Genomic DNA, 69,866 nt, shown 5'->3' on the forward strand with positions numbered 1-69,866 from the left:
GGCTTTGCACTGAGCTGCTCGTCCAACACCTATCGAAAGCTGTGTGTTTATTTTCCTAGCTAAGTCAACGACTGAAAAATGAGCTTTCTAAGTTCACCTGAGTTACTCCAGATTGATATTTAATGAGAACAGTAATCTCTGACAGCTAGGGCAACACTGTCCTGGCTGTGCGTTCAGTAATACAGACGCTTGATAACAAGGGCGTAACTGCGCAGACACAGTCTGGCTTTAACCAAATTAAAAGCTTGTGCAATTTCAGATGTGCAGCCCAGTCCCTTGTCACCTCTGATTTTTCACTAACTTTTTTGCACATCAAATGCTAAAAACCTCGCTCATACCTGTCTCTCCCCCTCTTGGCCTGACTCAGGGAGGGGGTTTAATGAGCCCCCACGTATGAAAGGAAGAGAAGAGGAGAGGGAGGAAATAGTTTTTTAGCCCAAATCCAAGGCTGTGACTGGCACTTTCATTAAGGGAAATTGATTAACTGGTGCTGATTGTGCTTGTTGCTCTTCCCGGCTGCTGCCGGGGCTGAGCGCTGCCGAGGCTGTGATGCACGGAGGTGCTGGGCTGCAAGGCCTGGATAATTGGGTCCTGCTCTCCGGGCTGCTCAGCCCGAGGTGTGATTTAAAGGGTTTATGCTGAGAATGAAGGTGCCAAGACGTGTCCGTGATTCACAGGTACCCGGGGAGAAAACAGCGGGCAGCTCCAAACAAACCACGTGCCACTCCCGAGTGTGAGGGTGGTGCAAGGGGGTACAGAGGTGAGAGCCATGCCCAGGGAGTGGGCTGGGGGAAAGGACCACTTCTTGGACACCAAAGCAAGAGGAGTTTTAATTAAATAAAGTTAGCAGCTTGTTTCGAGTCCAGTAATCTTCATTTCATAGGGTGCGCTGCAAAAGTGTCTGCTCTTGGAAACTTAATGCTGCGTGAAACTCTCGTCATTAGGAGGAGCAGGGCCAACGTATCCATCCCTCATGACCTCACAGGGTGCAGACAGAGGAAACCAAGGCCATGATTTCAGTTCAGGTACTTTGTTATGTAGGTGGCTGGAGAGCGGCCTGGGCAAGGGTGGTCCCCCAGCAGCGATCCTGCCCTGGCAACTCGCATAGGCTGTGGAATCAGCTTCGGCACCTGCTGTCCCCCAGCATCCCTGGGGACCTGGCAGCCCCACAGTGAGGCCCTGTTCCCATCTGGAAGATCTGAGGGGGGGACGTGGCTCAGGTGTCGGCAGCAGCCGGAGTCCTGGCATGCCATTGTGCTTGCCCCTCCATGGGATGCCCAAGGCCATCGACCCTGTTGCTTTGCTCCCCCATCACAGCCGGTGATTCATGTGTTTGTCAGTGGGCTGGCAGCATTAGCGGCCAGGAAAAGCAATTTGTGAAGAGAGGGGACTTGCCTTCACAGCCACCTCTGCAATTTAGTTGTTCAGTGACTCCAAAGTTTGGCACCGGCTGAACCCAGAGTGCCAGTTCTGTATGATAAATATAGCATCCGTGCACCGCTGCTGGGGATAAAAGATTGTTGATGACCTTTCTGAATGAAATCTTGGAGCGCGTGGAATAAATGTAGAAAAGGTCATAAGTGGAAACTTTTATTATGTGGTAAAGTCAAATGTCATTCCTAATCAGTTAGTAGACACCTGGGCCTGCAGTGCATGCCTGCCTGCCGCCGTGTCCTCCCCGGGAGCAAGGAGAGAGGCTGCCTGGCACATGCTGTCCTGCCTGCACAAGCCTGCCCACACAGGCAGGCATGCTCCTCCAGCTGCCCCACTGCAGCAAGCCGGGTGCTCCAGGAAGCCAACCCCCAGGGACCAGGCTGTCCCATTCCAGGGTGCTCCGGGGAGCCACCCTCCAGGGACCAGGCTGTCCCATTCCAGGGTGCTCCGGGGAGCCACCCTCCAGGGACCAGGCTGTCCCATTCCAGTGTGCTCTGGGGAGCCACCCTCCAGGGACCAGGCTGTCCCACCCCACCTGCTGCTCACGGCTGCTGGGTGTCCCCCAACGCAGCTGCAGCTGCAGTGTGGCTGAGAGGGACAAAACCCAGAGCAGGCAAAATTAGCTGGGAAAATAGGGGCAGCTCTGGCAGATGTCATCTTAAAATGAACCCAACGGAGCGTTTGGGGGTTGTTGTTATTATTATTATTATTTTGTATTATTTCTAGACAATGTGAAGTGGCTGAAATCTCAGTCCTGGATAAAGTGAGATGGGGACGAGATGCAGCGTGCCACCGCGGGACCCCACCAGCTGAAGATACCTTTGGGGGGTGTGAAGGGCACCTGCCGAGAGGCTCGGTGACAATCTGTGCCATACATCAGGGAGCAGCCTGCCAGAGGATGCTTGTGACCTCGCCTCTGAAAAACGCAAGCGCCTGGAAATGTTCTGACCATAAAAGCGTTACATAGAAGACGATGCAAAAGGGGCAAAATCAGGAAAAACTGCTGCGAGTGCCCCGTCCCCTGGGCCCAGCCAGGGAGCGGGAGGGCAGCGCCTGTCGGGGGCCGTGGTGGGGCTGGCCTGCTGCCTGCCTGCCTGCCTGCCTTTCTGTACCTGCGCCAACCGGGAGGGAGGGAAAGCGCGTCTGTGCGTGAGCAAGCGGTGGAAAGGCTCGGTAGGATTCACATGGATGTCTTGCTCCAGGACCACTATGGGTGGATATGATAACTGTGCTTAACACAGGGCTTTAATGTTCACTTTGGTGTTGCAAACAACTGTTTCAGTTGCACGAAAAGCAAAATGTAGACAAAGCATTTTGTTTTCAAAGGCTCATTAACTGCAGCTGCAAGCAGAGGTGCCGCTGAGAGGAATCCTCAGCAAGCTCCTCTCTTGCCGGGTCTTCTCCTGGCTGCATTTCACAAACATTTCTAAGAATGTGAGTTTACTTTGTGTGAATGTTTTAAGAAAGAGTGTAATTGAAATTCTCTTCCCAGTGCTGGGGAAGATGACTCATACATCACTCTGTTATTTTCTGTATAATAAACAAGATGGAATGCTGGGGTTGGAGGAGCTGGACTTTAACAAATAGCTGAAGCTCTTTGCATTCCAACAGAAATGACATCAACATTTAAATCCCAAACAACCCTGCTAAGATTACATTTGCAGTTAGCGCAAAGGGCCCAGACATCCGGGACGTGCAAATGCATGTTTGCATTTATCTTTTGCAATAAATATTTCCAGTTGTGTACATGAAAAATTACATAATTTTCTGGGTTTCAACATTTTGGGTCTTTCAGCACATACATAGCAGTCTGCTAGGTTTGGGCCTTTCCATAATGGGCTTGGGAATCAGGAAGCACTTTGCAGCGGCGGCTCTTTCAGCGGGATCCCTGCTGTGCCCGATCCCAGCTAACCCCAGATGGGGAGGTGGGATGACGAAGTGGCTGCAGCGGCACAGCCACGAGGCCCGGGGTGGGCGCAGGGGCGAGGAGCTGGGGGCAAGACCCAGCCCACCGACCATGCCTCGACACTCCCCAGGGAGCCCCGGCAGGCAGCCGGGCAGCATGCACCCCACGCTCCCGCGGAGCCGTCCCCCTCTGCACGGGAGCAGCACGCTGCCTTTGCCTGCCCGCCTTGGCTAAAGGGGCTGCCTGCCAGGGCGCAGCCCGTGGACCGAGGGCCTTGGCAGGGACTCGGCCGGGGTCTCGGCTCGGCCGGCTCCACAGGACAGTGGCAGGAGCCATCCCACACTGTCACTGCCAAGGTGAGACGTGTCGTCCCCCTGCTGAAGTCCAGCTCCCGGGATCCTGCCATGCCTCTGTGGGATGGGAAAGCCCTCGGGGAGTACCGTCAGGCTGCAACTAGGACACCTCCTCTCCTTCACCTGGGCACTTCTGCACCTCCCCAGGCCCTGTCCTTGCCGCCATCCCCGTCACTCTCCACCAGCAGCTCCTGTACTACCGGCCCGTTGGTGGTGGGATGGCCAGGTGGGCCCGGCAGGCCGAAGAGACCTCGTGTTTGCCTGGCCGATCTCTTGCCCACCCAGCTGGGCCCCACTCCCCGTGCCCCCCAGCATCCCCGGTGCTGGCAGCTTGCTGACAGAGGAGCAGTGCCAGGGCTGAGCAAGCGGTGCCGGCTTTTCTCCTTCTCCCTGTGCAATTGTGTAAAGGGCGGGGGGAAGCGATGGGCTCATCCCTGGTGTCTAATGGAGAAATGGGAGGGCCAGACACATCCCCATCAACAGCCGGTCCTGAGGAGTGAGGGAAGCTGCCTGCTAGGCTGCAACTGGCTCCGGCTTCAGCTTCCCCAGAGCTCCCTGCTGCCACACCCTCAGAGGAAGTTTTAAAACACATCCCTGAAGGCTCAGAAACAGCCTCTCCAGCCGCCCCAGTGCGCTCTGCTCCCACCATGTCCCCGGCCTGGGTGCCGGGGCTCCTGTCCCACCAAGGCACCATCCCCGAGCCCCTGGCACGTGCCTGGCAGCGGCAGCTCAGCTCCCTGCAGGGTCCAGGCAGCCCCGGTGCTCGCGGAGCCTTGCCGGCTGTGTTCTCCTACCTGGCCACCCTGAGCTGCAGCTGCCACGGAGGAGAGAGGGAGAAACCACAGAAAACAAATTGTTTTCCTCTTGCTTTTCTCTCTTTTGCTAAAAGCCCCAGTGCAGTAATCTGAGTGGCATTGTTTAGCCAATTACTAATTTACTAGGAATTAACTTTAATGCATTAATAAATGTTGTCATTTTCCTGACAAATTATCATAATAACACATTTTAATGGGCTGCAGGAGTCGGGAGAATAGTGGGAAATAAATATATTTTAGTATTACTTATTCACTACATCTGTACCTAATTATATTTGCAGAATAATTACACTGCCACTGCTTCCCTGAACTGTGTTTGTGTCAGCAGCACGGCGGTGATAAATCCCTGCCAGGCGGAGGCAGCCCCCCGCAGCGGTGATTACAGCCTTTCATCACCCGTGGGGGAGGCCCCTGAGTGACACTGTCCGGCCGGGCCCACCGCCAGCTGCCCTGATTTACTTACCTCTGCGCAGGAGAAACTAATTCAGGAGACGGATTGCTGGAAGGACCCTCCATGTGAAACATGAATCATTCTTTAATCACAGCCTATCCTGGGCTAAAAAGCGCAGCTCCAAGGTACTGGCGGGAGAGGAGGGCTCCAGCCCATCCTGGATGATTTGGGTACTGCAGCGATAGGTTGGAGGACCCCCCTGCATCCCACTGTGGCCCTTCCGCAGCCCCCGAGCATCGCCCTGACTGGGGATGCCAGAGCCCTGGAGCCGCAGGGTCCCTGCACAGAGGAGGGGGCAGCGAGACAGGGTGACGGGGGGCTGGATACACAGGCTGGCTCCGTCAGCACCTGGCATGTGGCACCAGCTCCCAGCAGAGGGGCTGGGTGATGGGCTCCCGTCTGCCGCGTGAAGGCGTAGAGCAGAAACTGTGAAACACTGGGCCTGGCCAGCCTGAGGGCTTCTGCTGCCATTTGCAGGTGGTGTGCCACCCCACGGGGCAGGGACAGGGACAGGGACAGGACAGACAGGCAGTGCTGCGGGCAGGGTGCTGGCATGGAGAGCCTGGGGCCCTGGTGCAGTGACAGAGCAGCTGGCTGCTTTCACGGATGCAGGAGGACAGCAGGACAGGAGGACAGCCCTGCACGTGTTCTCCCAAAGGTCAGTGCTCAGACTCGTCATGGCATCCCTCCATCCTGCCACTTTGTGTGGGCTCTGAAGGGTCCTGGACAGCAGCAATGAACCACAATTATGCAAGACCTTTCAACATAACAGATTTATTCAAAACTCATGCATAAATATTAATGTCCCCAAAGATTTTGAACAACTATTTGGCATAAGCAGAGCAAATATTTAAATCAAACCTGACTGCTGTGCATTGCAAACAGACGGGGCAGTTCTGCACACGACGGCACCTCTGCAAAGCCTGTCTGTGCGCTGGCATTTCTGGGAGCCCCACAGGCTGCTGTGACGTGCGCGGCATGTGGGCCTGCACCCACGGACGCCCTCCTCTCCCCTGCTTACAAGGTGATTGTTTCAGCCGTGCAGGCGGCTCCTGGGTGAAGGGGAGCGCCTCTGCCCGGCCTCATCCCGACCCCGCAATCCCCCTCCTGCAGCAGGGGCTGGCACACAGCTTCGCACCCACAGCCAGCAGCACGCTCCTGCAGCTCCCAGTGCCCAGGTGGGTTAGCAGTAATTGGCTGTGAGTTTCAGACCCCTTGCCCCATTCTTACCCCCTCTCCAAGAGCAGCACACCGGGCATGTGACACCCGATGTATCTGCAGTAATGAACAAAGATGTATTTGCTGTCATCAGACAGCATGAAAGATTATGAAATTATAACTGGCTCCTCTTAGCATTGGTGAAGCATGCCCACTTTAGGCAAATTGCCATTTTCCTGGTTAATGGTATTTCAGCTGCTCTCCAGGGAGCTGCCCGAGGGCCAGCCCGAGGCTGTCCCCCTCCTGGTGGCAGCCGGAGCTCCCGGCCCCGCAGGGCTCGGTGGTGAAGGGCACAAGGCCGGAGGAGCCAGGGTGCTGGGCAGCCGGAGGTTGATCTAAACCCCTCCCTGCTCCTACTCCTGCTGCTGCTCACATTGCAGCTCTACAGAACCCGAAAGCAAGGACAATGGTTCATCCCCCAGTGCGACCACCTGTGATCTGTCCTCACGGAGGAGATAAGCTCTTTGCTGTAGGAAATGCAGAGACTTCGCAGGTCCTGCCTGCTTTCTGATCAGGCTGTGCATTAATGACACGATCGATGCTCATTGATTGTTCAAGGCCATAATATCAGGATGCTATCAGCCAAAGTGGCAATTGCACAGAGACCCGGTGTCTCTGGCAGTCGCAGTGCAAAGCAGAGATAACAGAAGTCCCGTTCAGCACTGATGAAATAATTGTTCAGTCTGTGCCACGCAGGTGAACGTGCCACTGCACTTCATGGCTGTCTGGGTGAGTGGTGCCGTGCTCCTGCCTGGCCAGGGGGGCAGACAAAGCGAAAGGACAAAAGAGGTTCCTGCTTCATCGGTGTCCCAGGGGGAGTTGCTGGTGTGCAGAAGAAGCAGGAGTCATTCAAGAGGTCACTGAAAGGAAATTTTTCTGCCTTGAAGCATATGGGGATTCTCCACCTGTACACAGGATGCTCTGCAGTCTCCTTCTGACAGGAGGGATTCGTCAGCGTTTATCTCTCGCCCTCAGTTATAAGAGGTGGGTGAGGTAAAGCAGACCTCAGGGATGTGTTTGGGCAGCCGCATCTCCAGGGCCTGACTCCCGCCGGAGGCTTGAGCTGAGCAAGGGGCAGGACCAGGCTCTGGGCGTGCTGCCTCCATTTCCCCTCTTCCTCAGGTGCCTTTCCTGGCTCCCTCTTGCGCTCCTAGCTCTCAGCTAGCATTCAGCAAATGAGGGTAGCAGAAAATAACCTCGTTTACAAATACTCTTGGCATACCTGGAGCTTATGCAGAACTGGATCAAGAAAAAAATGCCCACAAATGTGCTTTCGGTGTATGATTTCCTTGTAAGGTTTAGAAAACAGCGCCAGTTCTGTCCCTTCCAACAACAACAACAGATCCTCTAGTAGGTAAGGGGGGAAAGCAGAAAATTGCAGCGATTTCCTGTAGAAATGGGCTGGTTTGAGGCTACAGATGTTGGCACCAGTCTGTCTAAAATAAAAATAATTGCAGACCATTAAAATAAAGCAATCTCTTCAGATGAGAAACAATTATGCTTTTCAAAGCAAGTGTACATGTCTTTACACCTAGTAATTATCAATTACAGAAAATACCTGCTCTGTTATCTCAACAGCATCTCCAGTTATCTTTTCAGGGCTAATTGCAACAGATTTAATTCAGAACTCAAACACTAATGATTTTGACCGTTATGCTTATTTCTGAGGTGTGATAACACTTTAAAGGCCACGCAAAACTGATCTGCCTGTTGTTTGCATTGCGCTTCCCCACCTTTTAACATGGAGAACCCCCCCTTCTGCCCCGGTCTGTCCTTCCTGACAGCTCTGGCTGCTGCAGGGGCTAGCAGGGAGGCAGCAGGGGAGGCAGCATGCGGCCCCCAGCCCCAGCCCACCGGGGCGAGCTGCCAGCTGGCACTGCCCGCCGGGGGGATGCTCTGCTGCCAGGGCTCCGGAGCGGCTCTGGGCAGGCAGAGCCCCAGCCCCAGCAGGTCCATCCCAGCCTCCCCTGGGGTGTGCGGCCGGGAGCATGCCCCGCTGCCCCAGCCAGCCCAGGCTCCAAAGGGAGCACTGGTCTAATGGCAACACTGCGCAGCTGCGGTCATTCCTAACTCCAGATTATTTACAGTGAAGCTTGTAAATGTCCCTACAGACTTCCCCAGTCGAGCAGGGATGGAGAGAGGCTGGAGGGAAGCTCTCTCATCGCACTCTGTCATAACCCACAGCGGCCTTTGTTCATAAGTACTTCTCTTGTCACCGTGTGATGTTTAAAAATCACCTTTTAAATCACTTTGAAAAGCATCCATTGAAGTCTGGTCAAGCAGCAGCTTTGGGGAGCAGAACCGTGCACGGTGCTGCGAAAGCTGCACACAGAGCAGTGCGAATCATTGATTTATTGTGTTTCAGCACTTTGTCTATGCATTAAACGTGAGTGAGTGTCTCACTGGGCCCCACAGCATTCACTCCTGGGCAGCGTTTTCCAGTATCTTCCTCTCGTTTAAATGTTAAGCGGGTGGTATTGGGGGCATTGGGGGGGTTGCGCAGAGCCCCTGATGGAAGATGAACATCCCCGGGGCATTGCCGGACCCCACGGTCCCCCCAGCTGGATACATCTGTGGGCACACTGGCTGCTCCCCTGGGTGCCGCCTCCTGTGCCCCGGCGGAGGCTGGATCCTGGCTGCTGGAGCATCCCTGGGCCCCGAGGCTGCGGAGCAGGCGCTGTTGGCTGGAGCAGGGCAGCCGTGCGCTCTGCAGACCCGGGGAGGGCTCTAGGCTCTGGTGCGGCCGGGCAGAGCAGCACCCGCCCCCCGGCATCGGTGATGCAGCTGCGGGCCACGCATGAGCGTTGGCGCTGGAGGCTCCACGGGAGGCGGAGGTGGTGTTGCAGCTCTGCGTGTCTCAGGGAGAGAAACTTTCTCATCTGCTCCTTCTTCAAAGCAGATTTGATCTCCACGTTCAATAAGCACATGTCCTAGCTAAATCCCCTTTTTAAAGGCCCTGATTTCTTTTCTGTCTTTGAGGAAGATGATTCCCTCTTGCCTAATTAAAGCCTCATTTCCATGAGGAGCCTTTGAGTTAGCTGGATTCTCTACCAGCACTGTCCCCTGGCGGGTCCGCGGCCGCTGCTGGTGGTGGTGCCAGGCTGTGCTGGCCGGCACGCTCTCCACTCAGCCCCGCTCGCGTGTGCGATGCCACCTCCACGTATGGGTCCTTGAGCGAGGCTGAGCCAGCTGTGGGAAGGGGAAGTGGAAGAGCTGTGAGGAGCTCCCTGGGGGGGGGCAGGAGGTCCCTGGGGTGCAGGAGATGCGGTGGGTGGTCAGGAGGTGTGGTGTGTCTCTCCCCATTCCTTGTCTGCTGCCTCCGGCACCTGAGGAGCAAATTCAGGTGCAGAGGAATTGCAAAGCAGACAAATGTCAGGAGTAAATGTGCAAGAAACTGCATAGGTGGGTTTCCATCACACCCTTAACGCTGTCATTAACATCGAATGTTTTCATTATAAATGAGCTTAGAAGTTCTTCTTTAATCTCCAATACAAATCGTCCTTATTGCTTGCAGATGGTAAAAACCCATTCATGCTAGGTCAAGTGCTCAGCCCTGCCTTTGGAGCTGACACGTGCCCCCTTCCCCTCTCCTGCTATGCATTACATTTGTGAGTTTTAATATTTAATTGGTGTTTTTTGCTATTTTCATCTCCTGGCACTTTGCCGTGGTTGAGAGCTGGAGGTCAGCAGCCTGGCAGAGTGGAGGGGAGGCTGTGTATTAGTTCATCAGGTTTTTATAATTTATTTGTTATGGATGCTACACCAGACCTTTCCCAGAACGCTTGGCTGCCTCCGTTACCTGTTATTTATAGGCTTCTCTTTTCCTCCCCTTACACCCTGGGCTCTGGCAGCCTCACTGATGGAGCCCTCCTCAGGGGGCTGGGACCCCACAAACCTCTCGGCCAGCTGCTGAGGCCAGGAGGAGACCCAGGGGGAGACCCGGGAGCACGGGTGGCGCAAGCACCGCAAACGTCCCCAGGCGACAGCTCAGTGCCCAGGGAGACAGACGCCCCATGGCTGGAGGTGCCTCCGTTTCGGCTGGCAGCCCCCGAAGTGCAGCCACAGCACTGGCTCGCTGGCGGGACTCGAGCGCCGCAGGGGATCATGCCGCGGCCAGGGGCTGAGCAAGGCGCCGAGGGTGGTGCGAGGGCCGTGGGCAGTGACGCACTGCACTTTCCCCGCGGCTCCAGTCTGCACCGGAGCTGAGCTCCTTGCACCGGGCTGGCATTGTGCCTCTGTTGTCTAGGCAAAGGTTTCCATGACACTAAATAAAGTGAACTATGATTTTGCACAGCTGGATTCTGTCTTAGATGCAGGTTAGGGACAAGAAATGTACATCCAGCAGAGAACTGCAGGTAGCAAATTATAAGGGCTGTGATCCATGATGGCGACAAGCAGAAAAATACCAATTTTTAGCAGTTATTCAACTGGCTCCCAACCAGATGTTTACTTCCAAAGCCACATCTTGTTTGTTGGTCTTGCGTAATTGGCTTATGCCATGAGGAATGAGGGTGTTCAAGTGATGTCATACAATAAATGAGGAACCGGAGGGGACATATATCTGTGCCTGAGCAACGTGCCAGGTGCCCCCACCCAGCAAGCTCACGTCATGCCTGGGATGCAGCCAGCAGCCCCGGCAGTGTGCATGTGGCTGGCAGACCCGTGCATGGGCACCCTGGGCTTGAGCTAAACTGGGCTCGAGCTAAACCGGGCCTGTCCGTCACTTTCCAGCATCTGGGGCGGTCTCCAGGCAGTGGTGAGGGTGTCCCCCCACCACCTCGTACTCAGGTGCCTGAGCACCTGGGGGGAACAAAGGCGAGTTCGCCTGCCCTGCAGGTCCTCGCCCCACTGCATGCCCCCGGCAGCCTCCGCCAAGCCCCGCCATGAAGGCAGCGCTGCTGCACTGGCGCTCGCTGGCTCCCGGTGAGGGTGGGGGGAGCCGGCAGCAGCTGGCGGCCGTGCAGGACCTCCCCAGTGCCCAGGCAGCGCTGCGGGAGACACGCTCTGCTTGTCCTGATACCCCTGCTCGTTGCATGCGGGCTGATTAATCAGCCCAGTTTATTAACAGCGGTACCTGAAGATCACCTCTGCCGTGCTTGTGCGCTTCCCTGCAATAGGCTCCGAAACTGCTGCTTGTATAAGGATTTTGTTTAAATACCTTTAAGGTGCGGCATCCAATGGGATCATCTCTGTGAAACTTGGAGGGGAGCTTTACAGATCTTATTTTAAGAGCTTTAATTAAATGTTATGCGATATCAAGTATACTATGTTAATTGGTGTTAATTTGGAAGTTGTCTGAATTCTGGAGACTCAATTAGAACTAATTAAAATCCATTCTCATTTATTCTTGCATACAAACTATATGCTGCTTTTCACTTTTCTACTCCTTTTTCGCCATTAGAAGCAAAGAGCATGTCTGGGCCCAGGGTGCACCCCGGTTTCAGGGAAGAATTCGGTGAGCAAACCCAGACTGGGAGGAAAAATCAGAATAAAACTGCATTACGGCCTCGCTGCTTAGGTAGGCAGCTGGAAGAGAGCTTTCTGTGGTTATAGCTCAACCCATTTCCACCGGTTTGGGAATGAGCAGCAGCTCCACGTGCCTGCCAGGCAGGGACAGGCTTGGCAGTGGGTCGTGTCTGCCGTGGAGGGGCTGCGCAGCAGAGCGGGGCTGTGCCGGCACCTGGCAGGGGATGGGCAGGGCTGGGACCCTGATGGGTGGGAGGGATAGGGGGGGCTTGGCTGCCTGAGAGCAGGTGAAATAGGGGCGGGTGGGAAGTGAGCAGCCCCCTCAAGCCACCCTCCTGCCTGGCATGCTGACAAACAGCTGGTGCTTGCAGAATAATAATGCAAAAGTGAAGAAATAAATATATAACTGCAGGAGGTGAGCTGTGGGAACGCCCTGGCTGCTGGGGCTGCCTGCCCGCTGCCTGCCCCGTGCCGGCAGAGCTAACGATTACACAGGCGATGGCTCTACAAATTAGCCATGAAATTGGGACCCTGATGGGAGCTTTGAAATGAGGAATTTGGGGGAGAGTTTGTAAAATGTTTAAAAGGCAGAAGCAGCACAAAGCCTCAATTTTAATTATTGCGGTTTTAATCAGTGGAATAGTTTTTTCTAGCCTGAATGGTAAAATAATTGGAAATGTGAATGGAGTGTGATTATTGTGTAAATTACAAAATCAGAAAGAAAAGCAACCCAGCCCAAAACAGGCTCCTTGCTCTGGGGGAGGGAAGAAGTGCTTCGGCTGCACCAGGCGCTGGGAGGGGGCTGGGGGGCGGCTGACACGTGGGGTCATTGCGGTGGGGACGGTGCACTGGTGCTGGCCATGTGCCAGGGTGATGGGTGGGCGTGGGGCCTCCGCACATCTTTTTGGGGAGCTCTGCCAGCTCTGCCTCCTGGCACGGGCAGCTTCTGCCTGCTGCCGTCCTCGGTAGGCTGGTGGGACATGCACCTCTTCTGCAGATGGCCACGGGCGGTGGGTGGTGGCAGGGCTGCAGGACGCTGCGCCACGTTGCTCACTGCAGGACCTGCTCAATGGGCACGATGCACTGCGGGCTCCGGTTATCCCCTTGGGCTGCCGGCGTGGGTGCCCTGGATGGAGACCAGCTGGGCAAGGGCTGATCGCATGCCCCCGGAGCATGCGGATCGCATCCCTCCTCCTGGCCTGCCTGTCCGGACAGAGGGGCTGGACTGCCCCGAGGCAGGACGGCTGCACTGCCCCGAGCGATGCTGAGCCCGTCCTCCGAGGGCCACGCCAGGCAAGGAGGAGCTGGGAGCATCTCTGTCCCCAGCACCCCGGGGTGCGAGCAGAGACCTGGCGGTGGGGGTGAGCTCCGGCTCCAGACAGTGCTGCCCAGCAGGACCGGCCGTGGGCAGGGGCGTGAACAGCTTATCAGGATGAGCAATATGGAAGTCATTTGATAGCGAGGAAGGGATATACCTGCTCTCAGTCATGTTTAGGTAATTGGAAGTAAATAACTCCTTTCATCCTTAAATCGGGTGACTTCATACGCTAAGTAAATGGAAGAAACAAAATCCCGATTTTCGTTCGTGTTCCACGCACGTAGTAAAAATGAACCTTCGTCTGCAGCAATTCTGAGCTAATGAAAAACGAATGAGGTTTTAAATCAACCCAAAAAGCAGAGCTCTGCTGCCATAGCCGCACACTGCTGCTGTAGGACAGCCTCTATTTCCAAGGCTCCTCACAGAATCCTGAATAATTTTATTAGATTTTGAGTAAGGCTGTTGCCAAAACATTCATTCATTTGCACCCAGCAAATGGCAGGGAGACAAAGGGGTGTTTGAGGGGCTAATGTCATGGGCAGTCATTGCTTTCTCTTCTCTTTCCAAAGTTTCGAAGGGCTGAGGTTTATTTTGTGGTGCTTGTACATTGCTCATCTGGTCCAGAGTGACCAGCCCCACCTGATCGCTTCTCGTGGAGGGGTCCTTCTTGCACGGCCTTTAAATCATGTCTGAACACGACATAATTCTCCCATGTGCCTGGTGACTTCTATGTATTTGATCAGTTCAGATTCCATAAAAATGTAAATAATCAAAGCCCTTCTGCTATTATTTATAACGCCTCACTCCGGGCTGTAATTTATGTATTAATTTCAGCTGCAAGTTTCTGAAGGGAGGGAAAAAAGATTATTAATCGGATGTGTGGCTGCCACTAAATGTCATTGCTGCCAATGTCTCCTCCACTGCACACACCTGAAAGCCCCGCAGACCTGATTACCCGCTCCCAGGAGACCGGAGGGGCCAGTCCCTGCCCTGGGACACGCTGGCAGGGCAGCCGCAGCCTGTCCCCATGGGTGCTGGGAGAGTCCCTGCCAGCCTGGGCAGGGGGAGGCACCTGCAGGCCGGGGATGCACCGTGCGGCCCTGGCTGCTGGCGGGCGCTGCCTCCAATGGTGGGTCCTGCTGGGCTTCAGGAGCCTCCAAGGGAGCGGGCAGGACCTGCCAGGGTGCTATGGGTGCATCAGCACAGTGCGGTACAGCCAGGGGTTTGCTGGCAGAGGATCCACTCACCAGTACTTATCTCTGACATGTCGTATAATCTGCCAGCTCGTAGACTGAAGCTTATGATGGTCTTTAGAGCAAATGATCAACCCAGAGGTGCTGGCAGGCGATGTAACACGGACCGGTTTGGGGCCATGCCAGCAGCTTTCCATTGCTGCCCTGTGCACACAGCGCTGCCTGCCAGCCCTCCAACCATCTCCAAGGGAAGGGAGGTTTTCCCTGTGTTAAATCTCCTCCACAGCCTGGAGCAGGAGGCAGGACAGGGCTCTGCCCCCTCGGCCCTGGAGCCGCCCAGCCCACGGGAGGTGCCTGGCTGAGGGCTGTGGTGTGGGATGCTCATGGCTGGCAGCGGCCGGCAAGGTGAGCCCCACACAGCATCAAGGAGCTCCTGCCCTTGTGGAGACTGTTTTTTCCTGACCTGTCACAAGCAGCCCTTCCGTCCCACACACTCGTGCACGTCGGACCCTCCTTTAGATGATATTGAAGCAGCCGTAACTGGGTTCTGTGGGGATGTCCTTAGTTGCCGACTGAGATTAAACCACGACAGGGGAGCAGAGGGGTTGGTTGGGATGTTAAGGACCAGTCCCACCCTCTTCCTAGAGGGAAAGGGGGAGATGAGGAACATGGGGCTGTTTGTGGTGCCGTGCCAGCGGCTCTGGGACTGCAGAGGGACAGGACAGTGTGACTGCATGGGGTGTGCTGAGAACCCAGCAAACTCATGCCACGTGGGGCTGCCTGGGGTGCTGCTTTCAAAGCCCTGTGGGCCATGGCTCAGATCTGTTCTGCCTGGGAGAAGATGTGCCCTGCCAGGCCGGCGATGAACCAGAGCAGAGGGATGGCAGAGGCAGCTGCCATGGGACCTCGGCCCTCCTGCGCCTGGGGCCATGCCATGCCCAGCAAGAGCAGGACCAGCATCAGCTGCCGACAATGCCGGCTCTGCCTAGCCACACCGGGCAGGGAGATGCAAACTAGCCTGGCCACGCTGGCGGTTCCTCAGCCCCCTCTATTAGCTATCTGTTAAGCATCGTATCTGATCCAGACACAGCATTATATGCATTTCTCTGGGAATAAGCTCCTGCTTGACACAGTCTGTGATTGCTTTTTTAAAACCATGCGGGGAGGATCAGTTCCTTCATCCACTGATAAGGTATCAGGTGACAGAGGGATCAGCATCCACCACATAAATCTGCAACTAATCCTTCGGAATCAATATTTTTCATTAAGAACCTGTGAGAGTTGGGCCATTATAGGGAAAAATCTGTTTAGGTTGACACCTTGATGAAGTTATTCAGTTCAGGGGCTTAAGTCATTGAAAGGTAATAAAGAGCAAAGAGCACAGAAAGATCGAGGTGCCGGTTATGAGAGCTTGCGACAGGAATAGGGGCTTTATTGCAGAGAGAAATTACCATACTGATTTATTGTGGAATTATGAGAACTTTAAAAGGCTGGCAGCACTGCCCAGATGTCACTGCTGGCTGGGGACACTGCCCAGGTGTTCCCTCTCACACTGAGGGCTCTCCCCTCCCACACACCGCATGTCCTGCTGTGCCACAGCATGCCACAGGTTTGCTTTGTCCTCCCAATGCGTTGGGTGCTGGCCGAGACACCGGCTGTGCTGCCTCAACCACTGCCGCCAGCATGGGCACTGCTGGGGGCTGGAGGCGGAGGAGCCCAGGACTCCATGGCCGGGACACAGGGACCCCCCTGCACTCAAGAGCTCTGGGTGGCTCCTCAGGGCCATCAGTGCCGCAGCAAAGCCGGGGTCCAGGACGAGGTGCTGCTTCCGTCGCCCCGGAGGCTGCGCCGTCCGTGCCCTGTGTCCTTGATGTTCCCCAGGAGAGGAGGTCTTGCTGCCTTCCCATGCTGCTGGCAGCCAAGGTCCCTGTGCCATTGCTGCTATCTCCGTGAAGTGCTTCCAGCCGCAGCAGCGATGTCTGCTGGGGCTCCCGGGTGGGATTTGCTCCCAGTTGGCTCCTTTCCTGGCAACGTGGCCATCCCTGCTGTGGCTTCTGGCTGAGCATGGCACCAGCTGCGGCAGGTGCCGAGCGGCGGCCCCGGTGTGGGGAGCAGCCCTGCAGCCGCAGGAGGGGTGCAGGGACATGGGGAGCCGCGGGGGCACGGGGAGCCGCAGAGCCGGGACTGCGTGAGGAGCATCAAGGGGCCCGGCTGGAGAGCAGAGTGTGGCCAGGCAGCAGGTGCCTGTTGTGCCTCTTTGGGAGGAGAGGAGCAGCTGCCCACAGACCTGCCGCAGAGCCCCATCGGGGGCGCACCCTGTGCAAGCAAGTGCTGCTCCTGGCTCAGCAGCGCTGCTGAGCTCTGCCACAGCTCAGCGCAGACGCTTAATCCCTGGATAAACTGCCAGAGAACGAGTGTACACAAGCACGTACACAGCTGGGAGGCAGGACTGCTCCTAACACATGGGATGCTGCTGGCTCCTCTGTACATGATACTTAATAGCGTGAGTGAGCCGGGGCACTGCGGGCTGCCTGCCGCTCTTCCAATCCCCAGCTTTAATAACTGGAGAAGTCGAACTTATCCTGAAGTTTTCTTTATAGGTTAACCAAGGTTAATTGTGCGAGCTACACATGAATACGTCTGGCCCATAAATCCCCAAACCTCATTAAAGAGGATTAAGTGATATGACTACTTTGTAAATTCTAAAATTTCATGCAAACCTCTCATAAACAATAACATGAGACCCCTGACATGCTCAGTCTCTGCTAATCCTGGTGCTCGCTCCAGGAAACGAGCATCCACCTCCCTGCAGCTCGCGAGGGTGGACACTGCCAGCAGCGGTGGCACAGAGGGGTCCGCTGCCCACATCCAGAGCGGAGCAGCCGATGTCTGCATCCCAACCACCCCCGGCCAGCAGCCGCTGAGCCTCTGCCTGTGGCGCAGCACCCCGGAGGGCCCGGCTCACCCGGGCTGGGTGGGCACCGAGAGAGCGCCCGGAGGCCTCTGCCAAGCGCAGAGACGGTGCCAGCTCTGCCCCAGCACTGAGCACCCTGCTCCAGCTGAGCCAGCAAATGGAGGCAAATTGTAATCCCTCAGATCTGGGTAATGCTGGGGAAATTCTGCAATAACTACCTTGGCTCTGAGCCACGATTGATGTGTTTTGTTCCAGAAAGGTTTTGTTTTGCAGCTCCTTCAGCAATCATTTGTTTCCATCCTCGCTGACTATCCCTAACCAACACCAAAATAAACTGGGGAGGGGGAGATATGGAGAGAAGCAGCCAAACCAGAGGGAAGCACCCAAGCCGGAGAGCAGCACCCAAGGCAGGCTGAGCGGGCAGAGCTCTCCTGGCAGTGGGAGCGCTGCTCTCCTGGAGGAGCCTGGGTTTGCTGGCTGGACATCACCACGGCCCTGCAGGGAAGCTGCTCCTCTGCCATGCAGAAAAGATGTAAACCACCCAAATCTTAATGAGCAATTAAAAGCTAATCAAAGGGAAATCTGTCAGATAAGGATTTTTGTGTGGTTTTATATTTGGCTTTGCATCTGTGGAACAAAACATATTGTCAGTGAGATTTGTAGCCCTGAGATTTGCATTGCGGTCCCTGGATCTAATTCAATTCAGAATTGATGGGTTGGGAAGGATGGGATTTTTATGTTAACAGCAACCTTTATCTTAGATTTAAGCTAACTGCTACGTGCTCTGTAAATACGTGCATGTGCTAGACACATTTCCTTAATTTATAATCACGATAAGAACTGCTGTCTGTTCATCTTCTTCTCTCCAGACATTCCCTTTCACCCAAGCACTGGAGTAGGGATTTCAGTATCCTAGAGCACGGCTCGGCCCTGGCTGTGGGACTGTCCCCCCACCCTGTCCCTGCCTTGGCTCGCAGGAGCCAGAGCTGCCCCATTTCTGTCAGTGGAGATGAGGTGCCCCGTAACGGTGTGGCACATTTCAATATCTGTTTGATTTTTATTTTTGACTGACTTAAAAAAAAAATCTCAAAAAATTTCAAAAGAAAAGCAAATTTCGCAGGCATTTTCACAAACCACCTCTCTTGCTCTTTGCCAGTCGCAGAGCTGCTTTAAGAATGTTTTGGTTAAATTTCACGTTTGGGAAAGGAGGGAGAGAGGCGTTGGGGTTGGCGGTGCCAATGCTCCCAGTTTAGAGGCCGTGCAACCCCTCCCCAGCCTTTTTGGACGACCCTGAGGGGTGCAGGGCTGGTGCGTCCTCACCCCATGGGTCCTGCGCGGCAGGGGCTGGGGATGGCCGTGGCCCCACCAGGCAGCCTGGCAGCTCCCGGCCGCGCGCTCTCGGGCTCTTGGCAGCTCTGGGCTCCCCAGCAGCCCTGGGTCTGGATGCAGACCTGGGACCTCCCAGGAGGGAGATGCCAGCATCCAGCCACCCACGTCGGCCCGAAACCCGGGGACACAGGGGACAATTGCTCCCTGCAGCACTTGGGCTTCACCCAGCTGGCTCTGAAAGGTCTGCAAATGGTGCAATCACGGTGGTAATTACTTGCCAGGCAAAGAGCTGAGACCCGCCTGCATTATGCACAGTTAAACGCTCAGTGATTCCGCCCCGAGACTCTCCGCTCCACTGCAGGCCACCCACCCTCCGGTCACTGCGATTAATGGATTACGACGTTCCCAGTTTGGAAGATGCTTGTATCCCCAGAGTTTTGCTGAGCAAATGCTGCTTTCGGAGATCTGAATAGAAACTAATTGTTCTGAGCGTCTTTCGTGTTCCTGATCTATTGATTAACTACCGGGAGCGGGAATCCCTCTAGAAATACTCTCCCAACTCACTCAGTCTACATCACTTCAGCTTCTTAACTAAATCCCTTCCAAATCCTTGCAAAAATCTAATTGAGAGCTCATGCTGCTCAGCAAAGGTGCTGCAGCCTGACTCAACTAGTAAACGGCGTGTGAATAAGAGGGAGCCTATTGTTGCCTAACACGGTCCTATCAATAATAGATACCAGCAAACCTCCAAGGGAGCTAAAAATTTCTCCTTTAGGTATGAATTATGGATGCAGTTTAGTGTAATGTAGATGTATCTCAAAGGTTTTTCCCAGTTTATATGCTAGTAAAAGCTAGCAATTTGCTTGTGTTCCACCTATAGGTTCTTTAAAATAAAGAAATTCTCTCTCCTGCAATAAATTCCGGCATTAATGAAGGTGAAGACAAATTTTTAACATGCATTTCAAGCACAGAATGAGTGTGTCCAGGTGGGAGGCATGCGGGGCTGCCAGCAGTGCTCTGGCACCACCGGAACCATGTGCCGTGGGCAGCCGGGGGCCGAGGGATGCACAGGGCTGGTCCTCCATGGCCGGAGCTGTCCCATCTGGGGCACTCCCACAGTGCCCATCACCTCCTCCCCAGGGCGGACAGGCAGGGAGGGTCCCTGGGCTCGGCAGTCTCTGCCCCCAGGTAGATTTTGGCTGTGGTGGGGCAGGGGAGTCGGGCGATCCCAAAGGGTGCTGAGCACAGCCTGCTCCCGAGGGTCTGCCAGGAGCAAGGGGGCACTGCTGCTCCGCGCAGGGCAAGGGGCTGCTGGTGGGGATGGCCCCCAGCGCGGAGGCTCAGCTCCACAAATGAGCGGTGCTGGCGCCCATTACCTGCGGCGCCCGTCCCTGCCCTGATGAACAGCCCGTGGCCCTGATAGATCTGTGGGAGACGCTTGAAAAGCCCATGTGCATCTCCCGGGGTCAGAGGGCTAATGCTTTTTTTAATACCCTCTGATAATTAATATTCTACATCTACAATGAAAGATCATTATAAAAAGATTTGCTATAACTACAGTAGCTCCTTCTCGAACATGTAATGAACAGCAATCCCGAGGGGTCAGCTTCTGTCAAAAAAAATCCATAGCTGCAGATTCATGTCGGCGTTTCCTACAGCTCCAACAACCGCTGAGCAACCAGTGGTAATGAACCCACGCCAGCAGCTGCGGGCCCCAGCGGGACCGGCACGGCAGAGCCCCCCCCGGGCCTCCTCTGGGGTGCTGCTGGGTGCTGCTGGGTGCTGCTGGGTGCAGTGCAAGCCAAGCAGCAACGCCCTCCATCTTGGCTGTTGCTTCGATCCCCAGCGGGAATCCCAGCTGGTCCCTCCACAAGGGGCTGAGGGGATTCCCTATGGATCCAGGGCGTCACAGTGCCACCACAGTGCCAACCCCAGCTCTGCCTCTGGCTGGCTGTCCCTGCCTTGCTGGCCATTGCCACCAAACTGGGGGGCACCAGCAGCTTTGCAGCACCCCCAGCCCTGCCAGAGCACTCATCGCCGGTCCTGCTGCCCGAGGCAGCGGGGGGGACCCCAGCGGGTGCATGGGAGCCCTGGCACTTGCTCTCGGGCACCCAGGCCCATCTGCTCTCCTCCACAGGAGAAAGCATACAGCAACAGCGGTGTTTCCGCAATCTGGGACCAGAACTATCAGGGAAATTCCCAGTTTTCCAAAGGCATTGGCCTGAAAGACAGTTTATACACAAAATCCTTGTCATCTAATATAAGTGATAAAAAGGCTCTTTAAGCACATCTTTTGCTGACATAATGTTTCAATTTGCAAGTTTAATTTTTTTTCTGATTTTTTTCAGAGAGGCGTTGACATATCTGTATTTATTTTTTAAAGAGAGAACAAACTTTTATAGACCTTCTGCAAAACCTTGTAAAAATATAATCTCTTCTTGTGCCAGACAACTGGTGCCTGCTGACTCAATTGCTTTTATATATGACAAGGCTTGAAAAAAATGATTGCCATTGCCTAACTCTGAACAGATTGGAGTGAAGTGCAGGACTCATCAATCAGAGGTGCCATGTTGGGCATGCAGAATATAGCACCCTGGTGCCGGGATCATCATGACGGTTTTTTCCTAAATCTTCCCTTCAGCCATTGCTTCCGAGCGCTCCTGGCTGTCGCTGAGCGGCTTGAGCAGCAGCATCACAGAGTAATACAGAAAATGCAAGTGCTGCAAGTCGGACACCGCTTCCAGCCGACGGTGGCTGCTTGTCAGGCAGAGTAATCGCTGATACACTTTTGTAGGAAGAAACTGTCTTCAATTTAATAAATATGTAAAACAGTGTTTAACAGCCCTGAAATAAACTGTTGAACTATGTGGTCCATGGAGCTCATTTCATCCGCTGCTCCTGATGGTGCAGCCGTTTGCATCTGTGTTTAAGCATGTCACACGCTTTGCACCTGCAGACGCGTCCCCACGCCCCACTCCTGCTTCTCTCCACGTCCCCAGACTCAGTGTCTGTGATCAGTGGGCTCCTTTCCCCTGAAATGGGGGCAAGGCCAGGCTCAGAGGCAGCATCACGCTCACACAGGGGCTCGTGCAGGGGCTCGTGCCAGCAGCGGGGGGCAGAGGGGGGGTCTCTGCCAGTGCGGGAAGGGCCGGGGCTGGAGGCGGGTGTGATGGGAGGGTTGTCAATTAATAAATTTAGGAGGTGACAGCCCAGTGTTGTGCCAAAGTGTAGGGGTGGTATTTCTTGAAAGTTTTGTGGTACACGTACTTAAGCAGGATTATTGATTTGAGCACGTATGTGGCGCAGCATTGGAGCCAATCAATATGTGCATTATTAATGTGCTGTACTTATATCTAGTGATTACTCATGAAGAAGTGGCCTTCACTGGGGCCAGAGTTCAGACTGCTCTGCTGTGATAGATGCTTTTTAAAATTGCTGGATTTGAGTCGTCGGTGTTTCACTCCATGGGTCCTGTGAGTTACCTGTCCGCTTTCCACTCTTCCACCAGCTTGGCTTGGCAAATACGGTGTGCAGAGCCGCACTGCTGCCAACGCTTTACACCTTCCCCCTGCCCTCAGAGCGGGGCTTGTGTCCTAGGAAAGTCCCCATCTCCCCTTGGTCACCCGTTCCTCCCCGCAGGGCCATGGTTCTCCCGCTGTGACCAAGCAAACCGAGGGATGAGCAGCTCTGCGGCGTGGGTCGGCATGGCCACGGAGCCCAGCCCCAGGCTGCAGCCTGCCACAGGGACAGTGGCACCTCACAGGGACTCGGTTTGGTGCTGAAGCAATACCCCCTGTCACTGCAACTGCCTTCTTGCTCTGAACCCTGGAAATACCAACCGCTCTGGTGCCACCAGTGCCTGGCGCGCTGCTCACCCTGCCCTTTGCTCCGGGACCAGAGCCAGGTATGAGGTGGGAGCGGGGATGTGAGACCACGCGGTCCATCTTTGCCACTCTCTGAGGGGGGGGGGGGTAAAAAATCATCCCTAGAAAGGCTACTCCCTGCTCCTGACCCCCACCCCGTGTCTGAAATTCAGCGTGTGAGAGGCCTCCCTGTGCTGGCAGAGCCGATGGAGGGGAGCAAGGGCCACGCCAGGCTGACGCCTACCTGCAGCGTGCAGTCTGGGCAAGGGGCGTCCATCCCACCATCAGCTCCCCAAGCTTTCAGATCAGCCCTGCCGCGAACCCAGTGTCATCCTCTTGGGGATGTCTGCAGGGACGCCACAGTGTGAGAGGACTTGAGTTACAACAAGGCAGTCTGAACTCTGGAGTATTTAACTCACTAATTAAGCACAGACCGTGCAAGCTGGGACTTACTGAAAAGGGAGATGCCGGGGGATATTTCTGAATGCTGCTGTACAGCTGAAAATTAATTCTTCAAGATGTTGCATGGATTAAAAGGCAGAGCCAGGCTGGAGCTGGTAATTAGCAGCTCTGGGATCCTGCAGTCACAGCCAAAGGAGCAGCTAGTCCTGGGGTAGAGACCTGCCTGGAAAGCAGCTCCGCCCTGGCCAGCAAGGCAGCAGGGAGATTGGAGGCTGCCGGAGTTGTGTGCCCACTATGGCCTGCAGTGCCCATGATAAACAAACACACGAGACCGGAGCTAGGCAAACCGGCAGCGCAGCCCCGTCCCCAGAGCCCTGCTCACTGGGAGCTCACACACGCCGAAACTGAGGGCAGGGAGCTGCCATGCCAGGCTGGCCGGGAGGGTGGCAGGAGCGGGCAGGAGATGGCCCCCTGCCTTTGGGGGCGAAGCATGCCAGAAGTGTCGGCTGGCGCTGCCACCAGAGCTGGTCGAGACCCTCTCGGCCAAATACCTCCCACCGCCAGCCCTGGCTCACTGACACTGAGGTGTTCTGAAGGGAAGTGTCAGCACTGATGAAACTCTCAGCAGAAAAACTGGAGCTGATTTGAAGTATAAATGCCGTCTTTCATTACAGTTCTCCCTCGTTGTTTTGTTCCAGCTTTCCTGCAGTATTTTCTCTTCTATAAGACACCGTCACGTTCACATTACCCTGCTGCAATGTTCCAGTGGGATCCTTCCACAGCCTCTGAACTCACTTTCTCCCCAGCTGTCCAGTCCACAAGATACCTGAAAATTTTACTTTGTCCTGATTTGTGATTACCAACAACCACGGAAGATCTTTGCCCGGGAAGGGAAATTTGGGTTCCTCACTGGGGCAGCAGCCATGCAGCGCTGGGGGCTCTGGGTGGAGCTGCTGCAGGGCTGGAGACCCCCCCCCGCCCATGGGAGGAGAGGGGCCGCAGCAGTGGGGGCACAAGGCAGGGTCGGTGGCTGAGCTGCCAGCAGCCATGCACGGGAGGGCGGCGGAGGTGGGATGGGAGCTGCCATGGCCGTGGCAGAGGTCCTACCCTGCCTGCCCATCACCTATCACTGCCCCGCACTGGGCGCTGGTGGGGCCCTGGGCAGAGCAGCCCCCGCGCTCCCCGCATGGGCAATAGGCAAGCTCTGGCCAGATTTATTCCTGTCTGCATTTGACCTGTGTTTTGTTTCTTGCAAAGCTTTGAAAAGGCAAATAGTTAGCTCGATTGATCTCCTTTTCTTGTTAGTTTGGAAATACATCACCAGCCAGCAATCCAGATCCTATGGCTTTGCAGCGCATCCTCATTAGAAACACCAGGACAAGCTCAGACTCCTCAAATCAAAGGCGCCAGATCTGTGCACACATCTGAGGGATTCAGCACTGTCACAGGTTACTGCATGTTAAACGAGCATGTACAGGAGCTGCGGCTGAGGATGCTTACAACGCTGCCGGTGAGGGATGGAGGTCCCCAGCCCAGCCCTGCACTGACAGCACAGCACAGGACCGGGGCCTGCCGGGAACATGGAGCTGCGTTCCCTGGTGCTTGGGGAGCAACATGCCTGTGTGCCATGAACAGCTCATCTTTCACCATTCCCGAGACATCCAGTGCCAGCAGCAGCCAGCGGCACTCATGTTTTCCTGTGGAAAAGGGCTAATTCAGCCTCACATCCCCCTGTGAAGAGCGCGGGATGTTTACGGGTCCCATGGACCCTGGGGTTAACAGCCACTTGTCTGAGCGTGCTCCAGGCAAAAGCCTTCCTGGGAATTTCCATGCCAGGCAGCCATCACAGCTGTAAATCTGCTCCATCTCTCTCTCTCTCTGCCTCTCGTTTAAATATTTTTTCTTTCATCTTGCAGCAAAAATGCCAACTTTGACAAGCCCCTTCCCCAGAGAACAGCCTGATTAAAGTGGGAATATTCAGAGGTGGCTCTGGTTCACAGACCCAAGTCAGCTCAAATCACCTACAACCGAGGAGCTCAGCATGTCCCACGACAAGCCACCTGCTCACCAGGGACTCTGCAAAGTGCTTTAGCTGGAGCCCCGCAGCCGCCTGCGAGGCTGGGGGTCCTGCAGCAGCAGGCAGCCCCAGCACCGCGGCCCCACGCACAGCATCCCTCCATGGGCCGGGGTGGCTGCACTGGAGCTGAGAGGATGTCCTTGCACACGCGTGTGCACATGTGCGGGCACTTGCTACAGGGAGGGGTTCGCCACCCTCCAGCAAGACGGGGTCGCTGCTGTGCCTCTGCTCCCCTCCTGGCTTCTCTGCTGCAGTAACAGATGGCAGTGTCACCCCCACCTGCCAGCTCGCAGCCCCCCACGGCTCTTGCCACTCTGCCAGCGATTTGGGAAGGTGCTATAAGGTGCCCGCTAAGAATGAGCAAACCTGCAAGCCTGGTGAGTGGGAATTTGCAAAGCTCTAATAGGCAAAGGAACCACAAGCGTGCGGAGCTGAAGGACAGAAAAAGAAAGGGGAAGGGTGTTTCAAAGCAAAGACTGGGGGATCCTCTAACACCCACAGGGAGTATGGAGGCTGCTGAGCTGCTGCATGATGAATGAGAAACCTAGAGATTACAATAATTTTGTTAAAGAGTTCTTAGCTTTGCTCTGCTCTTCTGATTAATGGGATTTAGTGGAGAGTGCAGGGAAAGGTCATCTGACACGTGTTCAACAGCTGATGACATTATTCAGCTCTGCCAGGGAACTGCTACTCCTAAATACCCACGGATGTGCTTCACCAGCAGCTACAAGGTGCTCTGCACAGCGCAGACCCAGTAGCATCACTCCAGCTGCACCGGAGCACCCCGAGCACTTTAACAGGGATAAGTAAACATTTCAGACAAGGCTTGTACCTAGATCTGCAGAACGAGGTGGCACAGCCACCCTCGCCACCCTCATTCCCCTTCTTGGGAAGGGCCATTAAATAATGAACTGTCTCTGACCGTGCTTCCTATCGCAGGCAGATGTGTGGTACATTATATACATCATACAGGGCCAGTAAATGTCCAGCAGGTCCATACCTGTTTGATCCTCTGCTGCAGCTGACTGCGGCTCAGCGGCTCAGCTCCCACACACCGAACGCAAGTGGCTTGGCACAGGGCCTGCCTTGCTCAGAGGGATGGGTGAGGTGTATCCTTGAGAGCCCTTCGCCTCCCAGGGCCCTGCTTGGGGAGGCAAGTGCCCGGAGAGCCCCAGGCCAGCTCCTGGTGCCCAGGGCCGCATGGGGCACGGGCTGCAGAGCGGTCCCCAAAAGCAGGCAGGGGGTCCCAGCTGGGTGCCCTTGATCCTGTAGCAGAACCCACGGGGCCACAGGGCAGCTCCCATCGTGGGGCTCGGACTGCAGCCTTTGTGTAGCCCAGCCCAGCTCGGGTCCCCTGGGGCTGGCCAGACCCTCGTCCCGGTGCTGCTCCTCCTGACCCAAGCTGAGCTGTTCCCGGCTCCCGGCCCCATCCCTCCTGATCCACGGAGCACCCTCCGGAGCACATCCCAAAAGTGTGAGGGGATTAGACAGTTATCACCAGCCCTGTGTGTAAATCTCAGCTAATGACAGCCCTCGATGACTGCTCCCAGCAGAGCTGGCTGGGGCAACTGCCATGCCTTCCGCACGCTCAGTTAATCCCTGCTCTCCTCCACCTTTCCAAGCTACTGCTCAGCCTCAGATTTACGAGCTGTGCCGCCGGGAAGCGCGGTGCTGCTGGAGCCATGCCTTGGTGCCAGCCGCCGCGCAGTGACTCCTCGCGCCAGGCTTTGCACCCTCAGCCCACAGCCTGCCCGCAGACTGCCCACAGCGCCTGCTGTTTGGGTGGTGCCCCTACACCCTCCGTCCCCTCTGTGGGGACCGGGGCACAGCTGCGATGCTGGGAGTGGGCACGTCCCAGCCCTGCACTCACGGGGAGCCTGGTGCAGCTCGGGTGCCGCTCACAGGGCAGCTGGGAAGAGGCTGACATGTCACCGTGTCTGCTCGCCGAGCCCATGCGTGCTCCATCAGCAGGTGCTGATGCTGGAGCATGTTCAAAGGCAGTGCCAGCATGGGTTGGCAAACATATTAATTATGCATTGTTTTCCCGGTGGTGCCCATTTCTCTGCAGGAATCGATGTTTAGCCTGAAGCCAATTAAATAATCACAATAGCTCTTAAAAATGGTGCACGCTCACTGCGTGGGAGTTCCCATTCTTCCAGGTCAGGACATTCTCAGCGGCTGAGGGGATGCTGCAGCCCACCAGGCACAGGGCAGTCCTGCAGCAGGAACAGCACGCAGCGGTGACTCCCTGGGCACAGGGCAGCTGGCACAGACTGGTGTCCAGGCAGACTGATGTTAGAGGTGTTATTCCTCATTTAGCCCATCCTGCACCCTAGCCTGTGTCCCTGAGGGGTCCTGTCCCCATCCAGGGGCTCAGCACCAGCGTGGCGGAGAAAGGGCGCCCCTTTCCCACTCTGCTCCCTTCATCCAGGTGTGCCATAGCTTCGACTGTTTTTCCAGTAATGAAACTTTTTTAGTCTAATATTATAATCTGCTTGGTGTAAATGGCTTGTCCAGCCAGCCCTGCAAATCACCTGTTATCATTGCAGTCAATGGTCTGTGTCAACCCAATTTCACAGACAAACGCTTCTCTCCCTGACCACGGTCACTGACATGGATAACTCTGATTTACAAAGCCAATAAAAATAAATTCACTGAATTACTAAGAACCACTGACTTAATATAGGAGATTAAAATCTCCAAATTTAGGGTGACTGGAAGCCATTTAATACAGGAACAGTGGCAAATGGGTTATAGAAATGTCAGCCTAACCAGGGTCAGATGCCACAGTATGATGATTTATTGGTGAGAAAAGGGCTAATTGATAAGTTACCTTTAGTGCTTTTTTCCAGAGGCCAGGTTATTTATATCACGGTTTGTTTGTCATCTTTTACTTTTGGGGTCAACCGAAATTTTTTATGGTAAGAAAAATCTCAGTGTCCTGTTCATTAAAGTAGCAAGGTCAGGCTGAAGTGTGGAATTTAGCTGGAAATAATCAGGTTGGTGTGATTAACTACGGCCTCGCTGCCTCTCAGAGCAAGCCACCAGCGAAGCCAGCCTTCAGGCACACAAAGCGTCGGCCACTGGCCGCTGGCAGACGTGTCTTTAAAAACCATCAGTAAATAAGCGGAGAGAAGGCGATGGGCAGTAACAAGACAAAGTGCCTGCGTTTCCTACCTCATCCCTTGCTGGGTGCTGCAGTCAGCAGCACCTTCCCCCTTGCACCATCTCCAAGGGGGCTGTGGGCAGCAGGCTGGCTGGCTCCCTGCAGCCCCTGCCCCTGCCTGGGGAGGGTCCCCAGGGTCCCCTTGTGTGCCCCAGTGGGGTGAGAGGCCACGCAGGGGGCTGCAGGGAAGCTCCGGGAGTTTCTCCTGGGCTCCCTCTGGAGCTCAGCCTCTCCCTATTTCTTTGCATGATTTTTGTCCTTAAAGATCTTCCCGGTTTGTGTCTCCGCCCCACGTGCTTTTGCAGATGTTTGCAGATGCTGTTTGCTGTCACAGCAGGATCTCCGGGCCAAAGCCTGCCCTGGGTGCGCAGGCAGGCGCTGGAGCAGAGCAGCAGCCCTCCCAGCCCCTTGTTCGCTCAGTCCTGCGCCGAGGTCGGGGGATTGCACCCCCCCACGGGGCACGGGCACAGCCAGCAAAGGGGATTAAAGAGCCAGATGAAAGCGCAGCTCCCAGAAGCCAGTTAGGAGGGACGTGTGATTACAAATGAAAGGCTTGTGTAGACTTTAAACTTCACTCTGCCTTCATAAAGGTGTCAGCTGGAATTATTTTGGGCATTTACTTGCGTGGTCTAGTGCATCACTAGCTAAAACAGTTTTTTTTAAATAATGGAATTTGCTGCTTGGCTCATGCATAAAAAATAGCAAGAACACGACCCAGTTGCATAATTTTTTAGTAATAAATAGAGTCAAAAGTGTTTAGCTCAGCTGCTGGCACAGTGAGAACACCCTGCGCATGGGGACATGGGGCAGGGGGACGTGGGGCAGGGAGCCCCGGGCAGCAGGCAGCGCAGCCCTTCATGGCGCACTTGTGACCAAGTCCTTGGGGCAGCTCAGAGGAGACAGCAGGGGAGACCCTGGGAGATGCGGCACCTTGGCTGCTTGCAGTGGCCCGCTGCTCATGGCCATGGTCCCGTGCCGCAGGAGGGGCACTTCCCCGCGGGGGCTGTGCTGGCCTCGCGTCGCTCGCGCTGCGTCTGTGTCCCCCACACGGCTCAGCCCCGGCCCTCCTCGTGGTTCAGCACGGCAGCGCTCCTCTTCCCACTCCAACTGTTCCATCTCCAGGAAAGCTGCTCTCCTCCTGGAGAAATGCAGGGCATGAACCGTTTTACCTCCACACTGTTAAACAATTGGTGCATGAAATATGTTTCTGTAAGAACCCCTACAGATGTTAGCTGAGCACAGCCCAGCATGGACGGGAGGTGAGTCACCGGAGCCTGCACACAGGAGAGCAAGATGCGGCAGGAACGACGTGGCCAAGGCCATCCTGTCATCCCCGCCGGCCTCAGGGCCCCTCTCCTGTGCCCCAGTGCTGCTGCTGGGCTCTGGCTGTCAGACCAGGATCAGCCGGGACCCACTGCTCCCAGCCCACACCCCCTCTCCTGCAGGCCCAGGACTGGCATCGCCAAGGTTGCTGGGCTGCCTGCACAGGCTGCCGAGGGTCTCTGCGGCTGCGGATGCTGCAGGTGGATGCAGGACCAAAGAGACCCATTTACCAGCCTCCTGCTCACCAGACACCACCTCCTGCCCCAGCACACCAGGAAACACGCTCCTGTTGTATTTCTGACAATTAAAAAGGTTTGCAGCAATTGCTGTTACCTGTGATGAGCCTGGAGATAGGCACAGGAGCCGGTTATGGTCCCAAAAAAGCCGTCCTGTGCCTGGCCCCCGGAGCAGGGCTGGGGGTCGGGACAGGGTGCAGCGGGACCCTCCACACGACACAGCCACTGACCCCAGCACAGGAGCCTTGTGCAGGGCTGCCAGTGCCAGCTCCGCATGGGACATGGGACAGGCTGGACCTGGCCCTGCTCTCCTGCGCCATGGGGTGCCGGGAGCCCAGGGGACCACAGCTGGGGGGATGCCCTGCCTGAGGCGCAGCACAGCCCTGGGCACAGGGACAGAGCAGCCTCTCCTCCTGTGCAGAGGCAGTTTTATAAGAAGTGGCATTTTGATTGATGCCATCTGACATATGGAGAATTCCTCACAGTGGGCAGTCACTCACCCGGCTGATTACAGGCTCTGATTTCTTTCTCTAATTAAAACTCTCCCTCCCATTTTAATTCCTTTGCCCCTGAACTCCCTGTTCTGGATCATCTCCTAATGTGACACTAACTGCCTGTGACAGGCAGCCAGGGATGCCCCATGCCCGGACCAGCCAGGGCCCCGGTGCCGGCGAGCACAGCTGCACAGCAGCCCGGACCTAGAGACACAGTGTCGGGACCTGCAGGGACACCCCTGCCCACCCCTCCTCCTGCACAGGCTGCCCACGCACCGGCCGGCTGGGTCCCTGCCCTGGCCAGGTGTGTCCCAGCCCCGGCCAGATGTGCCCCTGCCCAGCTAGATGTGCCCCTACTCCTGCTCCAGCAAGAGGCACGTCCTGCTCCGCCCCAACCGTTTTCCAGCCATGTCCGTGGGGGGACACAGGCTGTAGCCCGGTCCTTGTGAGTCCAGTCTCTGGATTTTTGGCAGGCATCCCTTTGCAGTGACCTGCCCAGGGATTTCCTCACCTGCGCGGCAGGGGTCTGCTTCTCCCACATGAAAGAGTCAGGTTTTCATGACTAAGCTGCAACAATTTCCCTCCCCTCCCAAATCCCACACTGGATAGGAGCCATTCAAACCAAATCCCTTTCTTTAATGCGTTCCACCTCCCCTCGGGCAGGCACCTGTTTGCAGCTCGGTGCAACCCCTGCACAGGCAGCCGGGCTGCCTGCGTCGGGCAGCGCTGGCGGGGTTCACTGGGCATGGGGCCAGAGCCCAGAGCCCTGCCTGCATGTGCCCCCAGCAAAGCCATTTGGACAAGAGGGGCCACTGAGAGAACCCAGCCCCAGCAGGGCAGGGCGGGCAGGGCAGGCAGGGCGGGCAGGGCAGGCAGCCAGGCTCTGCTGCAGGCCACGCTCCAGCTTGTTTCTGGTTACAGCTGACCAAAGCGGGACGAGTAAAATGGGATTTCTGAAGGAAGGCAATAGCCTGCCCAGAGGGCTGACAAACATGAAAGGTCCCACTCGGATTTTCTTGGCGCTCTGGGACTCATTTTTAATGTAACTGAAAGGAAAATATGTTTAAACACAGGATTTAACCCTCTGACACGAGCTTTATTCTGGAGGAAAGTAAATCCCTGAGGAGCAGCGCCCAGCACAGAGGGCACACGGCCCCGGCACAGGAGCTGCAGGGGAGCCCGGGGCCGGGAGCAGGACGTGGTTCTGCCGGACCAGAGCCCACCCACAGACCCCTCCCCGGGGATCCACAGCTGCCTTCTCCTCCCCCTCCCTGCTGAACACCCACCCCGGCCCCCGCTGCACGCTGATCCCCAGTGCCTCTCCTCTGCGGCAGGCGTTTGCTGTCCCAGCTACATCTGTATTCAGCCCCGACACCCGCCAGATTGGAAGCCGTTTGCCACAAAAACATGTGCAGTTATTTTATATGAACAAGTTACCAAGCTGGGGTTTTACTGCAGCGAGAAAATACTGGGTCAGGCCCTCTCACAGCAATGTCTCTCTCACTGTAATTAATATTGATTTTGTGCAGCTGAAATATAGCTACAAAATTTAATTTTGCTGCTAAGATTTTTGACATCGCTGTTCTTAGAGATTAATGTGGGATTTAATGAAGGATTTGGCCTCTCATCTGTGATGTTCCCTCATCCCGTCGTGTGCCACAGCCCCACTGCCGACTGCTCCGTCGGTCAGCTTATGGCCGGCGTCCGCATGGGCGGCGTGTGGCCCCGTGCCCGCTGAGCCAGTGGGGCCGGCGGGACCAGACCGGGCACACAGCTCCTGTTTCGCTGCGGTGCTTTAGAGGAGAAATAGGGCCCGGGGCGGTGGGCACGCTGGACGATGGGGTGCAGCCCCTGGGATGGCACCATGGCTGTGCCACAGGCAGGGGTGGTTTCATAGCCACTGCCACCAGCGCACAGCTAGTCGATGACTCTGCCCACCCCAGGTGGGAGAGTGGGAGAGTGGGACAGTGGGACAGTGGGACAGGGAAGGCTCCTCTCCTTGCACCTTGAGGTGTGCAGTGGCTCCCGAACTCAGCTCTGAAACAGAAGTGGGAATTGTCCTGCCTCAGCTCCAGGTCCGGTAAGAACGAGCTGGGGGGCACATGGTCTCGTCAGCCCCTTCGCTCTGGGCTGGGACTGGGGTCCGACCCCTTTAGTCCTGCGCCTGCGCCCAGCAGGATGAGGCCAGCGCAGTCCCCTGCACCTGCTCCAGCAGCTGGGCATGGCACAGCACGGGACGGCACAGCATGGCACAGCATAGCATGGGATGGCACAGCACGGGACAGCACAGCATGGCACAGCATGGCTGGGCAGGACCCCAGAGTCCTCTGCTCTCAGGAAGAGCAGTGTGGTGGGCTGGCCCTTGGGCTTGGGGACACAATGAAAAGAGCACGGGGTGGCACCCGTCCTTGTCAGTGCCTCCGAGAAGAGATAGCGGATGGAACAAGGACCATGTGGCCGGAGCAGATTTTTCGCTTATCAAATCAAGGAGCAGCTGGATTAGAGGATTAGAAACCAAATTAATTACTAATGACTTTCCTGAGCCCCAGGCAGTTCCGACATGAGTCTCCCAGGCAGCGGCAGGCAGCGGCAGTGCCCGTGGCACTGGGCAGGCAGGGAGGGGACCATTCATCAGCAGGCAGCAGGATGAGTGCACAGAGCCAGAGGACGGGACCTGGCCCCCGCCGGCAGCCGGCACCCTCCCGGGGGGGGGGGGCTGTGTGCCGTGCTGTCGGTGCCCTGCTGCCAAGCCTGACAGCCAGCGGCTGCTACACCTGACCTGCAGAGCTGTGGTTGGGGGGAAAGTGCAGCCCCTCACCTCTGGCTCCTGCTTAGCACACAAGCTGGAGCGTTTCCACAGGCATATCTGAGATGTGCCCCCTGCCCCAGCCCAGAGGGAGGTTTGAGTTGGGGGTCTCACCATGGACGGACCCTGCTCCTGCCCCCAGCACATGCTGCCGCTCCTGCCCTGGGATGAGCCCGTGCTGCTCCAGTTTCCCTGCGGGATTTTGCCCCCGGGGCAGCGCGTGGCCCAGGGTGTCTGTGCAATCCCTCCCCGTGCTCCCCACGTCACCGGCCTGACCCGCTCAGCTCTGCCAGGAGACGGGAGCAGGAACAGGAGGGGGTGAGTGGCTGGTTTTGTTGGCACAATTAATTGACTCGGTAAACAAGCGCTCATAAACAACTGTTCCTGTCCCCATTAGCCAGGACAACTGGGCTGGTTTCCATCTGCTTCCTGACCTGGATATTAAATTGCAGCAGATGATGAAAATATGTCAATGGGAAGAAAGTTTTCTTCTGCCTGCCAGAGCCTTTTGCTCAAGTGTGCAAGTGCCAGGCAGAGGGACGGAGGATGGAAGGACAGAAGGATGTCGTGGGGAAGGGCGAGCAGGGCAGCGGGCTGACTGCGTGTGCTGTCCCTCTGCCAGGCACTGTGTCCCCACGCTCCAGCCACCGCTGGGGCACCCTGCGGTGCCACACCCGTGCCGTGGCCAGGAGCTGCTGGCACAGCGCTGGTGACATCCACGGGGCCCCTGGGCGGCCAGCGCGGCCATTGGCCTTGGCTCTGCCAGCGCTGCCTGGGAGGGCATTTCTGCAGCAGCTGCGAGGTCTGGGGGATGTCAGTCGATCAAAGAGCTGAAAGAACTTTTTAAATTGGATCAGTCCCTGCCTCCCCCTGTCTCTGGATGGAGGCTGGGTTGTATTTTTAACCAGGTACATCACAGCTCGCAGAGGAGCTCCCCAGGGACATGAAACCTGCCCAGGGTCCCCGGGGAAGGGAAGGCATGGGGACAGTCCCAGCCAGTGGAGGTGGCTGTGGCCGCCCCTCGCTGCAGCCTCCTGGCATCGCTGCACCCTGGGGCCAGGCCCACTGCAACCACTGCCGTGTCCCACGGGATGTGAGGGACACAGCATGGGGACAGCTCTGCACGGATGGCGCTGGCTCACAGGGCCCTGTGTGAGGATGGCCGCCACCGCTGCCCGCTCTGCCATCCCTGTGGCACAGCCAGCGCGGCACAGCCAAGCGCAGCCGTGCCAGAGCGCTGTGGGAGCACCCCTGCCTGCTGGGCAGCTCCCGGCTTGTTTCACTTGTTACACTGGGCTAATTGGTTTAAAAGAGATTGCTGGGTCACTAATTATGGAGCCTATTGAACAGCACATCTCAGCTTAGGGATACAATTCAAAGTTCACCCTAATTAATCAGGGGTAATTAACAGACCTTGCATTTCTCTGAGGGTAATTAATCAAGGAATCCAGAGAAAATCAATGCAGGCAGAAGGGAAGCAGGGAAGGGAGGGAGCGAGCGGGTGTCACAGGGGCGACATGCTGCCTGACCCACTTTTTTGGGCTGGGAGCAGAGCCGGGGTCCCCACACCAGCTCCCGTGGTCCTCGGGGTGTGTCACCCCTCTCACCCGCTGCCACAGCTGAGACCCCGCTCTGCCCCCTCCTCAGCACGGGGGTCTTCACGGCTGCAGCGACGCGGGACCTGGCTCCTGCTGCAGGTACAGCCAGCAGGACAGCACTGTGGCATTGCTGCTGGCACCACGGGGGTCCGGCCCCACAGGGTTCCATGTCCAGCCTGCTGGGTTCAGCCCACCGAAGCCTTCGTGCCCTGCACCGCCCAGGCCTCAGCCACCACACAAGTGTGGCCATGCACACGTGGGCAGCAGCGCCCAGGCAGGGTCATGTGCCCGGGGGACGCGGGGACGGTGGCTGGAGCACTGCGGTGTCCTTAGCCGAGGGCTGCTGCAGCCATGCCAATTGTTAACACTGGTTTGGCTGCAACTGCTTTATCTCCAGCTCCCCAAGGAGAAGCATATTGAGATAATCCAGACAAAATGATAGATGTACATCGATGTCTTGTGTATGGATCTGGCTCGGTGTTTGTAATATTTTGTTGCTAAGGAAGCCCTCGTTTGTGGTGTGATAGAGGACCCTGTGCCAAATCACAGAAATTGATGTGCTTGTAGTGGGAAACTTAATCACCAGAGGGGAAATGCCCACCTCGTTTTTCTCATGAAACAGGAATGCAGTGCTTTGATTTTTGGCTCCAGTATAAACAGGGTGTGATTAAATATTGTTTCCCCTCTCTTTCTTGTCATTAATCAGGATATAGCTGTGAGCGCTGGGTGTGACGTGGGGACACTTGCTTTGATTCCTCAAGTTCTTAAATGGTTTTGTTCTCTTTTCAATCCCATTAAAAATAGAAGGCAGGGTGTTTCAAAGTACTCCTGCTGGAGAGCACTTCTGATCTGAAGGATGCGCTGGGAAATACGCCTTCTGCAGCCGGCGGCTGCGCTGGCAGGTAGAGCACCAGCCCCATGGCCATGCGGCTCCTCCCGTGCCTTGCATGTGTCGTGCTGCTGTGCCATGCCACAACGGGCCCTGGCAGCCAGGGCAGCCTCGCAGCACCAGCATGAATCGGGCCTCAGGGCTGTGCCCCGCGGTGCAGCTGGAGGGCGGCCGCCCCGATGCATGTCCCACCCCGTGCTGGCAGATGAACATCCCTTAGCAGCTGGGGCACCACGAGCCCCCGCTGGCTCCTTGCAGCACAGTGCGGTGAAGCTGTGGCTCCCCAGGTGCTGCCCCAGCTGGGGTGGTTAGTGCTCACTGCTGCGATACAGGTGCCTGATGTGGGGAGGTGCAGGGCAGCCCGTGCCTCTGGGACCCTCAGCGGGGGCTGGTGTAATCGACTGATAGGAAAGCAGACAGCGCCCATCCTTTAGGTGCATTTACTCCCCTGAGCTCACGTGGGCTGTGATGGGAATTAGTAACTGCAGCAGGGGAGGCTGGGCTGCAGGGAGCTTTTGGTCTCTGTCCATGCTGCCCAGCAGAGCTGCAGGAGGGCGCCAGGCTGGGGAAGCCTGTGAGCACCGTGGGCTGGGAGCCCCCTCGCAGTGGGCACTCTCCTCCCACCTCCCCTCCACCGGCCACCACATCTGCTGCCTCCTGCGCAGTCAGAGGACGCTATAATGTCACCGGCGGCTGGTTTAGGCTGTCCCCACAGCCAGAGAGGGGTGTCGATGCTGGTGGTTTTGCAGGGAGGAGAGCGCAGGCAGTGTGAGCCACCGGGAGCCCTGCTCCAGGCATGGCCCATCACACAGGGCAGGACAGATCCAGCCCTGCAGCCCCCTCCTGCCTGCCCAGGCTGGCAGCGACCTGCGGCTCCGTGCTGCCAGCATGCTCTGCTCAGCAGCTGCCTGCACACGTCTCACGTCCCTGCCTGCAGCTTGCTGAGACGGGGAATGCTTTGCTTGTTCACTCCCGCCCATGTGCTTCACTCGCTCACAGCTTGTTCTCCCGTGGAAATGCACCAGAAACTGCTTTCAAATAAGTTAATTTTAATGCAAAGCTGCCACAGAAGCTTCTGCTGTTCTGCCTGTCACAATCTCTTGCATCTGGTGTGACCACACCATCCCTTCCCCGGGCTGCCCAGCAAGCCCAACAGCTGGGTCCCTGACGAGCATCCCCATGGAGAGACCTTGTGGGTGCACGTCTCCTCTGGGCCTCTCCGCAGCCCCAGGTGAGGAGCATGGAGGTGATTAGTCAGGAGGTTTAAATTGACAGTGGGCGAAGCTTTAAAAGTTTCCAGCAGCATGGGTATATCAGGAGTGGGGTTGGTGCTGCCTGGGCTCCCTGTGCGTGTGTTGGCCCTGTAGGCAGGGCATGGAGCTCAGGTGGATGCCCTGTGCCATGCCTGGGTGGTCCCAGGGTCCCCCCGTAACAGAGCCGCTGGGCTGCTTGCCCAGAGGGGTCAGAAGAGGAGGGAACCACAAGCAGGTGCCCAGCAGCCCCCAGGAGATGTTGCAGGTGGGTTGATGCTGGTGTTGGGGTGACTGCAGGTGACTTCCTGGGATGGGGGGCTGCTCACCCTGGAGCAACGGCTTTGCCGCAGCCTGAGACCTCTGCCAGCACACCCTGCTCTCTTGGCTTTGTGTGGCTTTTTAGCCTTCCCATGGCTTCCAACATGGGGAGTGACGCCTCCTGGTATGTGGGGAGGGTCTCACCAATGCAGTGAGGAAGAAGAGGGCAGGCCTTCCTCCAGCCAGTGATGGTGCCAGAGGACACAGCAGTGTTGGGAGCGAGTGTGAATTGCCCACTTCTCTCCCTTCAGTGTGAATGGAGCAGCTTACTTCTTATTTTCTGCCTTAAAGTTTATGTAAGGCCCTCACCTGGGGTTGTAAAGCTACAGAAGAGCTGGGCTGAACATGAGGCAACACTGAAAACAAGCTTTAAAAAAAAAAAAAATTAGCAGCTTGTGTTTGAGTACAGATTCCTCATTTGCAGTTAAATATAATTGTGAAGGTCTGTGAGCCAAAGAGATATTTCTAGTTATTGGAGAATGAGCTCCTGCCCCTGTGATCCCCAAGGAATGATAATGAGATTTAACCTAAGCAGCTGCTGTGGAGAGCCTGGGAGAGCTTCATGCGTGATGGTGTAATGATGAGGAGCAGAGGATGGTTACGGGGTCCCTGTCTGCTGCAGTGTACAGAAGAACTCTGCCGACTGCATCATTTTCTGCACCGTGCTGTTCATACAGCGGCTCTGCGGCACGAGACGCAGACAGACCCAGCACGGCCACCCAGAGCCCTCTGAGACCAGGGAGGTGCCTCTGGCTCCTTCAAGGGTAGGAAGGATGCTCGTGGTGGAGAGAGGGAGGATCCAGCTGCCCTCGGGGGCCAGGACATGAGGAGCCTGTGGGTCATCCTTGCCCTGCCTGCTCCTGGGGCCCTTCCCCTTCCCTCCTGGTGGCAGCAGCTCATCCTCAGGCCTTCGTGCATCTCCAGCAGCCAGGAGGTGCCCAGCTCTGCGGGCAGGATTCAGCCCACAGTCCTGTGGTGGCTGCCTCCTCTGCCCAGTCAGTCATAGCTGGGAATGGAGGGTCAGCCTGACCTGGCATCCTCATCTGCCGGCTGCAGTGCCGGGGTCGGCACCCGCTGGACCACATCCCGGTGGGAGCAGCCGTTGCCTCTGGCATGGTGGGCGGCAGGGCTGTGGCACAGCCGGCCACTACAAGGGGCAGGAGCTCGGAGGGCACCAGTGCACCCCTGCCCATCTCCAGTTATGGTGTTTGCAGCGTCAGTGACAGATATGTAAGGATTAAATTGCAGTAATCTCTGTAATCTACTCGGCAAGATTAAAACCTCCCCCTGCCCCCAGACTTTATCCCTTTCATTCCAGGACTCCGCTAGCAGTGATTACAGCCGGGGGAAGCCATTTAGCTTTTAAGCACCGCTCCATCCTGCTTAAAAATGCATTTCAGAATCAAATGAGTTTGTGCAGCATGGCCAGGGCTGGCTACTCCGGCTGGGCAAGAGGCTCAGAATTAGGACCAAAGTAGCTTGAGTCAGAGTCAAAATTAAATTTATTGTTTCTGGCCTTATTCAGAATACAGTGCATTTACAACTGATTAACGTGGCTTAACAGGAGTTTCAGACTCAATTCAAGGCAGCTCAGAAAGCCTCTGCTTCCACCCTGCTGTCTGACAGGCACTTTTGGACTCCGCTGCCCTTGGGAGACCCCACACTTTAGAGCTGGGAGACCTGCCAGCCTGGTTTGGTGGTGATGAGCTGAGGGGGCTGCGGGAGACAGGATCAGCCTTCGGAAGCAGCCCTGAGGCCAGGGCAGCTGAAGTGCCATTAGCTGATGGGACTGAACATCACCTCCATCTTCTGCATCATCAAGCCCCTGGCTCTCACCAGGGCTGGGATGGTGCCAGGGCTGCACCGAAGAGGAGAGAGGGAGGGAGGGAGAACCACCCAAGCGCTGACAGCCACTGCAGTGATGCTGGAGCCTTTGGCATTGGCTGGAGCAGGAGAGAGGACGCAGTCCCGGTGGGGTCCTAGCATTTGGGAATGGCTGGGTCCCGCTGGCTTGTGCCCCATCACAGCACCCACAGTCGTCCTGGGGGACATGCAGCAGGTCTCTGAGCACCATTAGCCCTAACCCCTGTCCTTGTGCCCTCCTGGTACCTTGCTGCTGCCCACAGATCTGGCTCGGCTGTGTCCCTTGCTCCTCTACTTCCTGGCTGCAAAACGCTGAAATGTCATTTTTCCATCTCCAAGTTTCCTGCCACGACAGGGAGAACTGGGAGACACTTGAGAGCATCAGACTCCATGGCAGAGGCTTTGTGCAGGCATTCAAGGACGTTGCCAGGGCCGTGAGGCTGGAGCAGCTCAGCCCTAGCTGCCCTGTGGCACTGAAGATCCCCCTGTCCAGGTGCATGTACTGCTCAGCCATCAACTCCCAGCACAAAGATGGGTGGCAGTTTGTCAGCCCAGAATCAAAAAGTTGTTAATGACATACATGTTAGACAGAGAAAACTGGATTAATGACACTTTGGCCCCGAGGGCTTTTTTTGGCTCTGGAAATAAAATCTAACCTTGATCTTTTCTGCCTACAACCTGAAGACATCAAGGGTAGAATATCACCTTTAATCTTATTTGCTATTTCCAGTATGCATTTTATTGCTTCCCTTTTTTTCTGTAGGTTTCATGTGCTCCTGGCACAGACTTTCTTTCTGTATTTCTGTAATAATCTTCTGATCCCTACATTTCTGCAGCCTTTCTCTTTTTGCCTGCTCATCAGCTGCCTGTGCTTGGGATGAGCCCTTGGACCAGGTCCTCCCTGGCAAACCCACCAAGCCAGGAGCCCCTCAGCAGCAGTTCTCGCCTGCTGTCAGTTTGTGGCCCGGGGTGATCAGTACTTCAGGGGGGAAGCAAGGCAAGAGGGCTGAGGGACAGGGACAAGTTCCAAATCCCTTCCATGGTGTCTGTGTCGTGAGTGCTGTCCGGCCACAGCCCCCACGATCCCGTGAGCTGGGCGCTGCTCTGGGAAGGGAGGAGTGCGAGAGGCTTCCTGGGGGCATTCGGAGAAACTGTCCTGGGGCAAACCAGCATCCAGGACTGTGCAATGAGCTGCAGCTGGCCTGGGAAGGACACGACTCTGTGAGTGGCCTTCAGGGTTAATGCCAGGTAAGGCAGCGGGGTCTCGAGCTGGGGAGACTGGAGAGCCTGGGAGAGATGAAGGAGGAAGGATGGGAAAGACCAACTTGGGAAGAGAGCCAGGAACCCAGGAGAGGTGAGGAGGAGAGGGGGGCACCAGCAGGAGCCTGAAAAAGGGCTAATGGAGGTGGAGAAAAGAAAACAAAGGAGAGGAAGGTGTAAGGCTGGCAGCAAAACATAGTGCCAGCTTGAAGGGGGGGGCAGAAGGGGAGACAGGACCTTCTCCAGAGCTCGCAGCAGTGGTTCCTCCAGCCCCCGTGCTGTGAGGTGCTGGCTGATGAGAGGGGAATCTCCTGCAGCAATTCAGAGGGCTCCTTCCTCCTGCTATGCCAGGGCAGCTCCGGCAGCAGCACGGTGCCTGGCTCCCCCCCCCCCCGCAGGGGGGATCCCGCTTGGGGCTGAATCCTGGGGCTCCTGTTAGCACAGGTGGCAGGGCCGGGAGTGTGCCAAAAGTGCCAGAAAGCTGTTGTTTATGTGGAGTTGGATGTAAACACCGAATATGTCATGGAAAAGACATGCCCTGCAAAGATACAAAGACTGAAAGCAAAATTGTCAGCTTTACAAAACATTCATCCCTTGCAAGCAGAGAAACCTGGAGGTGTCTAGGCATCCACACCAGCTTTATTTATCCAGACGCCTCTAATGTTCATGCTTAAGCAATGTGTTTGCTGCCGAGGCTGGATCACCACATGGAGGCAATAAGATGGCTAAAAATGGAAAAAAGCAACTTTTCCACAGATTTATTTTGGCAGTTTGTCATCGAGCGGAACTGAGTGAAGGACACCTCCTGCTGCTGGAAGGGGAGCCTACCAATGCCTGACCCCTCGGGTACCACTGCTCCTGTGCTCCTGCCCTGCTATCACTGCTCGGGCAGGGCAGCATCCCCCAGCTGAGGGGCTGAAGCCCCATGGGCTCTGTCAGTGCCACCTCCCTGCTCAGTGCTGCACCGGCTCAGGTGGGGGGTGTACGGCCCAGTGGAAGTACCAGATGTGGGTGAGTTTACACCAGCCAGGAATAGTCCAGTGCTGGCTGGCTCCTCCAGGCTGACACAGGATGCACGGCTCTGTCTCCCTACTTTGACCTGCACAGGGGTGCTGGTGCTCAGCCCGCCTGGGCAGAAGCTGCTGTCGCACAGAGCAGCAAACAGAGTACCGAATGTCCCAAATGCAAAACCCCTGTGAGTCACTTCAGCACGTCAGGATGATGAGGTTGGCCCCACAAGGACTCAGCCCCTGTCCTCCAGTTCCAGAGCTCTCCTGAGCCAGCACACTCTTTCTTCCTTAAGAAACTATTTTTAAACTCCCAGGGGGGTCCAATCCCACTGCTCCCGCACCAGCACAGGTGAAAGACGCTGCGGAGAGCACTGCTTTTCAGCTGTCTTTTCCATCTTTCTTTACATTTGCACCGAGTTCCTGGGTGTTGTACAAGAGGAAACCTCATCCCCACACTGCACTGGCTGCCAGGGAGCTCGCAGCATCCTTGTTTGTGTCGGGCTGGCATTTTTTGCCTGTCTCTCTCTATTATCATCTTTCTTCCCAAGTAACACGACAAGTAGTTTTCTGCAGCTGAACAAGCTTTCTGTGCTGAGAAAGCAAGGACAACGACCGTTAATGTTTAAGCAGTGCTGCACACAGCCCTTTGGCTTTAGCATGAGCAACTAAGCAGAAGCCTGTGGTGTCAGGGTGCGAGAGGCAAGGAAGCCGTGTCAAGCAGAGGGAGCCAGAGGGGCAGGGATGGAACAACAACCTGCACCCATACCCTGCATCAGCCTTGCGGTTTTCCTGTGTCAGCCTGCTCGTAGGGCATCACAAACCATGCAGGCGAGGCTGAGCGTCCCCAGCCTGGCAGAGAAATTTAATTCCTGCATCTTTTTCGAGCCTTTCCTTCTTACTCGGCGGTACCACAGCGGCCGATGGTTGCTCTTCCTGCCCTTGCTGAGGACAGAAATCGTTGCTGCCGTGCGGGGCGGCCCCTCCTTGCTCCTGTCCCCTCCTTCGGAGGAAGCTGGCTGCAGGGCAGAGCGGCTCCGGCACCCGGGGAGGAGGGATCCCTGGGGACTGGCTGGGCACGTTGCCTCGCTGCTAGCAGCTACCCAGCCTGCTGCCAGCTGTGCCCGTGCACAGCTCTGAGCCCTGTCTGCCCGGATCCCGACTCGGTGGCTGCTCACACCCGCTCCGGTGCCGGTTCGCGTTCCTGGCCCGGGGGCTGTGCGGCTGCGGGAGGCAGCACTCCCGGCCCGCCTGTCCCGGCCCGGGCGGCAGGGGCAGATAGGCGCGCCCCCGGCCCCGCACCGCTGCTCTGAGTAGTTGAGGACTCGCTGCGGGTTCAGAGCTGCCTGCAGGGCCGGGCAGGACGTCGGGCGTCTCCATCCCTGCCCTCCACCGCCAGCGGCACGGCGGAGCCCGGGGGACCGGCCGGGGCGGGGCTGGGCGGGATGCTCGCACCGGGGCCGCGCCCGGGCAGGGCAGGGCAGCGCCGGCGCGGGCCGGGCTCAGCCCCGTGGCAGCCCCGTCCCGGGCGGGAGGGCTCTGCGCGGCGGGTGCCGGCGGCCTGGCTCGGCCCGGGGGAGGCTGCGGCCGCCGAGCGATCGCGGGGGCTCCGGGAGGAGCTGACGTCAGGCGGCCCCTTAAATAGCAGCGCAGCCGCCTCTGCCCCGGCACTTCCCGCGGAGGCAAGAGTCGGAGCCGCCGCCGTCCGAGCGCCGAGCCGCGCCCGCCGGGGATGGGAGCCGCGGCGGCGGGGCCGCGGGCGCGCAGGGGCCGGGGCGGCGGGCGCAGCCCCCCGGGGCGGCCCGGCCGCGCCGCCGCGTAGCCGCGGGACATGCCGGAGCGGCCGCGCAGGGGCCGGGGCGCCGCCGCGGGGCCCCGGGGGCAGCGGCGCGCCCCGCCGAGCCGCGCCGGGCCGGGCCGCGCCATGCCCGGCGGCGCGGCCCCATGGAGCCATGGCGCATAGGGCGCCGAGCGGGCGGGCCCCGGCTGCGGCTCCGGCTCCCTCCCGGCGGCTGGCGCGGAGGGTCCTCGTCCTCTTCACGCTGTCGCTCTCCTGCTCCTACCTCTGCTACAGCCTCCTCTGCTGCTGCGGCGGCCCCGCCGCGCCCCGCGCCCGCTGCGCGCCCGCCCGCAGCGCCGCCGCCGCCAAGAAACTTCTGCAGAAGTCGCGGCCGTGCGGGCGGCCACCCCCCGCCGAGCCCCCGGGCAGCGCCGCGCCCGCCCGCCGGCCGCGGGAACCCCCCGCGCCGCCGGCCCGCAGCCCCCCGGGGCCGGCCCGCCCGGGCGCCAAGCGCCTGCCGCAGGCCATCGTGGTGGGCGTCAAGAAGGGCGGCACCCGCGCCGTGCTGGAGTTCATCCGGGTGCACCCCGACGTGCGCGCCCTGGGCACCGAGCCCCACTTCTTCGACAGGAACTACGACCGCGGGCTGGAGTGGTACAGGTGAGGGCGGCGCTGCGGGACCGGCCCCCGCCCGCCCGGGCATCCCTGCCCCCGCCCGGGCATCCCTGCGCGGGCATCCCCGCCCTGCCCGGCCGGCGGGACCGCGATCACCCCCGGCGCGGCCCCGACCGGTCCCCCCTGCCCTCTCCCCTCCCCTCTCGGTGGCGGACTCGGGGCTCGGGTCCGCGCCCGCTACCGCGGCGGGTGCTGCCACCTCCCTCGGCGCTGGCGCGCCGGCGGGGCGGGAGCGGACGGTCCGGTCCGCACGGGCGGACGGCGTCGTGCTGCCGGCGGAGTCTGTCGCCCGGCCGCACTCAGGGAGTTTTCCCCTCTCCTCCTCCTCCTCCTCCTCCTCCTGGAGTGCCGAGCGGGGTCGGGGCCGGGCTGGCTCCAGGCAGCGCAGGACAGCCGTGCCCCAGCCCTGCGCGGCTCGTTCCCTCCCGTGGGAACATGGCTGCTGGAGCCCACGCCAGCGCTGCCAGCGCTGCGGCTGCAACCGCCCGAGTCCCAGCCCTGCCGGGAACGGGCTCTGGAGCCGGGACAATAACAGGTTTCCCGTCCCGTCTGAGGAAACACTTGCCTGCGTGAATGGGCCTCCAAAACATGAGTGAATGACAGCTGGACGGGACAGCACGGCTACCCTCCCTGTGGCCCCGCTCAGTGTGCCTCAGCACCCTTCTGCCATCAGGTTTTATCTCTGGCTCTGTGAGAGGGGCAGTCCCTGTCCTCCGCCGTCTTGTCTCTCTGAACTCAGATAAGTGTGGGTCTATCTGAGATCTCTAATAATTTGCAGAGAACAGCGAGCACATCTCCAGCAGGAGACAGTGGGATTTTAATTTCAGCAAAGGCTTTTGTGAGGAGCTCAGGGGTGCTCACAGAGAGGCAGTGTGAGTACTGCGTGTGAGCGGGTCACAGCGCCCGTACGCTCATCCCCTGCCCGTGGTCCCGCATTCGGTGCTGCAGGCAGTTCACCCCCTGCTCCCCGCGGTGTCCAACCCAGTGTCCTGGTGGTTGGTTGCTGCACCGTTGTGGAGCGCTGCAGAAGCTCTGGGCTGCTCTCGGCAGAGCCACAGTGCTTCTGCTGGGCGTCAGCCTCAGGAGGCAAAGGAGGGCTCAGTCTGGCCTTGGGTGCCTGTGAGCTCACAGCAGGGGAAAGGGCACCTGGCATGGTTGGTGTGTCAGAGCATCATGGCGGGTGGTGGCCCGTGGGGCTCGCTTGCCCCTCCAACTCAGCAGCGGTTTCCCAGCAGAGATGTCCCCTGTTCCAGAGCAGGGCAGTGCTTGTCAGCGGCCAGACTGGTCAGGAGGCACCGTGACACGGTGCTCGCTCCCAGCTCTACTGGGGTCCTGGTTTGTCTCCTTGCTGGGCAGGTGTGAGTTGTGCCTGTGGCATGAGGATGCCAGTTTCTGACCGTGAGCGGGTCAGAGCTGCTCTGAGCAGCACCTGCCTGCTGGGCACTGGGCTGGTGCTCCGGCCCTTGTAGCTGGGGTTCATGCCCAGGGAGGCAGCTCAGGCACTGCACTCCCTGCAAATGCAGGCAGGTCTGCTGCCCTGTGTTGTACTTGGGTCACAGCGGACCCTGCAGCCGGGAATGTTCAGCTCCTTTTGCAGCGGTACCAGTGGCAGGTGATGGGAGAGCCAGGACAGGCATGGGTGGAGCTCACTGAAGCTGTTTCCCTCTCCTAAGGCTGTCCTGCAGCATGCCCAGTTCCTCCTGCCCTTTGGAGAGTAGCTGCAGCAGTGCCCTTCACCTGCTCTTGCCCCCCGACAGGTCTGTGTCATTCCCCTGCCTTTCCCCCAACATCAGACACTCTCACCCATCCTGCATCGCCTAAAAGCAAACTGCTGGGAGCAGCCCTGCAATACAGGCCTGTAAGGACAGGAGCAGCAGTGGTTTGTCTAAAGGGCATCCAGAGTAGCAGGACGGGCAATGGAGAAGGACATGGGTCCCAGCTGAGCCCCTTGCTCAGAGTGGAGCTGAGTGTGCTCAGCGCCTGGCTGGGAAGCAGCCCCCCCAGTCATGAGCTGGGGGTCTCCCCACGCAGTCCTTGGCCCTGCAAGCTCTCCGGGCTTTTGTGCTTCCCATGCACACAGTTGGTGCGGGGAATCCAGGGCTGGGAGCCTTGCAGGCAGCGCAGGACTGAACCTCGTGGCACTGCTCCTGCAGAATTGCTCGTGGCTCCTTGCAGGAGGGCTGGGGCCACAGAGCCCAGCCAGGCCAGCGCCTGTCCGAATGAAAGGAAGGGGCTGCACCCTGGGGCAGACCCCGCCTGGGGCACGTAAGGGCACCTGTGGGCACCCAGCATGGTGCTGGTCCAGGAGGCGGGAGCCGTGTCCCCCTCCTGCACATACTTTGGCATCGAGGGGCTGTGGCAGTGAGAGCCGAGCAGCCAACCTCCCACCCCGAGCCGTGGTTCAGCCTGGGATCCTCCATGTGAAGGGACCCATCTGTGACCGGGAGGGACGCAGCCTGTGACAGTGAGTGGCAGTGACGACGGGCAGCTGCCGAGCGAGGCGGGGGCAGCGATGGGAGCACGGCCGGGTGAGCAGTGTGCTGCCTGGGGCCTGGCTTTGCGTCTGGATCAATGGAGAGATCACACCGGAGCAGCGGAACCTCCAAATTAGTTCAGCTAAAACAATTAAATGACACTTCCCTGGTTTTATTACCTTTTTTTTTTTTTAACCTCACAAATGTGCCAAAACTTAAGCACAGAGGCTGCTAATGTATAAAGCGTGGAATTGATTTTCCTCCTTGCAAGTGAAGCAATTAAATGTGGAGCAGGTCTAACCCGCAGCGTGATGAGCTCCTGTTGCTCTGCCAAGAGGCCGGGGAGCAGGAGAGCAGGGTCCTGCCCACGGCCATGTTCTGGGGAAGGGCACAGCTGATGCCATGAACAGCTGGCTGTGAAGGGCTGCCCCGCCGGGACCCCAGGGCGGGGAGGCTGCTCCTGGCCGAAGCCGGAGGCTGTCCCCAGCTGCCAGCCAGGGAGAGGTGATGCTCCTGTGGTTGGGGAGCACTGCGGTGTGGTGGGGTCTGCAGGTAGCCCGGAGCACAGACCCCTTGGAAAGCCAAAGGCAAAGGCTTCCCCCGTCATGAGCAGAGACACTTCACTTGCAGGAGCCCGTGGCTGCTGCAACAGCCGAGCACCCGGTCTGGCTCCGTCCTTCCCATTTTGTGCCCCGGTGGGGAGCCAAGCAGAGGGACCAAGTAGGTCTTTGATACAGTTGAGAGCAGTGTGAGAGCTGAGCCCCTCGATGCTCCAAAAATGTCAGTTCCCATTTTTCCACATTTTCCCCTGCCCCAGAGTTGGTCTGATGCGGAGGTGGCAGAACCAGCGGGAGAGGACATCTCCTCCTGATCCGCCCGTCCTTGCCGGCTCCAAATGTCGTGCTTGCTCACAGCTGCTGTTTTCATGGTGCCTCCTGTCTTAGGTCCTGCCATTGCCCCCGGGGCGGCCTTGGCTCCGTCTGCTCTGGGAGACAGCACGCTGGGCAGAGCCAGACCCTTCTGCTTTCCCCTGCACCAGACCACCGCGCAGGAGCTGCCTGCTCACCGACTTCAGACCCAAAACACCCGTGCCGTTTCCAATTCCCATCAGCCTCTCTAATCCACCTCATTAGCTACAGATACACTACAGGAAAGGTATTTTTAGCAAGATCTGTTTTAAGACAACTGAAACCAAACAGCCAGCTACTGGGGAATATCGATTCATTACCAATCCTGGACTAAATGTTCAATATAGAGCTTTTCCTGCTGCAGGTAGCGTGTGCCAATAACCTTCAGTATTTTCCAGAACACAGGGAAGACAGTGCCGTATAATTTGCAGTTAACTTTGAGTGGTGACTCTGTAATTACAGCATCTCGGGGCACACCTTTCCACCCTAGGATTCTTGAGTAACCCTGTCAGATGCTCCAGCATTGTTTTCAGAGAGGGGCTTTTCCTAGCAGGTCTGGCTACAGGCTGAGCCTGGCTCCTGCCCGGCAGGCTCCGCTGTGCCTCTGTCTGCAGGAGCCGAGCCAGGAGGCAGGCGCTGGCACAGAGGAGAGCCCCATCTGGCTCCCACGCGGATCCACCTGCCTGAGTCCTGTCCCAGGGACGGCACTTGGGCCAAGCCCGGGCTTCCCCACATGCCGGTGTGACAGGTCCCTGGGGGCACCCGTGCACCTGGGGCTCTGTCCCATGCCCTCTACGCTGTGTTTGGTTTTGGGGTGCGCCTGGGGCTGCAGCAGCACAAGGAGCACTGCCGGCCTCTGAGCAGTGGGCACTGCCACTGTCCTGGGGGAGCAGACCCCGCCAGCTGGGGAGCATTGCTGCGCCATCCCCACATCCCTGTGCCTGCGGGAGGGAGAGGAGGGAACGGGCAAACCCAGCTCCTGCACTCCGCCTCGCTAATTGCGCTCTGCTAATGGCCAGGTTGGCTCACACACAAATGGGAGCCCATTAGGCTTTGCCCAACGATGTGGAGTGTTTTGTGGGCTTGACTGACAGTGCATTTTGCTAAAGTTAATTAGTAAGAAGAAAGGAAGGCAGCAAGCTTCAAGGATGCTTTGAAATTTCCTTGACTTCAGAGAGTGCCCTGACTCTGAGGAATGGGTATGAAACCTCCCGCAGACTTTTGTGTGAGGAGCTGCCCTGCAGGCAGCGTGTTGCCTGGTCACTCCCTTGCCTACATCTACCTGCAGGCAGCGGTCCTGCCCTGCCCTCCTCTGGGTGGGCCCGGGTGCCGTGGAGACCCTCGCTCAGGCCCTGGGAGGGCTTCCCCTGCTAAGGCACTGGGAGAAACGCAGGGAGGTAAATCCATGCAGGGCGCCAAGCCTTCAATATTAATGATGCATTTTCTTGCTCTGTCTTCCGTGACCTTGTTTGTAAACGCTGCAATTTGTTCAAACCTTCACTTCGGTAGCACGAAATCCAGCCCGTAACCTGGTATGGCCGTGGGCACGGATGCTTCATGAAGCTGACAAGCGGAGGACGCCGGTCCCTGGTGACCTTGGGTGTCCACCGCGGGGGTCAGGCGCTGTCTGCAGTATCTGCACGCGGTGTGTGCTCCGGGGACGGCTGGGGCATGTGCGCTACCCACTGCCACTGGGCTGGGAGCAGGGACCAGAGCAGGCTCCCAGGGCAGGCGGTGCCCAAGACCCTCTGGCAGCACAGCAGCCACCCAGGCACGTGGCTGGCAGCACCTGGCCCTTTTGGATGTCTGCAGCCCTGGATCCTCCACACAATGACCATGTCCCAGGTGCGTCCCCAGCAGCAGGCACGTTAGATGTGGCTGGAGTTGCTCTTTCTCAGTGCTGGCATGTTGCATGGGGTCTCCAGGACCCGCCGCTGGGTTGGTGTGGTTTGTTCTTGGTGCTGGCACATTTGTCTCGTCCATTTGCACACTCCTGAGTACTGGAAGATCACCAAGTGGGCAACGTGGGCAGCTGGGGCATATTAGGTGATTTTTAAAATGCATATTAATTTTTAAAGTTTCACCTATGGAAGGAGTTGCCTTGGAAATGGGAGAGGGGGACACCCCAGCCTTTCTCCACGAGCCATGGGGCCTCACCCAGTGGCTGGGCTCATGCTGGGCTGGGGTGCCTGCCCTTACTGGTGGGCTGTCTGCTCTGACCCAGCGCTAGCAGCAGGGCTGGTGAGCTGGGCTCTGCGAGCACTGTGCTGGGAAGCCCTCGCCTCCCGCCACTTCCCAGCCGTGCTCCCGTCGACACTGGCCTTGGGCTTTCTCAGACCCTCAGTCAGTGCTGGATGGTTATTTAGGAAGATGGGAGTTACATGTCGGCTCGTGTGCGTGAAGGGCATCAGCAGCGTGCCCTTTGGAAAAGATTTTGTTGATTTAAAGGACACCGCAAATCTCTGGAGCATTTAAATGATTAAAAATTAATCAGCAACAAAGTTAATTACTGTGTTCACACTGCTTTTATGCATTGAAATGTCCCTCATTAGCTCTCTGTGAGCACTGGTGTAAATTCTTTGAACATAAACATTTATTAAAGGAAGCGATCCATCATTAAATCTGAGGCTGCCTTAGCACGGGGCGGTGGCAGCGGGGACACGGGGCCAAGCCAGCCACTGCCTGGGCCGTGGTCCCTTGGGGCGGCGTTTCCCCGGGGCGTACGTGGTGCATCTCTTGAACTGTGCGGGCTGGGAGGACACAGCAAGTCTGTCCCGCTCAGCATTGCAGGAGCCCTGGTCCTGGGGCCAGCCCTCTCCCTGAGCCCGTTATTGTAGTGCTGCCAGCCTTAGCAGATCAGGGGAGGGGACGCAGCAGCAGCGCCGGGGGGACCCAGGCCGGGGGATTCCTGTTTGCCCCGTGAACTCCTCGCAGGGGTCTTTCACTGCGAAGCACCAGCTGTGCAGCTCTCGGCTGGGGTGTCCCTGTGTCCTAGACGTCTGCTGCAATGTCATTCAGCCGGGGAGAGTTTTTTAACTTCCTCACACCTCAGCTTCTTGCGTGTTTGACCCAGTTTTGCTTAAACCTCCGTGTAGCTTTGCTTGAGCTTTCATCTACTGATGCCATCCGCAGTCCTGCTGAACCCGGCAGCGCTGGGCCACCAGCCGAGAGCCAGTGGTGGCTGTCAGCTGTGTGCACCCGCAGCACGGCGCAGCATGGCACAGCATGGCACGGCGGGGCACAGCACCCTCAGCAGCAGGCAGGGAGCTCGGGGCCGGGCTCCTGCTGTGGTGCTGACTCCCGTGCAGCAGCCAGGCTCACTCCGCTATTGCCGGTGGGATTCTGCCTGTGCTTTCCCCTGCTCCTGCCAGGGCAGTGCGGCAGGCAGCCCTCCCGCACAGCTCCAGCCGAGGGGGCGAGGGGCAGGCTGTGGCGTGGGGAAGGGGACCTGCTCTCGGGTCAAGGTGGAGTAGTCCTGCGGGACCATCCTGATGCCAGTCTGCACTCTTGGAAGAGTTTCTGTGCTTGTCTCCGGTACGTCAAGCTGCAGCTGGAGATGCGCTCACAGCCCACCCTTCTCCCAGCTCCCCGGTGCTGCATGGAGCAGTGACCCTCGCCGCTACCCCACCACCCTGTGAGCCCCAGCCGGTCCGGCCCCGCCAGGAGGGCAGCGAGCTGGTGTTCGCTTGTGCTGGAGGATTTTGGCTCCCAGGCTGGTGGTCTCCCCTCTCCCTGTCTGCACGCAGACAGCATCCCCGGATGCAGACGCTGAGCCTGTGGCATCAGGTAGAAGACGGAAAGCGCACAACCCTCATCACAAGAGCCAGCACTTGGGTTTTTTTGCCAAATTAAACAGTTTGGTTTTATGCCGATGAGTGGATGGAGTCCAGGATTACACACGTCAGTCTCTAGCCTCCGAGGAGAGCCAGGGATGCGCCTGCCACATCCTCGCACGCAGCAAGCTGCAGCAGGCAAATATTTACCCAGGAGCTGCCCTGCTCTCCTCCGCGCTCTGCAAGCTGGATGGAGGGGCTGGTGCTGTAACAATGGGATTATCGGATGGGTGCTCTCCCCACGCATGCTTATCTGCAATATCTCAATCATCTAATGAATTTTTGTACAAATTCCTCCCTGGGAGAGTGTTCTATGCATGTTCGACATCAAAGCAGTGCAGCCAGCAAGGGACCACATGTTTCTTTAATGTGGGAGTGTTGTAGGGGCCGTGGGGTGCCCAAAGGCAGATTATAAGAAAATTAATAATTCAGGTCTAGGAAAGGTGCTGGTGAAAAGTTAACTCCTTCAGGGTGAGGTGCTGCCTTCGCAACTGGCACAGCCACAACCGGGGCCAGGCACTCCACTGCTGCCACCCCACAGCCATGGGGCCGTGGGGGCTGCCCAGGGACGTGCCAGCTCCCAGGCACTGTGGGGCATAGTGATGCTGGCTCGGCCACGTCAGGGGACAGCAGCTCTCCCGGGGCCGTGCCAGTGACTGGATGTACCTGACTTGTGTCCCCTCTCCAGTAACGTGGGCAAACGCAACCTCTGAATCTGCAGGTTGGAAGGGAGTGTTAATGCCCATATCAAATGGCACTGAAGAGCTTTAAGAATTGAGTAACTATAATGAAAATAATCTCTAATTCAAGAGGAATTAATGCTGTCTCTCCAGCCAGAGTAATGTGTTGAGCGGAGGATTTGGCTGGTGCGGGGGACGCCCCCCACTCCTCCCGATATACCCAGCAGGTCCTGCTGCGTGGGAGCCCCCAGCCCCAGGGGAGTGTCTGTAGGGGCACCGTTGAGCACACGTGCCAGCAGCCCCTGACTGACGGATTGTCCTGGGGGGAGCTGTGATGCCCCTGATAATTAAATGCCTCTGTTGGTCAGCGCATTGGCCTTCTTGGCAAGAGCAATGAAAAGCAAATGAGGTGAAAAGCCTGTGGCTGCTGAATGGCATCTGCAGGGAATGAGGGGTGAGCTGCGTCCCACTGTTACTGCTGGAAAGGGCTTCTGACACCTCCTGCCAAGGCTTGTCCCTCCTCGGAGGGGACCCATCCCGCGCATCCCTGGAGCGATGCTCCATGGGCTGAGGCTGTGTCTCTGGTCTTGCAGCTGCAGGTGTGTGTGGGCAGCAGAGCAGGCAGCAGCTCTCACCTGGGCAGGGAGCTCAGGCTGGGGCAAAGCATAGTGTCCTCTGCAGAGAGCCGCAGGGCTGGGCCGGTGCTGGGCACGTTCGTGACCCTCCCTTGTGGTTTTTCTCTCCCAGGCAGTCGGAGGGAGCCGGGTGCAGGGGAGGGACAGGCTGCTCTGCTCTCCGGCCCATGGTGTTGCTGCAAGGCCAGAGTGGAGTTTGCTCCACTATGTCCCTAATGATTTCTGTGCAGAGTTGGCCTGGTATTCACTCAGCATCAGCGGTTTTGACCTCCTCCATTTCTGCTGCATCGCAGGTTCCCATCACCAGGACACGGTGCAGATGGCTTGTGCACTGCTGCCGGGTGGAGAAAGCCTCAGTGTTTCTCCAGCCTGACTGTGCTGACGGGGAGAGCACTGGCAGCAGCTGGTGTGTCACCAGCGTGGGCAGCGCTGTCGTGCTGCGGGGGAACCGGAGGGGCCTTGAAGGGGAAGGCTGGGGCCAAGGGAAGCAGCCTCACACTGCCCTCCCGGACCACCAAAGCCACCTCCCGCCCCTCCTGCAGCAGAGGCGACCACCCAGCTCCACCGTCACGGGGGGGACCCGTTATCTAGCAGGGTCGTGAGGGCAGCCACGCCATCCCCCTCCCAGCGGCACCGTCCTCATCCCTGGTGTAGGAGGAGGCAGCTGCTGACCATCCCTTGGCACCCAGCAGCTGTCCCAAGAATGGCAGGTTTGGTGTCTCCCCTGCACCCCGCGAGTGCTCCAGCCATCCCTCCCTGTCAGTGTCACCGGTACGTCGCCATCACCATGCTGGCATCAGCTCTGGCACCGCCTGGCAGCGGCTTGTTCAGCATGTGCCAGGAGCCAGTGCCAAGGCCGGCTGGGGATCTTTAGCAAAGTCATAAGCATCCAGGACAGGTCCCCGAAGTGGCAGGAATGGCTTCTGCCTGAGCCCTGGCTGAGCAGCACCGTGAGCCAGCTACAGAGAGCCTTCACACCTAAACATGCAAGTCTTGGGCTTAAAACTATGTGACATGCTATTTGTATGCAAATAACTCTGTGAATGCAGCAGTCCAAAAATATCATTTTAAAGTCAACTGTAATTAAGTTTGCAATGCATTTCCCTGCTCTTGCAGCCCTGGGGATCCCGCCGTTAACGTAAAGATGAATGCCTGGGTGACATTTCTCCCCCTTGCATGGTTTCACTGGTGATTTATTTATCTATTCGGGTTGTGTTTTGTTGTCTCAGCAGTCTCTGTTGTTCAGGAGCAGCAAACACTGGGAGTCCATTTAAAAAAAAAAAAAACAACTCTTGTCTCATTTCAGTAATTTCCTATGCAGAGATTTCGTGTTTTTCATAATGGATTAGAACCTGTAATTTCATTTTTTGAATACATGGACCTAATAGCTCACGTAGTGAAAGTCTAATAAGCCTGAAGATGAGCCATTAATGAAACAGCAGTTTTACGATTCTCTGCCAATATATTGTAATAGTGAATCACTTATAAAGCTGTCCCGCGCTGATTTATGATGAAACTTGTTTGTGATACAGAGATACAGCCGTGGTGCCTGCCGCTAAATTAGCATTTCCTGACACTCATTAAACAACGGGAATCGTAATCGGGATTTATGGGGTTTGAAGCAGAGCAGTGGGAAAGGCCAATTAAGCCACGTCTGTGCTCAGGTACCTCTGTAAAACAGCCCTGTTAATTTATGCTAACGATTAGTTTCGAATGAGGAAACTGGTCAAGAGCACAGGAGGGTGCGCGGGCTGGCTGCCATGCTGCCCCAGGACAGGCAGCCCCTGTCCCCTCGCACAGCCCCCGGCCCCTCGCTGAGGGGGCAGCGGGGCAGCAGCTCTGGGGCCACGTGTGGTGCGGGAACCCTGTCCCTGTGCCAGCACCTGGGGGAGCGAGAACAGCCTCGGTCGTCATCTCCTGTAGCTCCCCGGCAGCCTGGCACAGATCTCTGGGCATGTCTCTTTAGTATCTCTCTACGGGTCTCTTCCAGCTGCTCATCCAGTCCCCCTGGACCACGGTCTCTTCTTGTCCCCATGTCACCTTCACAGGGAGTGTCCCGGGTCCACCGGGGACCCACCACCCTCGGTGCCTGCTGCCCCCCCCCCCCCCCCCGTGATGCCCCGGGTCTTCCACTGCAGTCCCCTTGTCACGCAGGATGTTGTGGGCTGTGGTTATATCTCCTCCCAGTTAGGTCTTTCATCAGGTTTCTCTCTACAGAGCAAGCCCCAAAGCTGGTGGCTGTGGACCGTGCTTTAGGGACCCTGCAATGACTGGTGGCTTCCCTGGAGGTGTCTGGTTTCGGTCACCGGACTGATGCAGCTCTTGGAAACACCCATGTTGATCACGCCAGCGAGGCAGCATGGCCATGGTGGTTGCGCAGGGTTTATCCCATGAATAAATCAGTGCCTTGCTCTCTCCAGCTGAATTGCTGCAGCCAGGGTTGCTGATGTTTGCTTCCCCTGACTGCTTCTGTCCTGAGGTCTCACTGGCTTACTCAGACATCCATAGCTCCAAGTCTATTAAAGTGACTGTTGTACCAGCTCCTCCCCAGCCTCCTTCCCCGGGTCCCCTTGCAGGGGTGAGCACCCTCTGCGGTGCCCAGCCAGGGCAGACCCTGTCTGGGGGATGTGCATTGTGGGGGAGCGGGGGGCTCACAAGGAGTCCCACGAGCCGAGTTAATGACACCCCTGCTCACACAGTGGCTGCTGCCGGTGCCATGGGGCTGCCAGGGTGCGGATGTGGCTGGAGGGCAGCAGCCTCACTGCCCAGCCCCCTCACCACAACACGCTTGCTGTGCACCAAAGCACCTCCCTGGGTCTGTGAGGGGAGCTCGCCAGCTGAGCTCGCCCCTTCCTCTTGGAAGAGCCCTGCTGTGCCCCCGGAAAGGTGCAGCGGGAGGTGACAGACCCGGAGACAGCCCTCCTGCTCCCTGGGGTCCCTGTGGCCAGGCTGCCCACGGGCTCTCCGGCAGCCAGTGTGCTGCTCTGTACTGGACATGTGTGGGTGCCCCACGTTAAACATACAGGCTCCGTTTTAAAAAAAACAAAACACTCCTGGAGGCACTTTTCACAGTTCCCCATTAAACTCTCCCCAGGCAGCTCCTGACTTGTGCCTCCCAGCCTGTGTTCTGCTGCACAGCTGAATCCAAACCAGTCAGTTTATGAACACGAGCCACCAACTTGCGCCGCAAAGTGGGAAAAGTGGCAGATGCTTCTGAGCAATGAACATAATTGCAATAGAAGGTGCCCTTCCAGCCTGTGCCTCTCCCTGAGGGGCTGGGGCAGGAGGGCAGTGGCCCCAAAGCAAGCACCTGGCTCGCCGCGGCACTGCTGCCGCGAGGGCTCCTGCGTGCCTAGAGCTGTCGTGGCGGCAGCACACTCCCCGGCGTGCGTGCTGGTGTCAGTCAGTACCTGCAGGGCTCTGGCCTCATCCTGGCTGCCAGCGGTCCCTGCCCACTCCAGCCAGGCGCTCCCTGCCCCACTCCCTGCCTGCTCCCTCTCCGCTCCAGCCAGGGGACCCGCGGCGCCATGAATCTGCCTGAGATGGATTTGATAGTTTACTCTAGTAATACAAGACCAATTTATAAATCTTTCTATCCCATTAGTTTTTATTTGATTTGGATGTTCACATGTCAAAGCAGATGATTTAATTAGTGCTAAGCTGGGCTGCAGGGATGCTACATTTTCCCCCAGTCTGGTGCTCCCTCCCTGGCCTTGCAGCCCAGCTCCCTGTGACAGAAACAGACGGGTGCATGCAGGACCCCATCTTGGAGCTACTTGGCCTGACCAAGCCCCCGGCAGGGTGGGCGATACCCTCGTGGGCACAAGCCCATATCCCTGGGCAGCCCCTTGCTCCTGGGTCCTGCTGGAGGAGCAGCACAGCACCTGGGGCTGCATCCATCACTCCCCACAGCTTCTCGTGGCAGTGGCATCACACAGCCACCACGCTTCTGCGTCCCGGCCCCGGCAGTCTTTGCCCTCACTGGGCACAAGGGTTGCGTGCAGGCAGCACTGATTTCCTGCCCGCCTCCAGGATGAAGGCAGAAGGAAAAGGGGACTGTGCTCCCGGTGAGTGCTGGAGGCCAGCACCCTCCTCTGCCTTGGGCACGGTGCTCACTGCGGTGCCGGCGGCACGGGGAGTGCGGGAGCCAGGGTGCACCATAACGTGACTGGGGAGGAGAGACGCCACGTAATTGCAGTAATTCTGGAAGGAGCTGCTGTAATTTCTTTTGCAAATGGCAACTGGTCTAGGAATGGGGGATGAAAGGCTGAGCACAGGCTCCAGCAGAGACTGTCTGCTGGGTAATGCGTCTGTGCCAGCGACTGGGGCGGGTGGCAGGACATGCTCTCCTTCCCGGCTGCAGACTGAGCTCCGGCGCTTTCCTTACATTGATAATGACTTTACTGACAATGGGGATGGAGCAGACCCAGCTGCCGTGCAGCACCAGGGTGCCTGGCAGTCTGGCCATGCCCTTGCCCTCCGTCCTGCCTGGCTCTGCCCTCCTCGGGAGCTGAGCGTCTCTGCTTGCTGCTGTGCTAGCAGGGCTGCCGGTGACCCTGTCCTCTGCGCGGGGGGTCCCCTGGGGCTCGGATGGACCCAGGAGACAGTCATGGCCAGGGGCCTTCTGCAGCACTGCAGCAGGGAGCTGTGCCTGCCTTGTCCTGCCTTGTCTTGCCTTGTCCTGCTGGGAGGGGACACCACGCCAGCCCCACACTGTGGACAGTGCCACACCTCACCTGGCTCCTTCCTCACCATCACCTTCTACTTCACTTGCAGGAGCCTGATGCCGCGAACGCTCGACAGCCAGATCACAGTGGAGAAGACCCCCAGCTACTTCGTCACCAAGGAGGCACCGCGGCGAATCTTCAATATGTCCCGGGACACGAAGCTGATCGTGGTGGTGAGGAACCCCGTCACCCGGGCCATCTCAGACTACACGCAGACACTCTCCAAGAAGCCGGACATCCCCACCTTTGAGGGGCTGTCCTTCCGCAATCGCAGCCTGGGGCTGGTGGACACGTCCTGGAATGCCATCCGCATCGGCATGTACGCCGTGCACCTGGAGAGCTGGCTCCAGTACTTCCCCCTCTCCCAGATCCACTTTGTCAGCGGGGAGAAGCTGATCACGGACCCAGCTGGGGAGATGGGCAAAGTCCAGGACTTCCTGGGCATCAAACGGGTTATCACGGACAAGCACTTCTACTTCAACAAGACAAAAGGTTTTCCTTGCCTGAAAAAGTCGGACAGCAGCGGCTTGCCTCGCTGCCTGGGCAAGTCCAAAGGCAGGACTCACGTGCAGATAGACCCCGAGGTGATCGATCAGCTTCGGGACTTTTATAGACCTTATAATATCAAATTCTATGAAACAGTCGGGCAGGACTTCAGGTGGGAATAAGCATCTGGGAGCAGAGCTGCGGTGATGTGAGGCTGCCGTCTTCCATGAGGGGTCCCAGGGGGGCTGGAGCCAGGACCTCCCGGCCAGCCCATCCTGCCCAGAATCCATGAGCAGAGGCAGGCAAGGGGCTTCCCCAGCCCTCGGGAGGCTGGGATGCTCCAGGGCAAGCTGAGATGGGGGAAGACACAGCGTCCTGCCACAGCCACCGAGGGATGAGTGCCCAGCAGACACTGCCCGTCCCGGCAGGTCAGCGGTGCCGTGGCTTACTCCGTGGGGTCCCATTCGCTTGTACTGCCACATGGTCTCTGGGGCCACGGTGATGGCCCCGTCTTGCAGCCCATTTGCAGGCTGCTCCAAGGCACATCCCTCCTCTGTGTCCCAAAGCAAACTGGCACTCCTGGACACCCCCCAACTGCAGGCAGCGGCCGTGGGGCTGTCCCCGCGGGGCCGTGTCCCGCTGCGGTGCTGGGGTGGGCAGAGCTCTGACCTCTCCACTTTGCCTTTCATCACTTAAGCGCAGTGTGTAACCATGAGGACAGTGAGATGTATCTGCTTGAAAAAGAAGTCTATGAAAAATGTTGTACCGATATTTTGTCCTGTGAATAAAGCACAGAATCCTGCTGTTACGGGTACTTTAGTGGCACTAGTTTCCTTGTTCAGCATGTGATCCCTTTGTGTAAATAAAAGCAGCTACCACCGGTCCATATGCATGGGCTTTTCTTAGGGCAAGGCTGGGCAGCCCCATGCTGCGCTGCTGCCCATGCAGTGCTGCAGGGGGGCCGTGCAAAGCCCCACTGCACCTGCGTGTCAGGCGAGGCAGCGGGCATGGAGCTCGGGGCAGGACAGCAGGTCAGCACGGCACGGCACGGTGAGTAGGGGACCTGTGGTACAGCCCTTCACAGGGGTGGCGGCACCTCTCAGGGGTGCCAGAGGACCCCGGGGTTAATGTCACCTCCTGTAAGGCACCGGGGGGCAGACACCGCATTAGACACAAGCAGCAGTAATTTATGGTTGAACTTAATGGGCTGTTCTGTAGGAGCCCACAATTACACTGAAATGTCAAGTGCTGCACGCTTTGCTAGATGGCTCCCCTGGCCTGTGCACACCTCCCGTTGCATTAGTCATGGTTGTCCTTCGATTTACCTCCCCGGCAGCTGCAGCCGGCCCCTGTGGAGGTACTGAACCATGTGCAGGCTCTGCAGGCAGCCCCTTCTGCCCTGCCTCAGCCGCACAAAGCAGAGCAGCACTTTCAGCCAGGCATTGGGGACATGCCTCAAGGTGCACATGCCCCGGGCAGCTCCTACATAGTCTCACCCAGCCATAGCATGACCATGCCTGCTGGGAGCTGGAAGCTGCGGCACCTTCTCCAAGCAGGGCTGGAGCAGAGCCCCCCTGCATCTCCTTGCTGCACCCCAGCCCTGCTCCCTGCGGGCACACCCTCAGCACCAGTCCAGCCGCTGGTCCCCAAACCCGGCCAAGCCCTGTGGCACTGCAGTGTCCAGCAGTGCACAGGCAGGCGCCCCTTGCCTCGGCTGGGTCAGCCCCATCGCTGCCCCTCCTGCGAGCACCGCACCTCTCCCCACAGCTTGCTGAGCTGATCCCAGGACCAGCCGCCCTCTGACTGCCGGCGCATTCAGGGACAGGGAATTCTCCCAGCTCAGCATCCTACCTGGAGCTGAGACTGATGGGCTGCATCCTTGGGCGCTCGAAGCCAGGCGCAGCATCACTGTGCTCCTGGCTCAGCACTGCTGTGCTCCCAGCTCAGCACATCATGAGCTGCTGGGGCAGCCGGGGGCTCACACAGCTCCCGCAGGGCTCGGCTGCAGGGATGAGCTGGTGATCACCACACTGGCACAGCCAGGCAGCGTGGGGTCCTGGCCTGCCAGGGGAGTGCCCGCTCTGTGGATGCACACACAAAGCTCAGCCCATCCTGCAGCAATCCATCTTACGAACCTGTTAGCAGGCCCTGTAATGAGCACAACTGTTCATGAATATCAATAACTGCTCTTGTTGGAGTGGTGTTATTTGCCTTTCCAAGTGCTGGACTGTTTGAATCATCTATTGATTTTCGTAGGAAATCTCAGGCATTTCTGTCAAAGGTTGCAATTTACCACTAGCATCTAAATCTCAGTCCGAGCCTTCAGCCTCTCCCCCATGCCTGCACAAACTGGTGTCGATGCCGTTTTGCAGCCAGCCTCTCCCCAGGGCAGGGAGCAGCCCAGGAGTGGCCGGACGGCCTGGGAGGGTCCCACCGTATTTGCCAGTGCAGCATGGGTGCTGTGGCAGGGCCGGTGCTCAGGGCACTGGCGGCTGTTAGATCCCCACATGCTTGGTGGCAGAACAGCCCAGGGTACGACAGGGCAGGGACAAAACCCCCTTCCTAGGCCAATTCCACCCGCTGCCAGTGCAGAGCTGGGCACAGCGAGGGCAATTCCTGGCCAGCTCTGCTCAGACTCGTCCTCCGGCGGCTCTGGGGCCATGGGGAAAGTGCCTGGGGAGAGTGGCAAAAGGGTGGGGGGGTCCTCCCAGGGTGGCTGTGACCCAGGAGGGCACAGTGTCACCCCACGGTGTGGGGGACACAGGCACCCCCCCGGAGCTAGTGGGTCGCAGAGGCAGGCTTATTGACACGTTTCACTCTGAAACCTGTGCTTTCTGCCAGGGATGCACAAGGCAATCGCAGAACAGGGGGAATCAGCCTGAGCACAGCTTGAGCAGCTGTTTGGCTCCACGCACCTCGGGGACACGCTGGCATGGGGGCTGTGACAAGCACCCAGGAAAGGGGGCACGGCTGAGCAGGACCAGGGGCTCAGTTTTGGACAAGGCTGCTCCCCACGCCTTGCGCTCTGGTGCTCCCTGCATGCACCGCAGGCTTCCCTAGGGAGGGGTTGCTGGAGATCCCAGGCGATTTGTCGATGTGTCCAGAGCACCGTACCGGCAGGACCAGGGCACAGGTGACTGTGGGGAGCCACAGCCCCTGGCACCCTCTGTCCTCTGGCACAGGTCTGGGGGATGCTTCGGAGCGATGCACGGTGGCTGTGTGGGGATGCAACACAATCACGGACCAGTTTGAGAGGCCTTACTGGAATTGATTACTGCCCAGCGAGCTCTAATAGGAAAAAATTGGAGGTAATTAATGGACATCTAATAGACCCCTTTCTGCATCTCTTCCACTATCATCCAGCAGCAGCCACAGGAGCCACAGGGGGACCCAGCAGCAAGGATACCCAGAGCCAGCTGTGGGCAGGCGGAGGGAGAGCAGGGGATTAATGGCCATCTACAGGAAGACAGGATATTTTCTTGTATGATTTTTCCTTTAAAGGAGAAAAACATTCACAGTGAGACTCACGAATCCCAGCCTCGTAGTAGAAAAGCCATTTCCAATCCACTCCAAGGAGGCAGAATGTGCCAGGATAGATTGATCCCCTTGACAATACTGTATTAGTGGGAAATTAGAGCTGAAGCCTGAGGAAACCACTGCAATATCAAACAATTACTTTGCATTTGTCCTTACAAATGGAGGGAGCAGAAATGTGCTTAAATCAAGTATTAGATTTCTAAAGGGTAAGCAAATGAGGGCTCAGGAAGGGCTGTACTGAAAATGCTTATCACATCAGGAGCTCTTAAAACGCAGCTTAAAAAGTCTTGGAGTAGATAAATCTGCATTCTGAAGAGGCAGGGCAGGAGGTTTGGTAAGGATGTGGAGCAGTGCTGGTTTGGTGATGCCAACACCGAGCAGAGGGGCTGCCAGAAGGAGCTTCCCCCCCTCGCCAGCCTGGGTCCTCCTGGTGGTGAATGCCCCCAGCCCAGGGCATGCGGGGGGCCAGAGCCACCGCTCTGGCCACGAAGCCCAGGACACACAAAGTGCCTCTTGCCGGCTCCTACAAGCCACACACCGTCCCTGCCTCGCTGCCCCAGCCTCCGCGCAGGCAGGGGCCGCGCAGCCTCCAAGCGGGCAGAGGCTCCAGGTGAGCAGCCCAGGTTCCCTGCGAGCGGTGGGCAGGCAGAGCCGGCGGGCAGGGCTGTGGTGCTGCCCTCGTTCTCAGGACAGTCGCTCACATCCACACTGCAAACAAGCAACACATCTGCTGAGCTCCCCAAGCACGGAGGCTCTTGGTGAGCACCACGATGAATCGCTGGCCTCCTCCCCCGAGAGCCCCGAAATGTCGGCAGGTCCCACCAGACACAACGGTGCGATTTCAAGCGAGCCGGCGTAGCTGGACTAACCCCCTCCCAGTGGCCAAATCTGCTCGGAGCTCTGGATTCATGAGTGCCGTGAGATCTGGCCAAGGCGCTCAGGGTCGCAGTCAGGAAGGGAGGAGAGCCATTGCATGGAAGGGTGGGACTGGCTCAAGGTCCAGCCATGGTGTGTTTGGCAACGCCTAAACCAGAGGATGGTTTCCCGCTGCCCAGGGAGGGGGTCTCTGGCACAGCCTCCCCGGCTGGGCAGGGATAAGCAGCGGTGCTCGGCGTGCCAAGATTGCCACCATCACCTGCGGGGAGCAGGAGGGTCCCAGTGCAGGGCCGTGCCCGCATCCCTGGAGGAGTGGGGATGTCAAGGGGTGCGCATTGGGGTCTTTCATCGTGGCAGTCAGTGACCATTTGCATCCGCCTACAAAACACGTGGTACGGCCCTGAGCAGGAGTGAGAGACACAGTGCAATCACAGGGAATCAGCTTTGTGAAAAGTGTGTCCTGCGTTATCCATCTGCCACCCTGAGCGGCTCCCACACCATTAGACAGCTGTAACAGTCGGAAGGAAAACGCTTTCTTAAGTGCAAACTTCATAAGCCAGCATGTAAATTGTAACAACTGCTGTATAATTTTTACTGGGCCGGAAGGTATGCGACCTAAGGCAACTATTTCTTTGTAAAGGGTGACGGAGAGCCTCGCTAGAGCGCACTGCAAAGCCTTGATGAAAGTGTCCAAAGACAGAAGGACAAGGGGACCTTTTGCTGACCTGATTAACATGTGTGCCAGGTTCAATGTGCTGAACCCAGCTTGCCCGCAGAGGAGGGCTGGGCTGCAGTAACAGGATGCCAGAGCTGGAGCTGAGCACGCAGGGACACAATGCTGCCCTGCAGCCACCGTGCTGGCAAAGGGGCTTGAGCTGCCCATCACCTGCATGAACCCCCCACGAGCTGCGGGCAGAAAGCAGTGCAGAGGGAACATCCCAGCCCCAAAGCTCTCCCTCCCGGGGGAAAGCCCCAGCCCACACATCTGGCAGGAGCGCTTGGTGTGCCTGGGAAGCTGCCATGGCTTGCACAACACAGCTTGCACATGGCAAACAAACCCCTCACACGCTTGCTCCTCCTGCTTGCTCCTCTGAGGAGCCGCAGCCACCGGGTGTTGCGGGATATGGAGACCGGGCTCAGCACCCAGAGAGCAGTGGGACCCCAAAACCGGGAGCAGCAGAGGGGCTCCGATATGGCAGAGGGGCCCCAGGATTGCTGATTGCCCTCCCCAGCAGTGCAGGGACAGGCAGGGCGCTCGCCTCCCTGATGGGTAATTGCCCGGGAATGGACACTCTCTGCACAAACCCTCATTCCACTGCCAGGTAAATGCCACCAGCTTCAGCTGTGATTTTCTAACGGCAGCTGCAGAGTCACAGTGGAGCATGAGGAGGATGCATGCCAGCTGTGCCCACACAAAGCAAGCCTGCAGCCACGCTGGGGTGACCCACGGGATTCGTGCCCCACCAGCAAAGCCAGTAGCACAGGCACAGGGCGCTGGCTACACCAGGAGGTGCCAAGAGACACCCACCACCGATCGGCAGGAGGCTGCATGCAACCATGCAAAGCCATCCCTGGTGCAGCACGTCCCGCAGCCTCAGCTGCCCCAGCAGCACAGCCACGGCCGTTGCATGCACCATGTTTTGATCGGTTCACTCAGGCTTGAACCCAGGAGAGCAGCTGTTTAATATTTATCAGCTCATAAATACTTAAACATAATGAATGCAACTTAAGTGGTCCCTGATCCTGTTCAAGCTAAAGAGCTCTTGAGACGCTCTGGGTCAAGGGAAACCTTCCCAGGGCCCATTTACATCGCTGGCAAGTGCCCTGCCTTGTCCCGCGGAGAGTGGAGCAGCCAGCACATCCCCTGGAGCCGCGGCACTGCTCCTGCCCAGCAGCAGCCTCTTATCCCCAAAACGGCCCTGAACACCCCCTCCCCAGTGGGACCATCCCAGGACACCCAGTCAGAGACATCAACTTCGACTTAGCATCTCCGTTAGTTATTTATCTTCCCTGTCTCCTGATGAGGAGATCCTGACCCCAGGCGTGAGCTGCCCTGGGAGCACCACAGTTATTCTTTATAAGCAGGCAAGTGCCCGGTGGCCCTGGCCAGGAGGAGCTGGCTTGGCAGCACGCTCCCTGCCAGCGAGCTCGAGCTGCAGTGCTGGACCAGCATGTTAAATTAAGCCCAAGTATTTTCAGTTGCACAAGGAGCATCATTCATCTCTGACCAAGGTGGGATCACAGCGCTGTGAGCACCAAGAAAATTTGATTAATTTCTTATTAATTAATATGATTCAGTTTCACTGCTGGCTCCATGTTTATTGGTGGCAGCAGGGATGGGTAATGCAAGCAAGGCCCTGGGAGTGGTGGGTGGGGGCAGCCCTGCAGTGGGGGAGCCCCAGGCCTGTCCCACCACCGCGATGCTCAGGAGCTGGACCTCCATCTGGTGTTGGCTGTTACGATCCCCGCCATGGCCGTGCCTCTGCACCGAGCTACACACATTTCTAACACACCCTCTCCCTCCACCCAACACGGAGCTAGGCAGCAAATAAATATGATCATTAACAGAAACCTCTAACCCCTTGGAAATGATTAATGCTCAGGAAGAGCTGGGATGCTGATACATTCAAGTAGGTCAAGTTTCCTCCTATTATTTTATCAGGCTGCAGCAAGGGACAGAAACATGCTGTCGGCTGAACCCCTGGGCTCTGTCACTGCTGCCCAGGATGGGTACAGCTGTGGCATCACCCAGCGATGCCGGCACCCACTGCCTGGGCAACACAAAACACGGGTTGCTTGGGGTGCCAGCTCTGCGCCCGCAGTGACTCCGGGGCCTGCAGGCATCCCTCTGCAGCACGGGTCCCACACACAGGCTCTGGGAGCTGCACCCTGCTGCGCATCCTCCCCTTCCCCAGCGGGAAACCTCCAGCCTTTCCTGGCAAAAGCATCTCCACTGAGCTCCCAGGAACCACCAGCCTCTGACCCCTGAATCTGCTTTCTTTCCTCCCAGCCCCGCCGTCCTGCCCACGGGCACTTGGAGGGGGGGGGCAGGCAGCTGCCCATGGACACCGTGTCCCCTGCCTGCCCGGAGCACAAGGGGGTGGCAAGCTGTGCAAAGGAGGAGCTGGCGTCTGTTCCTGAGGCTGCCAGCCGAGCTGCTGGTGCCAGCCTGCCCGCCTGCTCTCCCAGTGACTTGCCACCGCGCACAACTGATTAACACGTTTAATTCGCTTTGAAAGTTTTCCAAGTTCTTCTACAAGCTCTGCTCAGTGCTCCAGCAAATAGGAGCATGTAAAAATGACAGGACCTGATGGTATCAATACTGCACTGAAGTCCAGGCATCACTGCATAATTCATTACCTGACAGCTAATTAGCCCACTGTCCAATTAGGGTGACTTCTCTGCAGCCAGGGCTCAGGGCGCAGGGGGGGGGCTGATGCTTGCTGGCTTGCAGGCGGCCGTGCTGGCGGTTCACAGGGCCCAAGAGGATGTCATCTGCCATGTGAAACTGCTGCCAACAGATGGTGGTGGGTGCCGTGCACAGTGATGGCTGCGAAAGCTCCTGTCAAGAGCACTTTAGCACTGACTGAGGAATGACGCTCCTTACCTCCTGCAAGAACACTGATTCCTGCAGCAGCCCCGAGAGCCCCGACGGCACGGGGTAGTGTGAGCGCGGCCAGAAATGGGGGGGGATGTGCCAGGTGCCCCCGGGAAGGCCACATCTCACCAGGGCATGCAGGCAGCACTGCCTGCTGGCACAGAGCCCTGCTTGGCCACAGGGTTGGTCTCCAGCTCGCCCGGCAGAGGCTGGCAGCAGCGGCCACGGCAGGCAGCAGCGGGCAGGCTGGCCGCAGGATTGCTGCTGCTGGCCTGGGGCGGCCGCCAGCTCCAAGAAGGGAAAGGAAAGCTGGTGTTGAGCTCACACCGCATGGTGCTGGGTCCCCAGCCGGTCCTGAGCCACGGCATGAGGCAGGTCCGTGCTGGCACCCGCAGGGTCAGCGCTGCTCCCTGTTAACTGCAGCCAGCTCCTGCAGCAGGCACAGCCATGAGGATAGCAACCCTGACTCCTGCACGCTCCGGTGGCTGGCGATAAGGACAGCTTAGGTATAAATATTTACCCAGTGATTGAATGGATTCAACTGAGTTCATTCCTATTAGAGGATCTGTTAGTAATTATCTGAATACATGTTATTACCTGGGGACCTATAATCTGCCACAGTAATGAGTTCAAGTGGCTCATGTGGCATAATAAGCAGGAAAGGGAAGGTGGGAAGGAGCCTGCTGCAACCTGCAGCAAGGGCAGGGCAGGGCTCAAGGACAGTGGAGTCGCTTGGATTGAGGGAGCTGCCGCCGGTGCAGTAACACTGCGGCCGTGGGACATGAGCTACTGCTTCACCTCCCTGAGCAGCGGGTCAAGGGTGAGCCCTGGGCAAGGTCCAGGGACAACTCACCGAGCTCGGAAAAGCAAAAAGAAGCTGAGGCTTGAGTGAAACTGCTGCTTCCCCGTCCAGGCATTGCTGCAAGGGATGCTCTGCAGGACACAGGCCCTGTGCCGGGCACAGGATGAATCCTGGCTCTACAGGGCAGACCCGGGGGCCAGCTGGGCTCTGCGCCCCCGCAAAGCCGGGCTGTGGCTCGGCAGCATCGTCCCGGTCCCACCTGCCATATCGACTCACCCTACAAACTTGAATTGACTTCATGTGACTCAACTAAAATAAAATAAATAAAGAGTAGGACACGAGGCAGAGAGCTTATTATCCTACTGCAACTGTTATTGACACAGCTGGCAAGGGAGAAAATTCCCTCCTGAGAGACGTGTTCAGGGTCTGTGTGCGTTTGCAAAGTGCATGGTCCACACTGCCGTTGCCATTTGGCGCATGTCCATCCCTGTGCACCGCGGGGCACAGCAGCTCTGCTCTGCAGGGTGGGGAAGTCTGCAAGAGGGTTGATGCCCTAAACGGCAACACAAGAGGAAAAGTGCCCAGGAGGGACTGAGATTAACTACTCTGCTGCTAATCCCGTGAAGGATCCAACCTGCCAGCTGAAGTGAAAGCCCACGATCCATCTCTCGTTATCACACACACCATTTTCCCCTCGCTGCCATGCCACGCTCTGGGCAGCTGGGCTGCCAGCACCCAGGCTCACACCCCGGCTCCGTGGCCGGCACTGGGGAGGATGAGGGGTTTGAGGCCCCGTTCAGCCTGGCTGAGGGTGACCCCCTTCCCCCAGGGCAGGGCAGGGCAGGGCCTGGCCGAGCCCCCAGCACATGGGTGCCTGCTCGCCTCTCGCTTGCGGGGTGCAGCCGTCCCCAGTCGCCCGCACCCCCTGCAGCGGTCCAGCCCTGGACTCACCGTGCCTGCCGGTGAGAGGCTGGCGAGTTCAGGCCGGGAGAGCTGCAGCCCCTGCTTTGGGCAGCCTCATTTGCTCATTAATTGTTCAGCGCTGGAGAGACACAGCTTGGCAAGGTGGTGAGCAGAAGGCGCAAGGGCTGAGGGGGGTGAGGAGGGGGTCCCACCGCAGACCTTACCCTGCCACGGGAGCCCCGCTCCCCCTGAGCACTGCCTGCGGCACCCACCGTGTGGGCAGTCCCGGGCCCTCGCTCAGCCCCTGTGGGGTTCGGGCTGTTGGGGTCAGGGGCTTCCCGGGAGGGAGAGGGCAGAGGTGCCCGTCCCCATGGGAAAGGGCATCGCTGGTCTCAGGAGACAGGGGCTTCGGCCTGTACCCCTCCTCTTTAAACAGCTCCTACCCTCTCCAACCTTCCCTGAGCACTGGCGGGTCTTGCTGGGTTTGTGTATTTTAAATATATTTCTTTATTTAAGAAATAATGATCCGAGACCAGCAGATAATCTCTGTCCCATCTCTGCCCACTGCAGTGCTGCCATGTGATACTACTGTATTTAGTCACGGTGCTGTTATGAGAGCAATACAGTCATTAAGCTCTAATTTCTAAAACAAAGATAAAATTACGTGATTAAGATCTAATTAAAGTCTAACTACCAGCACCATGAATCAGTTCAGCACACAGTTTAATGGATGTCTTTTGAAGCCATCATGCATTTTGTTTCCTTCTGTGGCTGGTGATTTCCCTGCAGGGACTGGGTTTGCTCAGGCTGATGTTTGCTTTCGCTGTTTCTGCTTTGGCTGGGGACCACTAAAAATGTTTACATGTGAGCTCGGAGCTTGGAAATCCATTTCTAACCAGACAGAAAATTTCACTTGACAAGCTCGTTCAGATATGTGTCTCTGCAGAAATAAGTGGAGTGGGGAGGGTTCCTCACGCCGGCCCCCAGCCCCAGTCTGGGAGCATCATTTCAGCAATGCCATGTGCTTTGGTGCAATTAGCACGAACCGCCAGCACGTTGGATGGCTCGGTGCCGAGGTGCCTTGTGGCTGGAGCTGTGCTAAGTGCCATTAAAACTCTCCTTGTTAGGAAAAAAAAAGCAAACAAGAAAACCTCCCTCACAGCTCTTGGACTGTTGACTCCAAGGGACAGCGCTATAATAATTTTGATGGAGAGTATTGTCATTTTCCTTTTTCCCAGCAAAACATCTCCTCTTGATGTCCCAGAGCTGCCTCTGCAAGATCAACACAAGCATTTTAATGCCATCGCTCCTGTGGCCGCAGCCTGCCAAGGCAGACGTGCTGCCAAGAGCTGCCTCCCCTAGAACCAGCAGCCGCTGTGCCAGCCAGCAGCCCTGCACCTGCCGGACATGCCACACCGTCACCGCCCTGGCTTGGCCACGGCGCACCGCCAGGCCTAGCACGGGCACGGGCTCTGCCAGCGGCACGGCACAATCCCCCCTCCTCATTGAGCACACCAGCCTGGCCCTGATGAGCCCATCCTAGAGACCCTACCTGCTCCCGCCGCCCTCCACGGGGCCGGACGGCACGCTCCCCACAGGCTGTGTGCTCTCCGCGCTCTCTGCACACTCTGGTTCCATCCCAAAAGGCAGCACCTGCAAAATACTCCTCATTTTTCAGAGCCAGCCCTGCATTTATGGAGCTCAGTGGGGGAGACGTCAGAGCCGTGTGGCTCCTGGCAGAGGCAGCGGTGCAGCCTGTCCCCGGTGACAGCAGGAACTCAAAGCCCCTCCAGCTCCCACCAACTTCACTGCCAAGACCTGAGGACCTGCCCGCACCCTGCGAAGCAGGTCTGACCCCAGACATGGGCAGCCCCCGTCCATCCCGGGGGCGCCAGGCTCCCAGCCTAGCCCGCAGGCAGGCAGCGATCCCACTATGAGCCAAGGCAACTATGGCAGATTCCTCTGCACTGTGTTGGCCCTGGAGGATTAGGAGCAAGAAAAGCTTATCTTGACATGAACCCAAGGAAGCCCAATGGGGAAGGCCTGGCAGAAATGCACATCTGCATTATTAATGCAACAGCCACCCCTGCTGCTCGCCGCAGCCCGGCCACGGGAGCAGCCAGAGGGATCATCCCTCCTGTGGCCTCGCAGCCCCGCGAGAGCAGCCGGAGGCACACCAGCACGGCTGCCAGGGTGGTTATGTCTCTCTGACCAGCCAAGCACTGCAAAACCCGTCCCTGGAGGTCCCTGCAGTGATCGTCACCATCTGGGGCAAGGTGTACTGCACCTGCAAGCCAAGGCGGAGGCTGCCACCCTGCCTGCGGCGCTCCCGGCACTGCAGAGGTGGGCAGCACAGCCCCTACACCACCAACCGCTCAATGGATTAATTACACCCACAGGAAAGTTTAAGATGAAGACAGCCCAGTATTTCCCTTGGGGAGAGTACACAGTGAAATGACTTCTTCCCTGTTGCTCACATGTGTGGGATGGATAGAAAAGGGTGTTGGAGGGAAACAAGACAAAGAAAACTTATAGCCCAATTTAGGTTTGTTTTGTTGCCTTTTTTTAGTAGAAGAATGCCTTGTTTTCCCTGCAATGACACATTATGTGAACACGCATCCTCCTGGGGGTAGCTGCAGCTGCAACAGGTATCTAACAAACTGCTAAATGGGAAAGAAGAATTCCATCATTAATCACACACTGTGAAATGAGGTAGTTCTCAAAATTGCACCCCCATATAATTGTTAGTGGATACAGACAAGGAGCAGTAAGTCAGGGTAATGTTCCCCAGATGACTCAGACAGCCAGAGGAGATAAAGGACTTGAAATTCAGGAGTGCTGCTGGTTTACATCATCAGACGGATGAACTTCCTTAAAATGCTCGTTACAACACAGCGGGGCTCAAAACTGGGTCATTCCTTTTAAGAACTGGACAAACGCATCCACTTGGCTTTGTGAAATATGAAATACCGGCAAGACAAGCCTGGGAGGGCAGGTGGG

The 69,866-nt window shown here is 57.6% G+C and overlaps 1 protein-coding gene across 1 annotated transcript; it reads left to right on the forward strand.

The window, feature by feature from the left end:
- Positions 1 to 42,904: 42,904 nt before the first annotated feature.
- HS3ST2 (heparan sulfate-glucosamine 3-sulfotransferase 2) lies at positions 42,905 to 58,027 on the forward strand. The gene is made up of 2 exons (XM_076350764.1): positions 42,905 to 43,392; positions 56,714 to 58,027. The coding sequence occupies exons 1-2, from the start codon at positions 42,905 to 42,907 to the stop codon at positions 57,330 to 57,332; spliced, it is 1,107 nt and encodes a 368-aa protein (XP_076206879.1). The 3' UTR covers positions 57,333 to 58,027.
- The last annotated feature ends 11,839 nt before the right edge of the window (positions 58,028 to 69,866 follow it).

This window comes from Aptenodytes patagonicus, chromosome 13, assembly GCF_965638725.1.
Source record: "Aptenodytes patagonicus chromosome 13, bAptPat1.pri.cur, whole genome shotgun sequence".
NCBI classification, from domain to species: domain Eukaryota; kingdom Metazoa; phylum Chordata; class Aves; order Sphenisciformes; family Spheniscidae; genus Aptenodytes; species Aptenodytes patagonicus.

Coding starts and splice junctions, on each gene's coding strand:
- HS3ST2 (XM_076350764.1), top strand. CDS start 42,905: ATGGCGCATAGGGCGCCGAGCGGGCGGGCCCCGGCTGCGGCTCCGGCT. Junction 43,393..56,713: donor CGCGGGCTGGAGTGGTACAG/GTGAGGGCGGCG, acceptor CTTCACTTGCAG/GAGCCTGATGCCGCGAACGC.